This window comes from Hyperolius riggenbachi, unplaced genomic scaffold (assembly GCF_040937935.1).
Source record: "Hyperolius riggenbachi isolate aHypRig1 unplaced genomic scaffold, aHypRig1.pri scaffold_173, whole genome shotgun sequence".
Classification (NCBI taxonomy): domain Eukaryota; kingdom Metazoa; phylum Chordata; class Amphibia; order Anura; family Hyperoliidae; genus Hyperolius; species Hyperolius riggenbachi.
The window spans coordinates 244,043-305,000 of NW_027152384.1; the positions used below are offsets into that span (position 1 = coordinate 244,043).

General features: G+C 43.6%; 2 protein-coding genes across 2 annotated transcripts; both read right to left on the bottom strand.

Moving 5' to 3' along the window:
• Positions 1-18,875: 18,875 nt before the first annotated feature.
• LOC137543709 (DNA topoisomerase 2-binding protein 1-A-like) lies at positions 18,876-60,420 on the bottom strand (the record flags this gene model as incomplete). Its single annotated transcript, XM_068264832.1, has 17 exons — positions 18,876-20,811; positions 21,219-21,380; positions 24,997-25,086; positions 31,379-31,519; positions 33,454-33,617; positions 35,126-35,234; positions 36,218-36,381; positions 36,465-36,691; positions 36,804-36,990; positions 37,675-37,783; positions 38,483-38,614; positions 47,997-48,123; positions 51,323-51,435; positions 54,718-54,891; positions 58,541-58,839; positions 59,446-59,654; positions 60,248-60,420. Coding segments are annotated over 17 exons (2,691 nt in total), but the record flags the coding sequence as incomplete, so codon positions are not given.
• Positions 39,190-42,051, bottom strand: LOC137543707 (uncharacterized). The gene is made up of 2 exons (XM_068264829.1): positions 41,598-42,051; positions 39,190-41,243 (listed from the first exon to the last, which is right to left on the bottom strand). Exons 1-2 carry the CDS (start codon positions 42,049-42,051, stop codon positions 39,190-39,192), a joined length of 2,508 nt encoding a protein of 835 aa, XP_068120930.1.
• Positions 60,421-60,958: the final 538 nt, after the last annotated feature.

The following is a 60,958-nucleotide window of genomic DNA, read 5'->3' on the forward strand; positions in this document are numbered from 1 at the left end:
GGTACTAGTAGTAGGTAAATGCAGTACTGGGTAGGTAGTACAATGTGCAGCTCCCTGTCACACACACAGGTGTCACTGAATGTGCTGCTGAATGCTGGTGGGCTGCTGGCAGTGGGACACACACATTATGAATTAACAATGCTGTCTAAGCAACACAAGTGCCTCACACACACAGGTAGTAGTCACTGAATGTGCTGCTGCTGCTGGCAGTGAGACACACAGTATGAATTAGCAATGCTGTCTAAAAAACACAAGTGTCAGTTTCAAACACAGAAAAAAAAATTGATCACACGAGCAGGATGAGCTCTGAAAAGAGCTTTTTTGGGGCGCTATTATAGCAATAAGATTCAGCTAAGCAAGGTAAGAAGGCAAGAGTCTGACTTTCCCTAGGAGAACAAGTCTGCAGCAGCTGTCCCTATTCTGTCTCTAGCAGGCACACGAGTGAGGCTAATGGCCGCCGGAGCCTGCCTTATATAAGGGGGGGTGGGGCTCCAGGGCTTAGTATAGCCGGATTGGCTACAATGCGCCTGCTGACTGTGATGCAGAGGGTCAAAGTTGACCCTCATAGAGCATTATGGGGCGAATCGAACTTCCGGGAAAGTTCGCCTTCGCCGGCGAAGGCGAACCACCCGATGTTCGCCTGGAACCGTTCGCCGGCAAACCGTTCGGACCATCTCTATTAGTCATGTCTTGACACTTCTGATTGCAGTAACTGAGTGACTGGTTAGTACTGAAGGTCCTGACCAATTTGGTGTTAGGATCACTGGGGAGTAATAGTGTTTGCCATTAATCCTAGCAATGTGTTGAGCTAAACTGAAGGGTTACTTCGTTTAATACGAAGAAGTTTTGAATCACAATGGTATCAGTTGGCTAACTTAGAAGTAAATAAAAAGTAAGCTTTTGGCTAATAATCCTTTGTTGGACTTAGTTCCTGCATATTCAATACTTCTACAAAGTGTCTTGCTTTTACTGATAGCTATCACGGTACAACACTCTACTTTGATTGTATTAAAAGTAAAAATTGACTTTTACTAAAACAAAGTTGTAATATCAAGAAACCACCATTGATGACTTACATAGAAATATTTGAAAAATGTCTTGAAAAGTGTGTACAGCAACTGTATTTGCTTGTTTGTGTATTTTTCAAGCATTTCTTGTGTTATTGGTTTAGTCGCATTTCTTAGATGTCTTAAAACAAAGCCAAGGTGACCCTAATAGAAAAAAATTAGATACTTACCTATGAAGAGAGAATCCTCGGGATCCTGCAGAGGCTTCCCATGTCCTCCACAAGACCACAGTTGTTGCCCAAGACCCTTTTAAAGTAGAGCCCACGCCTGCTGTGCATAAGCGTGGCCTTGCTGCATCCACACAAGTATGTCCGCACATGGGCACAGCGGGGAATGCGCCAACCATAACTTCTCCAACAAGCTCTTGGCAGATATGTTCTGGGGGTCCGTGTATGGCAACAGTGTTCTCCAGGAGGACATGGGAAGCCTCTAAAGCAGTGTTCCCCAACCCTGTCCTCAAGGACCACCAACAGTGCATGTTTTGTGGAAATCCACAAAGGTCGTTAATCAGCTCTGCTGAGACACTAATTACCTCACCTGTGTATGTTTGTGGTTTTCTGTAAAACATGTACTGTTGGTGAGCCTTGAGGACAGGGTTGGGGAACTCTGCTCTAAATGATCCAGAGGCTTCTCTCTTCTTAGGTAAGTATCTCATGTTTTCCATTAAGTTCACCTTGAGTACACTTTCCACTTCACAACTGAGAGGTTTTACCCCTTAAAGGGAACCAGAGATAAACGTTTCACACAAAATAAACATATCAGTTGATAGCTTGTAAAGAATAAATGCTCTACCTGATAATTTCGCCGCTCTGGTGTGCCTTTTTTAGTGTTTTTTATCCATTATTGCTCCAGGAAAAATCAAATATGGCCGCCGCCTCATATCCCTTCTCCTTCTGGGTTATCAGTTGTTCTGGATGTGCTGTCTAGGCTATATGAGACTATGCTGCTATCTAGGCTAAATGCAGCCTTTCATCTATGTGCTTTCATTTTGGTATGATGTACAGCTTGCCTGTAGGAAGTCTCTCTCATAGGAATGAAACTGCCGTTATTATCAGTATCTAGTGCACACAGGGATCATATTACAGCCACAGAGCTTCTCTCTCAGGAGCAGCAGCCTCTCCCAGTCATCACAGCTCTCAGTATGCAAAGCAGGAAATCTAAGCCAGGAGAGGGGAAGGCTTGGGCTTGAAAAGACTACACAGAAGAGTGACTCAGCTATAATGATTCCAGGTCAAACCTCGACTGAATAGTCGGTGGATTCTTATCACAGTTGCTAATAGACTAATTAAGCAGATAACAATGAAACTAAAAGCAGGGTAGGTGTTTACTGTCATGTTCCCACTGATAAATGTAATAAAATACATGAGGATGCTTCATCTCTGGTTCTCTTTAAGCACCAGAGCAATTTTCACCTTCGATTCATTCGTCTATAACTTTATAATTACTTATCACAATGAAATGAACTATATCTTGTTCTTTTTGCCATCAATTAGGCTTTCTTTAGGTGGGACATTATGCCAAGAATTATTTTATTCTAAATGTGTTTTAATGGGAAAATAGGAAAAAATGTGGGAAAAAAATGTGGGAAAATATGTATTATTTTTCAGTTTTCGGCCTTTATAGTTTTTAAATAATGCATGCTACTGTAATTAAAACCCATGAAATGTATTTGCCCTTTTGTCCCGATTATAAAACTGTTTAATTTATGTCCCTATCACAATGTTTGGCGACAATATTTTATTTGAAAAAAAAGGTGCATTTTTTTCGTTTTGCGTCCATCCCTAATTACAAGCCCATAGTTTATAAAGTAACAAAGTTATGCCCTCTTGACATAAATATTTAAAAAGTTCAGTCCCTAAGGTAACTATTTATGTATTTTTTTTAATTGTAAATTTTTTTTATTACAAAAAAAAAATAAAATAAAATTGGGGAGTGTAGGAGGTAATGAGTTAATTTTTAGTGTAAAAGTAATGTATTTGTATATGAAAAATGCTTTAAGGAGTAGTTTTACTATTTGGCCACAAGATGGCCACAGTAACTTTTTGTTTATGCGACCTGCAAGCGTACAGGAAGTACGCTTGCAGGAAGGGTTAGGAGGCTGGAAAACTTTTTTTCTCACAATGATCGCTGCTTCTCGTAGAAGCAGCTGATCATTGCGGGGGGCAGAGATCAACGAACAGGAAAGGTTTTTCCCGTTCATTGATCTCCGGGCGAGCGGGCGGCGGCGTGCACAAGCACGGGGGCGCGCGGACGAGCGAGCGGGAGGGCGGACAGCGGCGTCAGGTAGGGATTTCTCCGTCCCTTGGTGTTAACAGGGTGGAAAAAGGGATGGAGAAATCCGTACCGCTGGGGGTAGAGTGGTTAAAGAGACTCTGAAGTATCTTAAAAATCAGCTTTTTACTTCAAAAATCTGTTTCTCATCCCTGCCCTACCTAAAACGCTGCATCCTTGTGGCTGTAATCTAACTAAATCCCCACAAACTCCCCGGGGGGAAATCCGGGCAGCACTTCCGTGAGAGGCAGAGCTTTCAGCTGCAGCTCTGCCTCTCAGCGTGTCCATCAGCCCGGATCGCCGCCTCTCCCCCGCCCTTCTCAGTCTACCTTTACTGAGAGGGGCGGGGGAGAGGCGGAGATCCGCCGCTGATTGAGGCAGAGCTGCGGCTGAAAGCTCTGCCTCCAACAGCACCAAAGTCCACGACCAAGAAAGTTGTGGATTTTGCGGGGGAGTTAGGGAGGAATTATTTAGATTACAGCCGCGGGGATGCAGCGTTTTAGTTAGTGCAGGGATGAGAAACACATTTTTGAAGTAAAAAGAGGATTTTTATGAGACTTCAGTGTCTCTTTACATAGTTATTTTGATTGAAAAAAGACATACGTCCATCGAGTTCAATCAGCATAAAGTACAACACCAGCCTGCTCCCTCACATATCCCTGTTGATCCAGAGGAAGGCGAAAAAAACCCTTACAAGGCATAGTCCAATTAGCCCCAAAAAGGAAAAATTCCTTCCCGACTCCAGATGGCAATCAGATAAAATCCCTGGATCAACATCATTAGGCATTACCTAGTAATTGTAGCCATGGATGTCTTTCAACGCAAGGAAAGCATCTAAGCCCCTTTTAAATGCAGGTATAGAGTTTGCCATAACGACTTCCTGTGGCAATGCATTCCACATCTTAATCACTCTTACTGTAAAGAACCCTTTCCTAAATAAATGGCTAAACCGTTTTTCCTCCATGCGCAGATCATGTCCTCTAGTCCTTTGAGAAGGCCTAGGGACAAAAAGCTCATCCGCCAAGCTATTATATTGCCCTCTGATGTATCTATACATGTTAATTAGATCTCCTCTAAGGCGTCTTTTCTCTAGACTAAATAAACACAGTTTATCTAACCTTTCTTGGTAAGTGAGACCTTTCATCCCACGCATCAATTTGGTTGCTCGTCTCTGCACCTGCAATATCTTTTTTGTAATGTGGTGCCTAGAACTGAATTCCATATTCCAGATGTGGCCTTACTAGAAAGTTAAACAGGGGCAATATTATGCTAGCATCTCGAGTTTTTATTTCCCTTTTAATGCATCACAAAATTTTGTTAGCTTTAGCTGCAGCGGCTTGGCATTGAGTACGATTATTTAGCTTCTTGTCGATGAGTACTCCTAAGTCCTTCTCCAAGTTTGATGTCCCCAACTTTATCCCATTAATTTTGTATGGTGCTAGACCATTGGTACGACCAAAATGCATGACTTTACATTTTTCAACATTGAATTTCATCTGCCATGTATGTGCCCATATAGCCATCCTATCCAGATACTGTTGCAATATGACACTATCTTCCTGAGAGTTGATGATTCTGCACAATTTTGTATCATCTGCAAAAATAGCAAAATTGCTCACTACTGCATCTACTAGGTCATTAATAAATAAATTGAAGAGCACTGGACCCGGGGGGCGTGGCCGGCTATGCAGGAGTGAGGACGCGACTTCCCGCAGCTCCTCCATCTCACCGCTGATCCTGTGACATCCTGACTTCCCCAGCACCCAGATCGCCACACTACCCACCCCACAAGACGGCGGAACGGCACAGCTTCCAGCCGATACCCAGCATGCCTACACCCGGGCAATCTAAAGCCGAGGAGGCGGCCGCAAAGCTGGCCAAGTATGCGCACTGAGGAGGCCAAGATGGCGCCGCACCGCTCCCAGCCTCCACACCACCAGCGGCACAAGCACACAGCTCCTCCAGCGAAGAATCCGACATGGAACACGGAAACCATGAGGAGGACTCTCTAAACACAAGCGCCCAAACAGTGAGTAGAAGCCACAGCCCCAGATCACATAAGGGGGAATCAAGCAGAAAGAAAAAGCGGGCACAGGCCTCCAGTGATGGAGACTCAGACAAAGGGGACAGAGAGCCTTCCAGAGCTGAACTACTAGAAGCCATTAAAGCACTACAGCTCAATGTTACCACTAAATTAGACACTGTACAATCAGATCTCTCCCTTGTGAAGGATGATCTGAGGAAATTAAGAGAAAGAGCTGCAGAATCAGATAAGAGAATCAGTGACATAGAAGATGCCATGAAACCTATACAAGCAGCACAATCTGACTTTACAAAATCTTCAGCTGCACAGGCTCTAAAGATAGATGATTTAGAAAACAGATCTCAGCGCTCTAACCTTCGATTTGTGGGGTTTCCTGAGAAGTGAGAAATCAGAGGGGTTTACCCCAGAGAACTTTCTGGAAAATTGGCTGAAATCCGCCATCCCTAACCTAGAGCTCACACAGTCTTTCTCTATAGAAAGAGCACACAGAGTCCCAGGCGGTAATCCAACTCCAGGCAAGCCCCCCAGACCTATGATAGCCAAATTCTTAAACTACAGAGATAAGACCGAAATTCTCCGGAAAACAAGATTGTGTCCTCAGATGGAATATAACGGTGCAAAAATATCTGTGTATCAAGATTTCTCTGTCGAAATACAAAAACTCAGGGCCACATATCAAGCTGTAAAGACAGGCCTCAGGAATAAACAGATTAACTACAGCATGCTTTTCCCAGCCAAACTGAGAATCCTGTATAACGGCAAGGCTCTTTTCTTTACATCACCTAATGAAGCAGCCACCTGGGTGGAAGCCCGAGGTATTCCGATACCAGTGATTCCTATCAAGCCAAAACGCTGACCGATGAAACTATAACACTGACTCATCCTTGGCCTATGGGCTTTGATGCACACCACGATTGCAACCTTCTCTAATATCAGACATTCACCCAAGACATCTCGATTGGGTTTTTTTTTCATCATTGCATATACCAGGGAATAAATATAGAGCTGAACATTATTTTTTCTGCTCCCCCTGATCTATAAACAGGCAATATATAAACTTAATCCTGAAGTATACATATGCCTAATGCAACACTGCCACCCACTGGCGCAAGTTTGAATCTAAATCTACATTGTGTTTCTACTATGTTTTTCCAGTTGGAAACTGGGGTTTTTCTGTTACCTCCTCCAATTTTTCCGCATAATTGCTGCAGGCCTTCAAGAACACTAACACTGCCCTCACGCCTAGCCTGATGTTATAATGGCTTAACCTGAACGTTACTTATCTCTGTTTTGATACAAATACTAGCCTGCTACCTTAACACTTATAGCGATATGTGTATTGTAATACCTTAAAAGATGACTTAAACCATCCATCCCCCCCCCCCCCCACCTGCCCTTCCTCTCCCATCTTGTCTCCCACCTCCCCCCCCTCCCCCCTCCCTTCCCATCCCACCCTTATCCTTGGGCTACTTGATAAGTTAAAGGCTAAATCATTACTGTAATGGCGGGTATCCATGATAAAGTTAATATGTTACACAAATGTTGAAATTATAAGTATATCTATAAGGAAGTTATATATATTTTTCAGTAAGTGGTGAGATGGACATAGCGGACCTTTTTTACTGCTCTCCACTTTAGACAGTTTAGGGTATAAGACTCTCTGTTAGTTAGAGACAGTGGGTAGGGTGTTAGTTTTACGTGGGGGTGTTCCCGTGTTAACAGGAAACCCTCACCGGGGTTCTTATTTTATTTCTTTATGCTATTTTTCTTCCTTTACTGCCGCTATCTTTTTTGTTTCTTTTCTCTCCAGCAGAACTATGCTAAGCAAGTCTCCTCCCATAGCCCTATCCGAGAAGGTGTAATAGTGAGTAACCCAGTGTTCAATAAATATAATAAATTAAATTTATGGCGCTGATTTCAATACTCTCATGGAACGTCAGAGGCATGAACAACTCAATTAAACGCAAACTGATTATCAACCACATTCGCAAATTAAACCCTCATATAATTTGCCTACAAGAAACTCACCTACTAGGAGCCAGAGCATTTCTTCTTAACCACCCTGGCGTTCTGATTAAATCGCCAGGGTGGCTGCGGGAGGGTTTTTTTTAAATAAAAAAAAAACTATTTCATGCAGCCAACTGAAAGTTGGCTGCATGAAAGCCCACTAGAGGGCGCTCCGGAGGCGATCTTCCGATCGCCTCCGGCGCCCAGAATAAACAAGGAAGGCCGCAATGAGCGGCCTTCCTTGTTTTGCTTATATCGTCGCCATAGCGACGAGCGGAGTGACGTCATCGACGTCAGCCGACGTCCTGACGTCAGCCGCCTCCGATCCAGCCCTTAGCGCTGGCCGGAACTTTTTGTTCCGGCTACGCTGGGCTCAGGCGGCTGGGGGGACCCTCTTTCGCCGCTGCTCGCGGCGAATCGCCGCAGAGCGGCGGCGATCAGGCAGCACACGCGGCTGGCAAAGTGCCGGCTGCGTGTGCTGCTTTTTATTTCATTAAAATCGGCCCAGCAGGGCCTGAGCGGCAGCCGCTGGCGGTGTTGGACGAGCTGAGCTCGTCCAAACCGCTCAGCTGGTTAAGAAGCCCTGGATAGCGCAATACCACTTGGCTCACTATTCCTCCTTCTCAAGGGGCACAGCTATTCTGATCACTAAAGCATTTCCGGGCACCGTCACGGATGTCAGGGTGGATGCCAAAGGTAACTTTGTAGTAATTAAATGCTCAATAGAAGGCCGCCCAATAATAATTGCTTCCATATATGTGCCACCACCCTTCAATAGATCAGTACTAACTGAAACGATGACCAAGATACACCCCCTTCTAGATGCCCCCTTAATCCTAACTGGTGACTTTAACGCAATTTTGGACCCCAACTTAGATAGATTGAAGCCTGGAGGGAGAACCTTTCCAGCACTCCTGAGCTGGCTAGACACATACAATTTGCAAGATCTCTGGAGATGGAAGTTCCCCGATTCCAAATCTTTCTCCTGTTTCTCTGACTCCTACAAAACAATGTCCAGAATCGATATGTGTATGGGATCCCTAGATACTATGCCCCTAGTGGACTCCATTACCTACCTAGCTCATGGTATATCAGACCACTCCCCACTACAGTGCAATCTGAGGCTTTCCACCCTGACCTCCCAGACGTTATGGAGGATGAATCCATGCTGGTTAGAGGACGAAGCTGTCCTTCAGGAATGTCAAAAAGGCATGGATGAATTTTGGCATGTCAATAAGCATTCAGTTAAGGAACACATATGCTGGGATGCAAGCAAGGCAGTTCTTAGGGGTCTCTTCCGGGCTTCCCTCTCACGTATCAGACAAAATGAAACCGCTTCACAGGAATACCACGAGAAGGCCTCTAATGAAGCCCGAACCACCCTGATCATTAACCCCTCTGATGCCAATTACATAAAATGGCAGATAGCACGTAGAAAACTTGAATTAATAACCTTGCAAAGAACTAAACGTAGAGATATTATCCAGTCCCAGCGATACTTTGAGTATGGGAACAAGTGCAGCAAGCTGCTAACATACCTCTTAAAATCTACATCAGAATCTATGGCAATTCCCCGTATCAGAACCCCCACTGGTGCGGTCTGTACGACATCCCTTGATATTGCTAATGCTTTCACGGAATTTTATACAGACCTATACTCTACTAAAACAGGAAATGTAGACAAAGAAACTGAGGAATTTCTGAGGGACCTGGATCTGCCAACCCTATCAGAAGACGCGGTTAAAATTTTAGACGCCCCCATTACGGTTCAGGAAATAAGCATGACCATCTCCTCCTTTAAACATAACAAAGCACCTGGCCCAGATGGTATACCCATTGAATGGTATGCGAAAAACAAAACTTTAATAGTCCCGCACTTACTATCACTATTCCAACATATATTTGACACTGGCTCCCTTCCTGATACAATGTATGAAGCTCTCATTTCCCTAATTTTAAAACCGAATAAAGACCCCACTCTCTGCGATTCATATCGCCCGATATCCCTCATTAATACAGATATTAAAATACTTACAAAAATTCTGGCCACCAGACTCAATGAGTGCATCACCTCTATTGTCCACCTGGATCAAACGGGTTTTATACCTGGTCGTTCCACCAAATTAAATATTAGACGCCTGTTTTCCAATCTACAATACCCACACTCAAATTCTGGAACAAGAATAATCTTATCCCTTGACGCTAACAAGGCTTTTGATTCTATAGAATGGACATATATAAGAGCAGTTCTGAAATCCTTTGGTTTCGGCCCTGTTTTTCAAAAATGGTTCCAGATTCTATACAATCAGCCCAAAGCCAAAATACGGATAAACTCCCTGATTTCCCCCCTTTTCTCTATTACAAGAGGTACAAGACAGGGCTGCCCACTCTCTCCCCTCCTTTTCGCTCTAGCCATTGAGCCCCTCGCCCAAACTATCCGTACCAATCCCACGCTTAAAGGACTTAAGATACATGAAATCGAGGAACGTATATCCCTATACGCTGATGACATGCTGGTATACTTGGCAGATCCAGGTCCATCTTTAGAGACAACTCTAAACATATATGAGGCTTTCTACAAGATCTCGGGGCTTTCTATTAATTGGTCCAAATCATCCCTATTCCCTCTGGACATATTTGACCCTCAAAAAATTACCAAATCTTCACAACTGCAGATTGTAGAGGAATTCAAATATTCAGGTATATGGGTAACACGTCGGGCAGCATCCTTCCTTCAGGTAAATCTTGTCCCAGCATTAACGCAAACGGAGGAGAGGCTACGAAAGTGGTCTTCTCTACCCCTAAATTTATGCGGCAGAGTATGTGTCATCAAGATGGTTATTGCTCCTAAGCTTTTATATATTATGCAAATGTCCCCAATATGGATTCAACAATCCTTTTTCAAACGTATAAACTCCATGATACTTTCTTTTATTTGGTACGGTTCTAAACCTCGTATCTCATTAGCCACCCTCCAACTCCCAACTAGCTTTGGCGGTATGGCTCTGCCCAATTTCTTTCTATACCACATGGCAGCTCAATTAATCCCCATACAAAGCTGGCTTAGTGATGATAGATCCAACTCCAGTCTAGCAACTGAGGCAGACATCGCAGGCTCATATGAATCCCCATGTGGGGCAATCTATAGATATAAGGTGTCTGGTGGAAGCGAAGGAACAAGCCTCATACATAACACCATTAAAACTTATAAAAGAGCTCGAAGGTTTCTCGGCGAGCCATTAAGCCAAGTATCACATAACTCTCCCCCATGGGGAAACCTCAACTTACCCGAACTCCAATCAATACCTGATATTACCTTTTGGCACGCGCATAATATCAAATACGTATCTCAATTATATGATAGTGGGACTTTCAAGGAATTTTCTACACTTCGTTTGGAATTTGGTTTGCCCAAGCATGCTCTTTTCCGTTATTTCCAACTGCGCCATGCAATTCGGGCTCAGATTGGACTAACGGAAGTTTCCACAGCCCCCTTAGGGCTTGAAGAAATGCTACTTAGGAAGGACCACACAAAACAAATACCCACCATGTATAACTTTCTAAGCACCCTTGGTAATAGGGGGAAAATTCAGTCTTCTAGAGAACGCTGGCTAACACTTGACCCAAACTTAACACAAGAAAACTGGACAGAACACGCTGAGTTCTTTAATAAAGATATTATCGCCTCTCAGGACAAGCTCATAAACATTAAATGGTTTCATCAAATATATTTTACACCTTTAAAACTAGCTAAAATGGGCCCATCTTATAATGACTCCTGTTTTAAATGTACAGCTCCGCGCGCAGATTTTCTTCACTACGTGTGGAGTTGTCCCTTAGTGAACAATTATTGGAAATCTGTGATTCATTTCCTACGAGACACTTTACAGCTGCCGGTAGTGCTGGATTTACAATTATGCTTATTAGGAATTATAGGGGAAATACCCTGTAGCAAAAACCAATCAATTCTGATTAAAATCCTACTACACTATGCCAGGAAAGCCATAACCTTAAAATGGAAGCTACCCCAAGCACCATCCACAAGGGAATGGATAAAGCTAGTAAACTTAGCTCTCCCACTGTACAAAATCACATACCAATCACGAAAACAATTTAAAAAATTTGATAAAGTTTGGTATAGATGGGTTAATGCTTCAGAAACCACAATCCCCAATTTTGATATCAAAGTCGCAGTCCAAGACCTACAATGGGTTTAGAGACACATAGAATAATAATAACCTTGCAATGTAACGGGTGTCATATATGAGTATCTCATTGCTATATATACCAGTTGAGTGTATTGAATAGTAAAATTATCAACACCTTCGTACTAATGCTAGGAGATTTCACTGTATGTTATGGATCTATACAATCGCATTGTTTTTGCTGGAATTACTATTTTCTTTTTTTTTTTTCCCTTACCTTTCATGTACTGTATCTACTTTTATCTTTTGTACTGCTTTTGATAAATTTAATAAAAAATCTCTTTAAAAAAAAGAAGAGCACTGGACCCAGAACAGACCCCTGTAATACCCCACTGCTAACAGTCTCCCATTTTGAGTACGATCCATTGACCACAACTCTTTGTTTTCTGTCCATTAGCCAGTTCCCCCATGAACACAGACTCTTCCCCAGTCCTTGCATCCTCAACTTTTGCACCAGACTTTTGTGGGGAACAGTGTCAAAGGCCTTTGCAAAGTCCAAGTATATCACATCTACAGCATTCCCAATATCCATATTAGCATTCACTACCTCATAAAAGCTGAGCATGTTAGTCAAACAGGACCTGTCTTTAGTAAACCCATGTTGATGCTGAGAAAAAGGGGTTTATCTATAACTGAACTTAATTCCCTTAGGACCTGAGGATGCATGCCATCCGGGCCAGGTGCCTTGTCTATTTTTAATTTATTTAGTCTTGCCTTCACTTCTTCCTGCGTTAAGTATTTAATATTACAGTTAGAAGATTGAGACTCTTCTGCCTCTGTAACTTGCAACAGTGCTGTTTCCTTTGTGAAGACAGAAGCAAAGAAAGCATTTAATAACTCTGCCTTACCTTGGTCATCCACCATTGAGTTCCCACCCTCATCCTTTAGGAGTCCTATACAGTCAACCTTTCTTTTTTTTTTAGAGTTGATGTACTTGTAAAACTTTTTTGGGTTAGATTTGATAGCACTAGCGATTTGATTTTCAGTTTCGATCTTTGCCAGCCTAATTTCTTTTTTTAATGCACTCCTTATAATTGCTTAGTGCAGCCTCGGTCCCCTCCTGTTTTAGGACCTTATAGGCATTCTTTTTCCTCTTCATTTTATCTTTAAAGGGAAGTTCCAAGCAAGATAAAAAAAATTAGTTTCACTTACCTGGGGCTTCTACCAGCCCATGCAGCCTTTCTGTGCCCTCCTAGTCACTCACTGCTGCTGCAGTCTCCTGCTGGCAGCTTGCCGAACTTGGCGCACCGCATTGCATACATTTTTACGCATTCCCGCTAGTGCAGGAACAATAACACATACATTTTTACGCGTTAGTGGTTCAACGCGTAAAAATGTACGCATTGAACCCATAACGCGTAAAAAAGTATTTGTTAATGTTCCTGCACTAGCGGGAATGCGTAAAAATGTACGCAATGCAGTCCGCCAACCTCCGAGGTCGGCAAGCTGCCAGCGGGGGACTGGAGCAGCAGTGAGTGACTAGGAGGGCACAGGATGGCTGCATGGGCTGGTAGAAACCCCAGGTAAGTGAAACTAATTTTTTTATTTTGCTTGGACCTTCCCTTTAACCTTTCTATTCATCCATAGAGGCCTTTTTTTTATTCCGAGATATTTTGTTTCCATATGGGATATACATACTACAATATTGATTGAGTATAAGTTTAAAAGCTTGCCATTTCCCTTCAGTGTCCTCCCCTTGTAGTACATTTTCCCAGTTCATCAAACTTATGCCGGCCTAAGTTGATTGAATTTTGCTTTTCTAAAATTCATAGTTTTAGTGGTCCCGCTGCCCCATGGCCAATCAGTCACCAGATCAAACGTTATGTTGTGATCACTATTTCCCAAATGTTCTTGAACCTGCACATTTGATACATTATCTGGTCTATTAGAAATGATCAGATCCAGTAACGCATTCCCTGAAAAATGCTATGGATGTCAATTTTCTATGAGGACTTTTGAAAGTCTTTCCCATCCACTAACCACTGCTTGCAGCTTTTATGTGGCTGCTCTCAAATGTAATAAAAAACACACAAAGGAGAGAGCGCTCTAAGGGTCAGTAAAATATATAAAAACTTCACCGTGTCCCAGACAGGTCTCACCTGGTTAAAAGTGGCTGTCAAAGGCAGCCTTCTCTCAGCATTCGTCCCTTTTACGGCCAGGGACCCGGCTCTCGATCTGTAGCCAATACACTGGTGCAGTATCCAGTGGGGGCTGCAAGCAGGCTGGGCTCTCAGACCGCTGGCTGGGATGATCCACAGTGCAACTGCTAGCGATGTAGATCGTTCGGCGTAGGCACATGCTCTCCTTGAAGTCAGTACAAGAAGAGAAAGCGGCATCTCTACGTCATGCGTGGCTGGTAGTCATATGCACAATAGCAGCGTCACGCGGTTGTTAAGCACCGCAGCAGCGACAACTAAAAACAGGGAGGCTAGAGGACTCTTAGAAATATAAGAAGAGGGGAAATAGTTTATTTAAAATGTGACGCGTTTCTCAGAGACTGCAATCTGTTTGATCAGGCTATTGGGGAATATTGCAGTCTTTGAGAAACGCATCACATTTTTCCACCAAACAAAGGGTGCAATCAGAAGGCTCCTCCCCCAACCCCTTAAAATAAGCAGATTCTGCCACTGTAAAGCACAATTACCTGGTCTATTCCTGGGTTCTCTTTATTTCTGTCAGAAAAAGAAGCAAGAGGCCGGCACCATCCACTGACAGTAGCTGCTTAATAGGGCCTTGGTGTAGGTCACCTCACATAACAGACCAATGCATATCAGTGCAACTTACAGCCTGCATAAGGAGGAGGGAATGGGAGAGGAGGTGGGTGCGGGGCACTAGGCAGACTGTACCTCTTATCACTGTTCAGCAGTGTATCTCTCCATAGGCTCCCGATGTCACATGACATGCATCGGAAGCCTACAGAGGGACACTGTCACACAGTGGTAGGAGTGGTACAGAGTAGAGGAGCCCGGTGGTGGACTAGGTCATTTTGCTTCTGCAGGGGCTGCTATGTGCATCAATGTTGCTGCCTGAATCCAATAATAAGGGTAGCGCACTTTTACAGGGAGGGGTATTTTGCAGCCAATATTAAGGGTGGCAGACTTATATGGAGAACAGGATTTAGCAGCCAAGAGTAAGGCCTGGAACCCACTTAGCTTTTCGAAGCCTTTTGTAAGCGCTTGTGATTTGAAAAGCTGTTGCTAATGTAATGCTATGCTAGTGGGTCTCAGGTCTAAGGATAAAGAACCTTTATGTATAGCATAATCCTACTGCTAATAATAACGGTAGCACATATTAATAGGTAGAACTATGTTGTAGCTAACAAAATGACAGCAAGCTTTAGAGACTACATTTGGCTCCCTGGACAGCACAGTACACTGTGAGATGTACTGTACACTGACTGAGGCAATTTTGTGCAGTTTTGACTTGGGACTTTTTCACACCGAGTCAGTTGCATGGCAAGAACACCGCAAGGTAGCAGTGTTACCTCTGCGGTGTGGCCATACAGTACAATTAATGTATGCCTCATTGCAAGGGGACGTGTTAGTCAGTTAACACATGGCATGCTGTGCGTTACTGCATAGGAATGCGCTGTGCCAAATTGGATGTGGAATGCCCCAAAGGAATACCATTGCCTTGCAATGCAGGGATATGGTCTGTTACGATGCAACAACATACTTAGTCTGGGAGGGACCTTAGTGGTTCCTGATTTATCAACCATATTTTTGCAGTTCTGCTACTACTGATTATACAAGCCAATTCTTAGCTCTTGCCTGATTTCATTCAATCCCACTCAATCCATACACACAAAATCTAGAATTGTATGCAGCACATTGAAGACGAAGAATTGTTTGATGTTTTAAAATATTAAAGCGGAATATAACCCTGCATTTCAACTTTGCTCTAAAATATTATTTACAGCATATTATATGCAAAAAACATTTTTTTTTACTAGACCAGCATTGGAAGGGTTAAACACAGAGGTTTAAAGGTCCTGGAGAGATATGCAGAAGTTCAGATAGATACATTCTATTTAGTAACATGTATCTATTGATAAACAGTTACACACTCTTTGGCTGTCCTCCAAGCTCCTTCTCAGTCAGAGAGATGAGTCACATGCAACACTTAGATACATTTTGTTTACATAAATGTATCTATTTCAGGTTCGGACAGGTCTGCAGAAATCTAAAGGAACTTTAAAGCCCTGTGTAACCCTTCCAATGCTGGTCTAGTAAAAAAAAATGCTGGTTGCATATAATATACTGTAAATAATGTTTTAGAGCAAAGTTGAAATGCAGGGTTATATTCCGCTTTAAATAAAAGTTAAATTTTATATTTATTCCTTTCCTAAAAGGTTATACCTTGTGAAAGTTGTGCCTGCATGTACCACACCCATCTAATACTTGGTACACACGATACGTTTTTGCGGCCAATAGATGCGTTTGATCATTTCCGATATGTCTGATATTACTTTCGATCCTTTTAAAGTTAGATTTCTCATAGAAGTGATGGAAATTGATAAGAAAAGAATTGAGCGGAAAAACTAATCGAAAATCGACCAAAAAAACGTATTGTGTGTACCAAGCATTAGAGCAACCCAGCTTATCAGAGTGCCGTGCTTAGGTGTATCCCAGGCCTAGTAACTCATTTTCAGCCATTTCACTCTGGTTCTTACCAGGCTCAAAATATACTCTGAGCTAATATCGTCTTAACAGGGATAACAACAGAATATGCTATCTGAAGTAATATCTGTGGCATATTCCACATGTTTAAAGAGTCTGTAGCCTTAAAAAAATACAGTGGAGGAAATAATTATTTGACCCCTCACTGATTTTGTAAGTTTGTCCAATGACAAAGAAATGAAACGTCTCAGAACAGTATCATTTCAATGGTAGGTTTATTTTAACAGTGGCAGATAGCACATCAAAAGGAAAATCAAAAAAATAACCTTAAATAAAAGATAGCAACTGATTTGCATTTCATTGAGTGAAATACGTTTTTGAACCCCTACCAACCATTAAGAGTTCTGGCTCCCACAGAGTGGTTAGACACTTCTACTCAATTAGTCACCCTCATTAAGGACACCTGTCTTAACTAGTCACCTGTATAAAAGACACCTGTCCACAGAATCAATCAATCAAGCAGACTCCAAACTCTCCAACATGGGAAAGACCAAAGAGCTGTCCAAGGATGTCAGAGACAAAATTGTAGACCTGCACAAGGCTGGAATGGGCTACAAAACCATTAGCAAGAAGCTGGGAGAGAAGGTGACAACTGTTGGTGCGATTGTTCGAAAATGGAAGGAGCACAAAATGACCATCAATCAACCTCGCTCTGGGGCTGCACGCAAGATCTCACCTCGTGGGGTGTCAATGGTTCTGAGAAAGGTGAAAAAGCATCCTAGAACTACACGGGAGGAGTTAGTGAATGACCTCAAATTAGCAGGGACCACCATCACCAAGAAAACCATTGGAAACATTATACCGCAATGGATTAAAATCCTGCAGGGCTCGCAAGGCCCCCCTGCTCAAGAAGGCACATGTGCAGGCCCGTCTGAAGTTTGCCAATGAACACCTGACTGATTCTGTGAGTAACTGGGAGAAGGTGCTGTGGTCTGATGAGACCAAAATAGAGCTCTTTGGCATTAACTCAACTCGCTGTGTTTGGAGGAAGAAAAATGCTGCCTATGACCCCCAAAACACCGTCCCCACCGTCAAGCATGGGGGTGGAAACATTTTGCTTTGGTGGTGTTTTTCTGCTAAGGGCACAGGACAACTTAATCGCATTAACGGGAAAATGGACGGAGCCATGTATCGTGAAATCCTGAACGACAACCTCCTTCCCTCTGCCAGGAAACTGAAAATGGGTCGTGGATGGGTGTTCCAGCATGACAATGACCCAAAACATACAGCAAAGGCAACAAAGGAGTGGCTCAAGAAGAAGCACATTAAGGTCATGGAGTGGCCTAGTCAGTCTCCGGACCTTAATCCAATAGAAAACCTATGGAGGGAGCTCAAGCTCAGAGTTGCACAGAGACAGGCTCTAAATCTTAGGGATTTAGAGATGATCTGCAAAGAGGAGTGGAGCAACATTCCTCCTAAAATGTGTGCAAACTTGGTCATCAATTACAAGAAACGTTTGACCTCTGTGCTTGCAAACAAGGGTTTTTCCACTAAGTATTAAGTCTTTTATTGTTAGAGGGTTCAAAAACTTATTTCACTCAATGAAATGCAAATCAGTTGCTATCTTATATTTAAGGTTATTTTTTCGATTTTCCTTTTGATGTGCTATCTGCCACTGTTAAAATAAACCTACCATTGAAATGATACTGTTCTGAGACTTTTCATTTCTTTGTCATTGGACAAACTTACAAAATCAGTGAGGGGTCAAATAATTATTTCCTCCACTGTATCTATTTTTACTTACAATTCCTCTAGAGTAGTATGGTGCTAGCTGAAACGCCGCTATCCCGCAGCTGAATGATGCCTCTTTGCCCCCTAAATCCCTGGGGTAAAATCCGAGGACCGCTTCCTGTAAGAGGCAGAGCTTGCCGCTGTAGCTCTGGCTCTGCTGTGTCAATCAGCTCCGATTGCCACCTCTCCCCGCCCCTCTGTCTTCCTTCACAGAGAGGGGCGGGGAGAGGCGGAGATCTGCACACAGATTGACACGCCTAAGGCAGGGCTACAGTTCAAAGCTCTGTCTCCCCGGGCAGCAAAATCCACAACCAAGAAAGTCATGGATTTTTGCCCCGGGGATTTTGGGGGGAAAGAGGCATCATTCAGTCGCAGGATTGGGGCGTTTGATTACACACAAGATTAATGACAACACACTGCAACGCTAGTCTTAAAGGGAACCTGTACTGAGTACAATTTTTTAAAATAAACATGATGTAGCTGCAAATGAATATTACATACTTACCTCGCCATCCGTTCCTCTCAGAAGCTCACCATTTTCTTCATACAGTGATCCCTTCCAGTTTTGACAAGATTTTGTCAGAACTGAAATATACCAGTTGCTGTCAGTTATATATCAGTTGCTGTCAGTTACAACTTAATGTGCAAGGTAATGTCCATGTTTCCCTATGGCTCAAGTGGGCGATATAACAGTTTAACAGTGTGCTGACCAGGAAGCTGTTATGGTGTAATGGCCATTTTCAAAATGGAGGACAGAGAATTTCATCGATCACAGTGGACAAACAGGATGCAGGAGAGGAGAAAGATTGATGAACAGACTACATGGGAGGTAAGTATGGCCTGTGTATGTTTATTTTGACTTTTTATTTTCAGTTCAGGTTCTCTTTAAGCAGATTGAAGAGCATGCATCAAATCATTCACACATGGAAGTAAAATGTACCTCTGGTGATGTCAGTAGAATAATTATAATAAATCAGAAGTTTAGAAATCAATGGGCAATGATTTAATGTGACGTATGCCTGCTTATTGTCACCTTTTGTTTGGCTTTCCAATCAGGAAAAAGAAAATCATGAAGTTTATCTGACAGACTTGTCTAGTCACATCTTTATTCTGTTTATACAAAAAAATACAGGTGTTTGGTGAACCAGAAGATGCTGTTCAAACATTTGCAAATTCGCAGTTGAGTGTTGCAAATAATAATGGAATATTTGTCCAGTACATGGATGAGAAATACCAATACTGTAAATGAACTAGAGGGAATTTTATACACATCATACTGCAACTGAACTAAAACTCTGGAAGTATAAAGTGCTGAAATCTTTGCACAAGTTTTGTTTGAGAACATGGTTTGGAAATTAATAATACAACCAGTAGTGAGGTATAACTTAAAGCAGAACTCCAACAAGGGAAATTATAATATGGAGACCAGATACTAAAAGGAAGGGGTTCTATTAAAACAGTGTAGCAATATAAGGAGGCACTTTGGAAGACCGAAGATCCTTTAATGGGTGCAAACTGCACTCCTCATGACTCGACATTTCTGTAAAAGGAAATGTCTTTATGCATCCAGAAGTAATTTTCATAACCTGCCTGGATTTGTACTATACAACTGGACCTATAAGTAATACACATGACAAAATGTATTGCTGTTTTATAAAGCTGTACATTTTATACTTACTGTATTTCTACCTGTATTAGTTTATCACCAGACACCAAGTTTTCAAAAATATTTACAAGCATGTAAACAGACCAATTACAATAGTTTGCTTTGCAAAATTACCCAGAATGCACTATCTTGTTTTGAAGGCGAAGGAGATCACGTCATTAACTACCATGTAATATGAGCCAGTGAGTGAAGAGAGTACATAAAGACAATTGTATTTGCTACCTTCAAATAGGATTCAGACTAAAGGCCCGTACCCATTACACAATTTTCCCAATGATTTTTCCAAGGATCAGCGACTAACGATCATTTCCGTGATCTCATATTGACATGTGCAGCCATAACGACCATCACAGCGGATTGGATGTTTCAGATCCACGACCACTCTGCGCACTTACCATTCATCCCATCGTGTGCCATTGTGTGTACCCGCTGGCCGGAGGATGGATCGTGGAATGCTTGTTCTTAGGGGGACTAGGCTGGATCCATTTTTCTCCGTCAAGTGGTATTTAGCTTAACTTTTAATGGGTGTTTTAGTTTTATTATGGGATATGGAGGGCCCGCCTTCAGTTGATCATGTCACATGAATGTAGCTACGAGTGAAGCTGTGCACAGGTTTGTGACAGCAGATATATCTGCCAAGAAAATGGCCAGTGATGTGCAATTAGCCAGGTTTGATACAAATCTGGTAACATCTAGCAGTACACAGATATCTGATGGAGGAATTTTATAAAATATACCACTGCGTACAAATACTGTCACTCATCCAGTACCACATACCTCCCAAAGCAGAATGAAGAGTTTTCAGTGGATATCTCTAATAGCAGTAGGGAGGATACAGTATGGTAGTCTGGGCCCATACTTATGTATGAAGGGAACAGGATGTACCAGAAACGTAGCAGCTACATGACTAAATGTATATTGCTTTATAAAATCCTTAGTTGGGGGGAGAACTTGCTACGTTATGTACATATTCACAGCATTAAGAAGACATACAGAGAAATATATACAAGGCAATGTTAAAATCTTCATCTTAATACAATCTGGACCGCTTTACATCAGTGGTGTCACCCGAGTTCTTCCTCTTCCGTGTATTCCGTGCAGCATCAGGGAGATAGTAGTTACTGGCAGGTGGAGGCGGGTCCTAAGGAGAACAACACAATGTCGTATTAACGTTATTTATTTTTTTAAAGGGAACTTGAAGTGAGAGGGACATGGAGACTGACATGTATTTCATATTAAAGAATACCAATTGCCTAGCAGCCCTGCTGATCCTCTGCCTCTAATACGTTTAGCCATAGATCCTGAACAAGCATGCAGATCAGATGTTTCTGACAAAAATCTGACTAGATTAGCTGCATGCTTGTTTCAGGTGTGATTCCAACACTACTAATGCCAGAATGATCAGTAGGACTGCCAGGCAACTGCTATTGTTTAGAAGGAAATACATATGGCAGCCACCATATGCCTCTAGCTTCAGGTTCCCTTTAACTGGAGCAACTTCTGGTTGCCTGGAATTAAATAATGGAAAATACAATAAATATGACAAACCTTCACAAGGTAATCTGCAATATATTCTGGCTTTAAGCAGTCCACTCCTTGTGCAGCAGCCTCAGCTACATTCACCTTGGCTTCATCGGGTTTCAGCTTACTGAAGTCTGCAAACAGGTGGGTCGCCTCTTTACACACAGAGGGGGAGAATCCAACAAACACCTACACAGGCAGAAGGAGGAAATCAACCTGATTAAACCATGCTAATCTCTAACACAATTATAATTAATGCACTTTCTCCATGGCAGCGTTATCAGACTCTGTTCCTGAAAGGCGTGGTCTACTATTTTGAAGTGAGAGTCCATTTATTTCAGTAATTCAACTTAAAGGGGAACCTAATACAGCTGTATATGAAATATGAACCCTTTGCAGGTGTTTTGGATTAATTAGCTGATCAGAGTCTGACGCAGAGCCTAGAATATTGAACATTTTCACAATATTTTAATAGTCCGATTCTGATTTTGAGGTTTTCTTAACCTCCTGGGGACCAGCAGCCTAACACCCCCTCAAGGACAAGAGCATTTTTACATGGAGGGGGGGTCCGCGCGATTAAATAGCCAGGCAGCAGTATCTCCAGTATACATAGCTAGGCATGGGTGTCCCCAGTATAGCCAGCAGCCTTAACTTAGCTCCCAATCTCCAGCAATGAGCAGCTCTACGCCCCTCCGCTCTGACCGACACCCCTGCTTGCATTGCCCCTAAGTTCCGGGTCCAGGCTTGATGACGTCATCAAGCTGGGATCAGACAGAGGCAGAGCGAGTAGGGATGCCGAGCAGAGCGACAATCGCCAGGAGAACGTCAGGAAGGCGAGTCTCGGTCCTCTTCCTCCCCTCCTATTGCCGTTGCTTACAGTGATCACTATGATCGTCCAGCGATCGTAGTGACCACTAATCAAGAGCCAATCTCCATGGCTCCTGATCAGTGAGGGGAGATGGCGGCTTTCATATGACAGCTTAATCTCCCCTCAGGTGCGTGCAATCGAGTCGGGAGCGCTAAAAGCAGGTGGCGTAAATCCTACGCCGCATCAGGTTTAGGCAGCCACAAGTGCGGCGTAGGATTTATTGCGGGTGGTCCCCAGGAGGATAAACTGTAAGCCATAATCATCAAAATTATAACGAAGACTTGAAATATCTTGCTTTGCATGTCGTGAGCATTTCATATCATAATTTCCCCATTAACCCCCCCTGGCGGTTTAATTCCCACTTTTTTTTAAGCATGTAGCTAGCCTAGCGCTAGCTACATGCTTCCCCCCTCCGTTCCGATCGCCGCCAGCGCCACTTGCCCATAAGGAAATCCCGTTCTGAATGGGATTTCCTTGAGGGCTTCCCCGTCGCCATGGCGATGAACGGAGTGACGCCATGGACGTCGTGACGTCACAGGGAGTCCCGATCCACGCCATAGTGCAGCCTGGCGGCGATTGGCCAGGCTGCGCAAGGGGTACGCGGGGGGGTAGCGGCGCATCGACGGCGGCGATCAGACCAAACGCGCAGCTTGCAAAGTGCTGTAAAATTATGTAAATCGGCCCAGCAGGGCCCGAGCGGCACCCTCCGGCGGCTTACCCCGTGTCACACACGGGGTTACCGCTAAGGAGGTTAAGTTGAATTACTGAAAAAAAATGGACTGATATTCTAATTTTTTTGAGTTTCACCTGTATATATAATACAAGGTGTACATTGCTTGCCATGCTAGGAAGGCGTTACTAGTAAGGGAATAATTTACATAAACCTTTTGTTACATAAACTAGTAAATAAGGCATTTATATTTACTAGTAAATCAGTGTGTTAAAATAAAGCATTTATAATTCGTCATTAAGCTGGCCATACACTAGGCTGATTCCCCGCCGATTGACAGCAGATTCGATTCGCTGCGAAAGAGAGACCACCCCCCCCCAGACCCCTTGCACAGCCTGGCCAATCAGCGCCAGGCTGCGCTATGGGGTGGATCGGGACTCCCTCTGACGTCAGTCCGATCGTCGCCATGGCTACGCTAGCTACATGCTAAGCAAAAAAAACCCTCCCGCGGCCGTGCGCCGCATATAATCAGAACGGCAGGGAGGTTAATAGGCTCTAGCAGGACATTTTTATAAGTCAGCATGTCATAAAAGGGGAACTGAAGAGAGAGGTATATGGAGGCTGCCATTTTTATTTCCTTTTAAGCAATACCAGTTGCCTGGCAGCCCTGCTGATCCTCTGCCTCTAATACTATTAGCCATAGCCCCTGAACAAGCATGCAGCAGATCAGGTGTTTCAGACTTTAAAGTCAGATCTGACAAGACTAGCTGCATGCTTGTTTCTGGTGTTATTCAGATACTTATCTTCCCACGGACACTGCGCTCTCAATGGATTCCCAAGTATTCCAATCCTCTGTGCTTTTATGCTCCAATTCGTGAACATAGAAAAAATAGACAAATAAACATAGCGCGACTCTGTAATTAACATATGAATCCACCACGTGTTTTGAAATTCTCATGTGATGCCACCACAAACAGGTATCACAGCTCCTCACCCTCTATAGTGGCTGTCAACCCACAGACAGCTTAAGCGTTTATTCTCCAGTGATTTTAAAGCCTTCCACCGCTTTGTGCTGCGTAAACATCACTAAGATCTCCAGCCTCTCACCTTATGTATATGCTGCCAAACTATAGGTCAGCTATAGCGCTTAATGAGTTCCACTCCCGTTGTTTCCACACCAGTTTCTATCTCCTTTCCAACAGTGATCCATTCAAGTTTACACCTATTGACTAAAAGGAGTCTCCATAGCGTAAAACTGTTTCTTTAATTTAAAAAGTTTAAAAACAATTGCACTCACATGCTCCCATAAAGTTATGCGCATATAAGATCCAAGACGAGCTGTAGTCCAGTCCACGTCCTTAAGCTCCGCCCAACGCGTTTCGTATCAAATACTCATCAGGGGCTGAGGATTGGAATACTTGGGAATCCATTGAGAGCGCAGTGTCCGTGGGAAGATAAGATTGGTACACTTGTATGTTTGGTGCAAGAGGACTGCGATCCAATACAGGATTTTAATGTGTTTTTTTCACAGGTGGACTTTATTTCAGAGAATTTATTTACAGGTGGACATTTGATTGGAGGTTCACAGACACCTTAAGGGGGGTTTTGGTATTAGATATGTTAAAGGCCCTTGATTGAATAGAGGGCGGAATTATTGCACTATTGAGCGCACTTTTTTGACAAGAGTATATTTATTCAGATACTACTGCAGAGAAATAGACCAGCAGGGCTGCCAGGCAACTGGTATTGATTAAAAGGAAATAAATATGGCAGCACCCACATCTCTTTTTACATTTGTTCTGTAAGGTTGTGGTCTGGATCAGAAGACAAATGATTTGCACGTGTGCTGCTCTCCCAACATTAAAAACCCAACACAATATTATCAGAAATTTAGAGGTCGAAATTTTTCTTGTGTTCAAAGCTACAGAATTATTTTTGTTTAGACTGAAGCGCATTAAAAAGAAAATGTAACCGTAATCAGTAATGGTCCTATATTCTGAACGAACGATTAGCTGGAAACGGTTAATTGGGGACACCAACAGAAAGTGAAAACTTGCCAGATCCAATTGCAGCTATTGATCCTTTTTTTTACCAAATTGATTCCATTGATTAGATAAGTTTTCACTTCTCGTTCGTGTTCCTGATTGTTCATTTTGGCCCAATTCTCAGCTGGTTGATCATTCAGAAAATTGGACCATTAATGGCCACCTTTAAGTTATTGTTTTTTGTTTTTTTTTTAACATGAGAAAATATAAAGACCGACTTACCTTGGCTCCACCTGACTGGAGAAGGCGTCTGAAGCCAGGCTCTTTTGGCTGGTCAACATTTAACACAACTTTCCATCCACTGAAGGCTCCCTGTTGATGTTAAAACACAAATGTTGAAATATGTAGTCTTTGCTAGACATGTTACATAAGCAAAAAGTGGTCACGTGGCTTGGCACATAGGTCACTGACACACCTAAAGCATCAAGAGGTTTCAGTGATAATCTTTAAGTACCGTACACCTGAAGTGGTAAGCACATTGTGGCTGCCATATTTCCTTTTAAACAATACCAGTTGCCTGGCAGTTCTGCTGATCTTTCTGGAATCAGTAGTGTCTGAATAACACATCTAAAAACAAGCATGGCGCTTTTCTAGTTAGACTTAAGCGAGCACCTGAACTGCATTGCTTGTTTAAGGTATATGGCTGAAAGCATTAGGCTCCTTTCACACTACATACCATGCACATCCTGAAATATAGGATCGCAATGCAATAGTCATGTAAAGTCGCATCGCAGCCTAATACTGCGACCCATACAGTGCAGCCTACAGTCTATTGAGTTAGTGCTTGCACAATGTGTGTTGCCCGGTAACACACTGCGTTGTTCTGTCGGGACTCATTGCACCGCACAACTACCAGTATGAAAGCCCCCATTGAAATATACATTGTATTTTGTTTATATTGACCATTTTGCAATAAGGGAAAAGGAGATTTAGAGGCAGAGGATCAGCAGGATGCCCAGGCAATTTAGTGTTTAACCACTTCGCATCCAGACCTTGTTTACCCTTATGGACCAGAGCAATTGACGTTTTAGCTATGTCCCTATTTAATCAGCCATAACTTTCTCCCTACTCACTACACCTAAATGATCTATGTATCTTTTTTTCAGGACAAACTAGACTTTCATAATGTCCCTAGACCAAAAAAAGTTTTCTATGCATTTTAATGGGGGGGAAAAAAGGGGGAAAAATGAAAAAAAACAACAACATTTTTTCTCAGTTTTTAACAGTTCCAGATTGAAAATAAAAAGTGCCACAGGAGATAAAAACATGTCACCAGTATTATGTCCCCAGTATAGATAGCAAAATGTGTCCAGAGTATCAGCCCCCCTGTACAGCCAGATGTGTCCCCAATATCAGTCACCCCCAGTATAGCCCGATGTGTCCTCTGTGTTTGGCACCTCCAAGTATATACAGATGTGTCCCCAGGATTGCTGCCCTTCAGAACGAAATGTGTCCCTAGGAATGTTGGTCCCCATTATAGCGAGATGTGCCCTCAGGATTAGCGAGTGCACCCAGGATTAGTATCCCCCCGCCATTATAGCCAGATCTGCCCCCAATGTAAAATTCTACACTCAAAAGTACTATATTTGGCCCCTCTTATTTTATCCCCCCCCCCCCAGCTGCACATTTTACCCCCCCCACCAGGGGTCCACGCACTCCCATAATGGCCAGCCAGATGCCCCACCCCCCACCCAGGCAGCAAGCAGCCTGACTCACCTTATCTCGCTCCAGCGATCAGCCTGCAGCCAAATCATCCGATCCCCGCTCTGCACGCAGCCCTGTGATGCTGAATAGCCGGGTCCCGGCTTGATAACGTCATCAAGCCGGGACCCAGGTAACCGGCATTACACGGCTGAGTTCAGAGCGGGGATTGGAGGGTCGGGCTGCAGGCTGATCGCTGGAACAAGATAAGTTGAGTCAGGCTGCTTGCTAATCACCTTTTTTAGCGGTGATCGTTCATCCGCCGGGGGTGGGGTGGGGGAGGGTGTGTGTGTGTGTGTGTGTGTGTGGATGTTCTCTAATTGGCTACAAGGGAACATGTTCCCTTTCACCAATTAGTATTGCAGCTGTCAGTGCCAAGAGGTGTGCTCTGAAGCGCACCTGATCGTGCACAGCAGGGCTGCAAGCTAATCAGTATATCTACGTCATGGTGGCTTGGTGGGTGCCACAGATCACGTAGATATACTGTAGCGGTGACAAAGTGGTTAAAAGGAAATAAATATGTCAGCCTTCATAGTCCTCTCACTTTTGGTGTGCTTTAAAGAGAACCTGAGGTGGGTTCTAAGAATCCTAATAGCAGACAGAGGCTGGCTGTGCATATAATCACCAGCCTCTGTTGCTATATATCGTCCCTCCTTGGCCCCCCTGCGCTCTGCTCTGCCCCCCATTAATCATAGCCGCGCTGCTGACACGCAGCGTGTCACCAGCTGACTGTTTACAATTGCCTATCAATCTCTGCCGCTCCCCCGCCTCCTCCCTAGCTCCAGTCCCCGCCCCATCCCTCCCCGCTGATTGGAGGGAAGGGAAACGGGCGGGGACCGGAGCTATGGAGGAGGCGGGGAGTGGCGGAGATTGATAGGCAATTGTAAACAGTCGGCTGTTGACACGCTGCGTGTCGACAGCGCGGCTATGATTTATGGGGGGCAGAGCAGAGCGCAGGGGGGCCAAGGAGGGACGATATATAGCAACAGAGGCTGGTGATTATATGCACAGCCAGCTTGTCTGCTATTAGGATTCTTAGAACTCACCTCGGGTTCCTCAGTCTAATGATTCTGGAATTCAGATTAGCAAAAGGAGACCAAAACCCATTTTTAAAATACACTTCTTAAATACCATAACGCTACATGATATTTGACAATACATTTGAGACCAACCGACTTCAAAGTTATCTATGGATGGAATTAAAACATAACTCCCACCCACCATAATGTAATGTCATGGGTGGAGGTGACAATCACTATCACATAATTATTCATACCTCTGGCAAATTTTGACTTTTTTGATGGGAAATGGCTAGGAGTCTCCCAAAAGATAAGATATTACTCAGTTTTTATTTAAATTTGAGCAAAAAGTGTCCAGTCCAAAATTATTCATACACTTCAAACTGTCACAGTCTGTGGGAAAATCCAAATTTCTATACGATTCCAAATAGTCCAAGCTGTTCTAAAGCATCCTAATTACCTTGATTATTTGGGAACAGCTGTTTTAATCAATTAAACAGGTGGAAAACAGCAGCTCTCTGCAGTTGCTTTGTGGACAGTCATGGCTAAAGGTACGTACACACATACGACAACGATCGTTCGTTGTGAACGACGAACGAACTTTTAATTGAGGAAAGAACGACCTAAGTAAAGATAGCTTTAAAAGGTATGTAATGATCTGATCGGTAGAACGAACGTTACATCACGTAGGAAACTATTGCGCTTGCACATAAAAATAAAAAGTTCCATGGAGAAATAGCGAAATGCGCATGTCAAGCCTAGTACGAACGACCGTTTTCCAACGATGTACTACTTTTGCAAACGATCGCAGTTGGAAAAAATCCGCCAAGCTAGATCGTTCATTTTTAACGATCTAGCTCGTCCGTCGTTAGATTTAATGGTCGTTGGCTGCTTTTTGTTTTTTTTTAAACGATCGTCGTTTGAAACGATCGTTCCCCGATCATTTCAAACGACTATATCGCATGTGTGTACGCACCTTAAGACAAAAGAGCTCAGTGAGGACTTGCAGCTGCGCATTGTGGCTGCTCACAAGTCAAGAAAGGGCTACAAGCAGGCATGGGCTTAAATTCAGATTCGGGTGATCCGGATAGTTAATATCCGGATTTCACCCAGTAATGCTGTGCGGGCTGGGTGGGGGGAGGGAGAGGGGTCAAGCTTACCTATCTTAAGTCTTCTTCGCTCGTCCCGCGGCGCCTCCCGCGATGCATTCCAATCCGCCGTCACGTGGCTACAAACACTTCCTCCTTTTGGGTTGAAGGAGGAAGTGTTTGTAATCACGCAACGGCGGATTGGACCGCATCATGGGAGGCGCCGAGGGACGAGCAAAGAAGACGTTAGATAGGTAAGCTTGAAACCCCCCCCCCCCCCCCCCGCCCGCACAGCATTACTGGGTGAAATCCGGATAGTAACTATCCGGATCACCCGAATCCGAATTTAAGCCCATGCCTGGCTACAAGGCCATTTGTAAAGGTTTTCCATTTCCAGTGGTTACGGTGCAAAGTATTATTAAAAAATACAAGATGTTCTGCACTGTGAAAAATCTCAGAAGTCGTGGTCTGAAGCAAAAAAGTGACACCTGTGCTGGCCAGAAGGATAGCGAGAGAGATGATAAAGAATCCATGGATCACCACCAAGGCCATCCTGGTGAATCTGGGCTCAGCTGGTGGTAATGTCTCAAGGCAGACAATCCAATGGGCACTGCACACTGCTGGATTCCACCGATGCAGAACAAGGACGACACCACTTCTCTAGATAAGGCACACAAAAGCTAGCTTGGCCTTTGCAAATGCTCATCTGGACAAAGAAGACTTCTGGTCTTCTGTGAAAAAACTAGGATTTTTTTTTTGGTCACAATGAGGTTTCCTTCATTTGGCGTAAAAAAGGAGAAGCCTTAAGCCCAAAGAACACCATCCCCACTGTCAAACAAGGTGGTAGGAACCTAATGCTTTGGGGTTGTTTTTTCAGCCAATGAACCAAGGAACCTAATCACCTTCAACAGCACCATGAAAAGAGTAATACATGAGGATTCTCAACATCATCAGGTAGTCTGCAGAGAAACTTGGCCACCAATGGACATTTCAGCATGACTATGACCCAAACCCACAGCTAAAGTGGTGAAGAAATGGTTAGCAGACAACAACGTTAGAGTTTTGGAGTGGCCCAGCCAGAGTCCTGACTTGAATCCAATTGATAATCTGTGGAGGGAGCTAAAGATCAGAGTGATGGTAAGTTAAGAACCTCCAATCTGAAAGATTTGGAGCTCATTGCTAAAGATGAATGGACAAAAATACCAGAGGAGACATGCAAAAAGCTGGTCTGTAATTACAGGAAGTGTTTGATTGCTGTAATGGCTAATAAAGGCTTTTGCTATTGATTATTGAGAAGGGTATGCATAATTTTGGATAGGACACTTTTTGCTCAAATGTAAATAAGAGCTGACAAATGTTTTTTTCCACAATAATTCCTCTTGTACATCGTCTTATTATCTTTTAGGTGACACCTGTCATTTCCCATCAAAAAAAATACTTGCTGGTTGAATAAAAGTAACCCCAAGTCAAAATGTGCCAGGGGTATGAATAATTATGGGCAGCAATGTACATACAATGTTAACAAGGGGTATCAGAGAGGTAGCACAAAGTTATACATGCAAACATTTTCAGCACTATCCTGCTAGCAGGAGTGTTTGCTCAGTCAGATAAAATTGTTTTGGCTTCTATTTACTTTTTTGAAAAGCTGCCCTGCATTCCCCTACTAGCCACATACTCAAGTGCATATATACAGCACTGGCTTTGTTAAAGGGGTTCTGTTGCCCTTTTAAAAAACAAAAACTGCCACTTACCTGCGGCATCTATTGGCCTCCTGCAGCTGGAATGTCCTGCGCCCTCCTCTTCCAATTTGCCGTTCCCCGCCGCCGGTCCTGGTGTAATTATTCGTCTAACTAGACGAATACAAGTGCGGCCGCGCGGCCATGGCATCAGCGGGAGCTTACTGCGCAGTACGAAGTTTTCCGCGCAACCGCACTTCTATTCATCCAGTTAGACGAATATTTACACCAGGACCGGCGGCGGGGAACAGCGAATCGGAAGAGGACGGTGCGGGACATTCCAGCTGCAGGGGGCGATAGAAGCCCAAGTGGCAGTTTTTGTTTTTTTAAAGGGAAGGTTTAGGGAGGGTGGAGGAAAAATAAAAATCAATTTCCACTTACCTGGGGCTTCCTCCTGCCCGTGGCAGGCAGGAGGGTGCCCTCGCCGCCGCTCCGCAGGCTCCCGGTGGTCTCCGGTGGCCGACCCGACCTGGCCAGGCCGGCTGCCAGGTCGGGTTCTTCTGCGCTCCAAGTCCTGGTACTTCTGCGTCCCACGCCGGCGCTCTGACGTCATCGGACGTCCGCCGGGCTGTACTGCGCATGCGCAGTAGTTTTGCGCACGCGCAGTACAGCCCGGCGGACGTCCGATGACGTCAGCGCGCCCGCGTGGGACGCAGAAGTACCAGGACTTGGAGCGCAGAAGAGCCCGACCTGGCAGCCGGCCTGGCCAGGTCGGGTCGGCCACCGGGAGCCTGCGGAGCGGCGGCGAGGGCACCTCCTGCCTGCCACGGGCTGGAGGAAGCCCCAGGTAAGTGGAAATTGATTTTTATTTTTCCTCCACCCTCCCTGAACCTTTCCTTTAAAAGGGCAACAGAACCCCTTTAAACTGTGCAAAGGACAAAAAAAAGGGGGGGGAGGGGTGAGTACACTTTTACTAGGACTTGTATTATAGGTCTTTAGTAACATAAGTTCGGGGATGCTTTAAAGTCACTTCTTTTCATACTACTCCTCATTGCTACACACTCTTCTGATTTTGTATTATAAATATATCAGTATTTTTCTCAGTACACAGTTCCAGTACCTCCACAATGCCCATCTCCTGTTTTTTCCTCTGCAGCTTCTTCCTCCATCGCATTGCTGCTTCTGCCAGCATCCTCTGAGGCACTGTAATGCTACTGATAGCCTTCAGTATAGAACTACTTCCCCACTCATAATCGTCCTCCTGCAGAAACAAACACATTCAGATGCCAAGAAACAACCTGGTGAATATGCACCACTGCTGCTTGCTTTGTGAAAAGCTCATACAGATAGGGGAACCAGCATCATTTTCCTGTAGGAGCAAAAAAGAAAACAAAACTGTGGCTTATACCATACATGCGGGTGCTAACACAGTAAACTGGGGCACTAACAGCAATAAACTATGCATTAGCACATTAAAAAAAAAAAAGGGGGAAAACATTTATATCATGCGTTTCTCCTGCGGACTCAAAGCGCCAGAGCTGCAGCCACTAGGGCGCGCTCTATAGGCAGTAGCAGTGTTAGGGAGACTTGCCTAAGGTCTCTTGCTGAATAGGTGCTGGCTTACTGAACAGGCAGAGACGAGATTCGAACCCTGGTCTCCTGTGTCAGAGGCAAAACCCTTAACCATTACACCATCCAGCCACCTTTGCATTGGCACCATGTTTTCTCTTGAAAATTGTTTTAGCTGGATGGGGTGAAGCTGTAACTGGATACACATATATAGGGGCCGGTTCACATTGGCACAAAAAGTGGTCTGTTAGGCGGAACTAAACGAACCGGATGCTAATGGAGGTGAACGGATCCTATGTTAAAGCAATAGGATCTGTTCACAGTGCTGCGTTAGAACAGATCCATTTGGCACGTTCCGCAAGTTTGGGAAGGCTGCGATAAATTAGGAGCCACGGACGTGTCGTATTGACCACGTACTAATGGAACAGAGGGTTACAGATGAGAAACTGATGCCTTTTCAAAACTGATCTGTTCTACGATCAATTTTTCACCCATGCAGTGTTAACCGGGCCTATAACAGGTAAATATGGCGCAGAGAAAAGTGCACTCCTGTATAAATTACTTTTTCCCTGTATAGCTGTCTCTTTCTGTAAAGTTCTGACTGTCGTGGTTTGAATTAGTGCATCTCGTAACTGAGATGGGGAGGAGGGGTTGGAAGAGTTCTCAACATTTCCTTTATTCTTTTCAAAAGCACAAAATTCAGTGCACACAATTTTAGCAGAGATATTGTTCCATTGCCATTCAAGGAATGCCTTTGAAGATGACCGAATGTTTATTGGGATTCTCAGGGATTCTGACTAGTCTGAAGCCCTATACACACATGCATTTTTTATTGGCCAATGGCTGGGCAATTTTACCAATTTCCATGTGGCATGAGAGAAAACAGATTTTGAATACTTATTGTAAGAATGAACAGAGGCGCCAAAAGAATAAGATCAATAATTAAAATATTTAAAAATGCTTAGGAGGCAGTGGTGGACTTACCTCCTTTAAGCAGACACAACAAGCTGTGCATTCAACAAAAGGTATGTTTATTGGTACACTCCAGGGGTTAATCACAACGCGTTTCGCAGGCCTAAACCCGCTTCAATAGGCAGTAAAGGATAGGAGTTCACAACAGCAGTATGTCAGGGTCACACCTGGCGCTAGGTGTGACCCTGACATACTGGTGTTGTGTACTCCTATCCTTTACTGCCTGATGAAGCGGGTTTAGGCCTGAATATTCAACTTCAAAGCCTTGATTCTTCTGATCAGAATCTGAATCTGCGTACACGCGCACCACGGCAGGGGAAGTTAAAATCCCTGGTCACGGCCTCGGTGCCCTGCCCTCCACGTCGCCTTCCAGCTCTCCTTCAGGACGTGGAGGGCAGTGGCCAGACGTGACGAGAAGGGCGAGTTCACACCTCCTGCCGTGGTGTACGAAGATTCAGGAAGAAACGAGGTTCACAATTTGAAAATTCTAAACACATTGACACTACTTATATGTAAGTTTACATATGGATTTTAAAAGTAACAATTTTTAAACTTCACAATTATCAGCATGCATCAGTTGTACAACAATAAACCATTCATCTGACATGAAGAAAACCGTAAAAAAAAAAAAATACATAATGAGTTAAGACTAACCGGAATGAAGCGCTTTGCAGCTCGGCAGGCCTCGAGATAAGAGCGATGAAGCACCCACTTTCCAGCAGCCATTGAGGCAAGATACTTCTCATTACGAAGAGGCTGACCCACAATTATATGTGTACAACTAGGATCGAAGCACTGCTTATCTAATACTATTCCACCTGCAAACACACACAACGAAACATTTGAAATAAAAAAATAAATAAAAAGCAGAGGGTTCTTATGTTACACAGGTTTAAAGCAGACTAAAATAACACGATCTGACAGATCATCTTGAATGTATTACACAGGTTTTGAATTCATTAATTTTTTAAACAAATCAAACACGTGACTGGACAATCAGACAGATTGCTGGTCTATAAAGAGATGTGATCACAATCAAGGCATAATGGTCTTGGTCTCTAACAAACTTACAGGGCTTTATTCTGCTCAGATTCACTGAGATTTGTCACTCTGCAGAGAATCACCGAGTTTGGGCCTTTGCTGGCAACACAGAGCAGACTAATGCTAGGCATACATGGTGCAATTCTGCGCCGGAATCGAGCCGCTGGCTCGATGCCAGCATGTCCCCGCGGATCGATTCCCGCTCGTCCCCGCGGGCATTACTTATCAGCGCTTCCTTTCTGTTCCATTGTCCACTCGCCGGGATCGAGCGCAGAATCGATCCGCCGCGGTGATCGGACAGGTTGGATATTATCAATCGAGCCATCAGCGGCTCGATTGATAAGAACTATCTAGCCGTGTATGCCTAGCATAACACAATCTAAGGAGGTAGACGCTGATAGATATGTGCAAGCAAGTTTTATTGTTACTGGTATATTCGATCAAGCAAGTTTTATTGTTAACTTCTCCAGGATGTAGCAAGGTCAAAATTGTGCAGGTGGAAGACAATCCAGGGTTTTAATTTAATCCACAAAGAATTCTTATCTTTCAGTAAATGTTATTTAACCCCAGAGTAAATTGCAAAATACCTGTACTTGTAACTGTGCAGAAACATTCTCTCTCTCATTTACCATTATAAAATGATAAAGGGATACTGAACACAACTATAGCATGTAAAATTGAGTAGATATTTTCATGGCGCCAGGCAGTCTGTCGCGGGGCAAAACTCTACGGTGACGTTAAATATCTGTTCCCCCTCTGAGTTGTTGAACTTGGAGGGAGATGTAATTTGGGGTCTGGCAACTGCTGGAGCCCCGGATCACCGCTACGCGCAGCAATACATTGCTGCTATGAGGCGCACAGCGCCGCGCGCTGAAATATCCTGCTTTGTGTAAAATTACTTTCAGTGGAGAATGATTTCTTCATTTATGTATTTTGAATCCCAATACTGGCATCTATTTAAGTAAGGTTAACACTAATGGTTGGTTCACACTGGGTGAAATTGCGCTGTAGTTGCTAGTCATTGGCGAAGTGCTAGTGCAGTGTCACCCTATAAGGGTGTTCCCACAGCAGAGTTTTGGTTTTTAGATAATCTAAATCTTGCTAGATGTAGCATTTTTTTCAGTGTGATTCAGATTGAAAAAAAACTCACAAAAACAGTTGGTGATTGCGTTCTGCAGTGGGGTCTAACCCTAACAAAACAAGGTAGGTGTAATTTTGAGGGGGGGGGGGGGGGGACACAAAACAAAACAATCCAGGCATAGTCCTGTATTATATATTGCCTTACCTAGTTCCTCAATGAGCTGGGAGTAATCAATTCTTTCCTGAGGATTTAAGGAAGAAAGCTGGAACCTCCGTACCTTTGTATCTTCCTCTTCCACTGGAGCTCTATCTCCCTGTTATCACAAATCAAATGCATTATTAAAATGTATTTGTACCTCCACTTACCAGTGAGACCCTCTCTGAGGAAGCGAGCATTGTTAGCTTGTGAAACGGCTGTTAGACCTGTTGCTTAACTTTTTGTATCTGTCACTGGATGGGATGAAATAAATTTGCAATTGCAACTCGGCTGGTGCCCGGTTCTCCTTCTCCTTTTTCAGCACATCTAGCGATGTATAGGCAGGATGACCAAGATACAGATCTCTCTTTCTGATCAGAGAGATCTGTTGCCCACACACACCACAAGCAGATTATCGATAGATTTTAGCATGGAATCTATCAGGAATCAGCCTAGCAACGCTGCCTAATACCCCCGCCCCAGAGTGTAAAACCTCTCCTGTCTCACTGCCACAACCCCCAGCCTCCTCTGCTGTCACCCAGTGTCTGCTATCGCACCAAGTGCCACCATGTGGTGGTGCGTGTACCACGAAGCATGTGTATGATGTTACGCACTCGACTGGTACCAAACGGGATAACGGCGGATGAGGCCGGGAGTCGTGGCGGCAGAACAGAGGAGATTTTACACTGCACAGACACCGAGGGGGACATTTACACTTTGAGTAGGCAAGGCAGGCTGGGTTCATCACATTATGAAACGCAGTTACTGCCACACACACAGTACAGCAATTTTGACAGAGATTTTTCAAGCATGTCTAATGGACACATTTGACCGATTTTGGCCGGAAGTCGGTTGAATCATTGATTAGCTATGCTTGCTGTGGCAGATTTTCATTGAAAGTGATAAAATTTTGAATCGAATGGTCGATTAAGTCGCAAAATTGGTAAACGTATGTGCACTTTTAGAGTATGGAGAAATATATATTTTATGTTTTCACAGCTAATATAGTGCAGCCTTCTATTGCATTGCCTATACTCCACAATTTTCCCAAATTGTAAAATCAGATTGAGGAAGAGAAAAAGGCAAGCTGTAGCATCCTACCTTTTCTTTGGGCTGTGGCGCTACAGGTGGATTAGCAAGGGGGAATGCAATGCATGGGGCCTGTGGGGTGGGGATCAGTTGGTCCTCTTTTACTGGAGACTGAAGATCTGGTTCTTTCTTGGAGCCTTCTTGGGCTGAACTAAGTTCTAGCTGCTCACATGCCTCTTAAATATAAAAAATGAGAATATTTTAGAGATTGCCAATGGAAACTGTGAAAATGACAATAGTTGATGACAGATGGTCTTACCCATTTCAGCCAGCTCTGTATCGGTTAACGATTCTTTAAGCATAGTTTGGTCAGCACCATGCATCTTCTGAGCCTGCAGTGGTTCTATGCACTGAGAGGGGCTGTCAGGCCACTGCAAATTACTGGCCAGCTTGGCTCTCTCCTCCCTTGCAGTTGGATCATCCCAAATAATTTGCTCATTTTGCGATGGTTCTGTGTTAAGATCTGTTAAGGTTTGCCGAGAGTTTCTGAAAGAGAAGGGGCACAATGACAGATCCGTACGGACGTATGTGGTACATGCACACCAAGCTAACTGGCATAATGGACTAGTGCTCAACTATTACTTGCTGCTATAAATACCTTCGCGCTTCCAATACTCTGCTCCTGCCATTACGGGTTGTTCGAATGCCTTCTGGAGTGCAGGGAGAATTATCAAACCCTGTTCTGCTTAATGATGATCCTTGGCCCTTCACCATAGATGTTGCAGACATCAGTTCCTGCAACTGGCGCTGGAAGTTCTCTCTCATCTCTAATGCTTGTGTAAGAACTTTCCAAGGATGAAAAAAAAAATGTTTTTATTAACTGTTTGTTGAAACAAAACACTCAAAAAGGTTATTTAGCAATAACAGGTAGCAGAAAAATCAGAAGCAATTATATATGGGCTGATAAACACAAACCAATATTCACTCCCTGTCAAAAAGAAAAACAAAACTATTAATTTGGTTATTGACTGGAAGCAAATCTTGCTGCATACCAGTCAGAACCAATAATTGTTTTATCTGTCAGCATATCTGGTTTAGTCTGTGTGCATGTGCTAACAACCCATAGATCTTTACAGTGACCCACAGGAAGTTGTGTGGCACTAATGTGCCATAACACGTTATGACAGCCCTTCTCATAGTGTCTGGCTTAGCAGGAAGGGGGGGTGTTGTGTGAAGTTGCACGCGATGTCCTGTTTGTGTCATTATTTGAGGAAGGTGGACCAGGTGGCATTTGGAGAAACACAGCAGGAGTGAGAGAGATACTCTTTTTTTATATCTACTAGATCATCAATAAATGCTAAAAGTTTCCCATTTTGAGCATATATTTTCGTTTACTACCAATCTTTGCCTCCTGTCCCCTAACCAGAGCCCCATCTACATACAAACATTTGTTTCTAGTTGCTGTATCCTCAGCTCCTGCGCATTATGATATTTAAACATTCCTTCATATAAGAACACTAAATATTTACCTCCTTTAACTTCACGTGAGGCCTTTTGATTTTTGTCAGGATTAGCTGCGTTATTAGGTGACCTATTCATTGTATTAGACTGTTCATCTCCATCTGGTAGACAAGCATTCTATAAAAAAACAAAAACGACTTAACATGCACTAGTCAATATCAAAAAGTTATCCTGAAACTCTCCAGAGTTTTCTCCTGGGAGATAAATTTTCATCTTCACTAAAAAAATAACTTTTCAGCACTGAACTCAAAAAGTACAAAAAAAAAGTAGGCAAGAAAGTAAACATGCAGTTCCTGGATAACAAACAAGATAGGGGCTATAGGTTTGTTCTTAAGATACATTTCTAGGCAAGTTGGAACACCGTGCATCCCCTTCCTCTCCCTTGTGTCCCTCCTCTGTGCCAACCTTTGACTCCAATGTCCTTCTGTGCCTTGACTGTGCTACCTTGAGCTTTTTACTCATTGCAGAAAATAGGAGATACAGCTCCGACAATCGCTCAGTCTTCTTCTCCCTCAATGTGGAAGTGACATTATTGCGATGGTGGTATAGGTGGGCTGTTTGTAAAGCACTATGTCTATAACCCAGGCATGACCTGTATTAAACTTATTTTGAGTATTTCTTAGCTTACATGTTGAGGTAAGCCAAGATGGTGCCAGGCACCCTAACAGTTGTACTATCTCTGTATTTTTATGCACTCATGTTTATTGCTTCTTTGTAAAGTGCCAAAAATAAGATTAAAAAAACAGGTGGTAACTATACCATCAAGCTTCAAAAGGGACAGAAGTAAATGTGTATATAGTGGAGTTAGAGAAGTACCTCATCATCGTTTAAAGTAGCTGAAAGTTTAGTGCTCACGCCATCTTGCACCGAGCTGATATCCAGGCTCATTTTAGGGTTGTAGGTGTGAGGGTAGAGAGACTCCGGAACTCGCCTTTGTTCGTCCGCACACTACAGAAAGAACATCACAGGAAACGTTTAAGAAAAACATAACTAATATGCGATTATCCACAGTTAAGTCAAACAGCCCATCTACAAGGCACAAACTCCTGCTTTTTCAGATAGAAGCAAATGTTAAAACATGTGTTATGGGTCTTTAAAGGGTGCCTGAACTCCGAGAACTATGGGGGGGATGCTTTAATTGTATATATATATATATATATAGACCAAATTACTTACGGTAACGTCTTTTCCAGTAGTCGCGAAGACAGCACCCCTAATGAGACTTGTCTCCCTCCAACACACGGACAGGAATCTGCAAAAGATTTAAATTTGCATAATAGGCGGCCCCAGTATATAAGGCATTAGTCATCAATTACCTTCAGTTCTATACAAAAGACACGGACACCGTAATAATGCTCATATAATCTTTAATTTTTTTTTTATTTTTTTTTTTACCCAGGGTGGGTTGTAGGGGTGCTGTCTTCGCGACTACTGGAAAAGACGTTACCGTAAGTAATTTGGTCTTTCCCAGTACGTCAGCTCAGACAGCACCCCTAATGAGACGATATACACGATATAGAAATTCAGGGAGGGACTACAGCCTGCAGAACTTTTCTGCCAAAGGATAGGTCAGAATTAGCCAAAACATTAAGCCTATAGTGCTTCACGAACGTGTTCTGGCTGGACCAGGTTGCTGCCCTGCATATCTGCTCTATCGAGGCTCCTGCCCTCTCTGCCCATGAAGTTGATACAGCTCTCGTGGAATGTGCTTTTACTGGGAAGGACAGCTGCCTGCCCTGTATTTGATAAGCTTCAGTAATCGCTTGTTTGATCCATCTTGCAAGTGTTGGTTTAGAAGCTTTACTTCCCCTGGCATTCCCTGAGAAGATTACAAACATTGCCTCGGTCTTCCTCCAGGATTTTGTCCTTTCCAGGTATTGAAGCAAGCATCTTCGAACATCTAAACAATGAAGCGTCCTTTCTTTGTCATTCGCTGGATTATCACAAAAGGAAGGAATGAACAATTCTTGCGATCTGTGAAACTTAGATACTACTTTAGGCAAAAAAGCAATGTCCAATCGTAGGGTGATCCTATCCTCTGAGACCACACAATACGGCTCTTTTATGGATAGGGCCTGCAACTCTCCCAATCTTCTTGCGGTTGTGATTGCCAAGAGGAATGATGTCTTTAAGGATAAAAACTTATCAGATGCTTGATCTAAAGGTTCAAATGGAGGTTTACATAAACCTTGCAACACAATATTCAAGTCCCAAGGAGGTATCCTTGTTCTCACCACAGGCTTAATTCTCTTTAATGCCTCAAAGAAACGTATAACCAACTCCTCCTGGGCTAATCTTCTCTCCAGGAAAACGCTCAGAGCAGACGTCTGGACTTTTAGGGTGCTGGTACTGAGCCCCTTCTGGAACCCAGATTGTAAAAATTCCAGGACTGAAGCCAGGGAATTGTTGACCATTGATCTCTCAACACACCACTCATTAAAGATCTTCCAGGTTTTCTGATAGATCTGACGAGTCACCTTCTTCCTACTCTGGATTAAAGTGCCAGCCAATTCATCTGAGAAACCTCTTGCCTTTAACAATCCCCATTCAGGTTCCATGCCGTAAGATGCAGAAGCTCCGGATTTTGATGAAAGAATGGCCCCTGAGACAGAAGCTCCGGATGAGGAGGAAGATTGATTGGTTCTGATACCCTCAAGGCTTGAAGTAACGTGAACCAGGGTCTCTTTGGCCAGAATGGCGCAATCAGAATAACTCGTGCTTGGTCCTGTATAATCTTGTTCAAAACCCTGGATAACAGCGGTATTGGAGGAAACGCATACATCAAATGGAAGCCCCAATTCACTGAGAAGGCGTCCACTGCCCAAGGATTGTCTTTCGGGTGGAGGGAACAGAACTTCCGACACCTGGCATTCTCCTTCCTTGCGAATAAGTCTATCTCCGGACATCCCCAATGAGATGTAATTTCCAGAAGAATCTGAGGATTGACTGACCATTCGTTCTGATCCAAAGCTTTCCGACTTAACAAGTCTGCCAGGTGATTTGAGGTCCCTTTCAAGTGGACTGCCCTCAACGATTCCAGATTTGCTTCCGCCCATCTGAGAATGCGACCCGATTGGCACCACAGCAGGTGACTCCTTGTTCCTCCTTGACGGTTCACATAAGCCACCACACTGCTGTTGTCTGATCTTATTAGAACATGATGGCCCTGGATCTGGCTGCTGAAAAACTGTAAGGCCTGCCATACTGCTTCGAGCTCCCTGCTGTTGGAGGAGCTTGATTTCATCTGGTCTGACCACTGACCCTGAGCTGGTCGAAAGTCCATGTGGGCCCCCCATCCCCACGCACTGGCATCCGTCGTTATCGTCGTCTGAGATGGATAATTCCAGAGACGACCCACGGATAGATGCTTCTTGATCTGCCACCACATCAAGGATACCTTGATACTGTGAGGAATCATCACCGCCTTGTCTAGGGAACTTGATCTCCTGTTCCAGTTCTTTAGAATCCACACTTGTAATTCCCTTGAGTGCAGCTGGCCCCACTGAACTGCCGGGAATGAGGCTGTTAAGTGACCCAATGTGGCCATGGCCCTTCTCAGCGAGACTGATCTTGATTTCTGAAAAGAAAGAACAGTATTTAGTATAGAAGAAATCTTCTTATCAGTCAGAAAAATTCTTTCATTAACAGTGTCAATGTTGAACCCTAGATATTCCATAGATTGACAAGGGGTCAGAGAGGATTTCTCCCAGTTGACAAGCCAACCCAGGGACTGCAGGAATGAGAGACATGAGTCCAAATGGGCATACAGTAACCTCTCAGAGGAACCCCAAAGCAATAAGTCATCCAAATAGGCAATAACATTAACAGACTTCAGTCTTAGAACTGCTAAGACCTCTGACATGACTTTAGTAAACAACCAGGGCGCAGAGGATAGCCCGAAAGGAAGAGCATTAAATTGAAAATGTCTTACCTTTCCGTCCAACTGGACTGCAAATCTGAGGAATTGCTGAGAGGAGAGATGAATGGGAATATGCAGGTACGCATCTTTCAGATCCAGAGATGCAAGGAAACTGTCCTTCTGTAAAAGATGAATCACAGAAATAATGTTGTTCATTCTGAACTTCCTGTACTTTACTGACTTGTTTAGATCTTTTAAGTTGAGAATGAAGCGAAAGCCTCCTTGTGACTTTGGAACAAGAAATACTGGAGAGTAAAACCCCCGGCCCCTTTGACATGAGGGGACCTCCCGAATTACCCTTTTGAGAAGCAAGGATTTTACTTCGGCCTGAAGGGCTAGTTGTTTTGTATGTCCTAATGGCAGAGGAGTGACAAAGAACTTTTGGGGAGGTAACATTTCGAACTCTATTTTGTATCCTTCCAGGACAATGTGCAGAAGCCATGGGTTTGTGAAGTACTGATGCCATATTTCGTAAAAGTGGGCTAACCTCCCTCCCACTGGAAGCCTGATGTCATTGTTTTGTAGTCTTGCTAGTTGAGGGGGGATTGGGCTTCCCTCTCTGGTTTCTGTAAGGAGCCCACCTCTTTCTGGAGGTGGTGGGGCGCTCATTGGATTCTGACTTTGGGGGCCCGCGAAAGGACCGTTTGTATTGAAAGGACCTTCTCTTAGTGGGGAAGTTTTTCTTAGTGTCAGCGGTTCTATCTAAGGTCTCATCAAGTTTTGACCCAAACAAAAGACCCCCTTCACAGGGAATACCACAAAGTCTTGATTTAGAGGAATTATCACCCCCCCAAGTCTTTACCCAAACCCCTCTTCTAGCGGAATTTACTAAAGCAGTTGTTCTTGCAGTTAATTTCACAGTGTCATCAGCAGCATCAGTGAGATAGTCCGTAGCATTAAACAGATTTGGGAAGTCATTAAGTATCTCCTCTCTCGGTACACCTGAGGCAATCTTGGATTGTACATCCAAGAGCCATGTTTTCAAAGATCTCCCTACTGCGGTGGAAGCCACTGCCGGCTTAAATGTTAATGACGATGATTCCCAGGCCCTACGAAGGATATTGTCCATCTTCTTGTCAATGGGATCCCTAAGATTGCCAAAATCTTCAAACAACAAGTCAGTCTTCCTTGAAACCCTTGATAATGACGGATCTAGCTTAGGCGGAGGTCCCCAAAAAACCTGGTCATCCGGACTAAAAGGATAGCGACTAGACATAGATCTAGGCCAAAAGGCTCTTCTCTCAGGACTATCCCATTCTCTCTTAATCACGGACTTCAGAGAGGAATGAACAGGAATAAATTGAGATTGGGGATCCGTCAAACTTTCATACATCTGATCAAGGGCTGTCAAGGATCTCTGCTCAGTCTTTATACCCATTGATTTATGCATGGCAGCAATAAAGTCTTTCATAAGCTCAGGAGAGAAGGCAAACCTATGTGGTCTGCTTCCCTTAATCACTGCCTCCTCCTCAGAAATTTCCTCAAATGCAGAAATCTCTCCCTCTGAAAGTTCAGATTCACCCAAATCTTCCCCCGACCTCTTTCTCTTAGTTCCCAGAGGAATAGGAAGGGCGGCACCTGATCCAGCTGGAGACATAGCAGCAGCAGGAGGATTCGTAACAACTATTCCAGACATGCTTGCAATAGGATCCCCAGGCAACACAACAGGCACAGTAGAAATATTAGAGGTAGAAGCAGTGCTCATAGCCGAATCCTTTATCTCCTTAATAGCAGTAGACATCTCTGCTCTCATCCAGCCCATTAAGTCTTTAAACACAGCAGGAGACTCATTCTTTACAATCTTATCAGTGCAATATTGGCATAATTTCTTAGAGGAGGTAGAAGAGATGCGATTGTTGCAGATAGCACATTTTTTCTCAACCTTGGTGTCTGTGCGCTTGTCCTGACTGGAGTGCGCACTCGATTTATCAGATCTTTTGGGCTAAAACACAAACAAACAAATCTAAATTAGCCAAGAACCCCCATGAAATAAGTCATAGAAAAAACTAGCTAAGCAGTGTGCATATAACCACTTGCCAGAGGGGTTTCGGAGCCAGACTCCACAGATAATGCTGGAGAGGGTCCTACAGCGTCCTCCATGATCCCAGCTTACAACACATCTGAGACCAGGATTTGAGAGGCTAAAATACCTGCTCCTGAAGAATTTGCATAATCCCCAGCTGAAGCAGCTCACCGCCGCGGCCCCTGCCGCCTGCTGCACTTCCGGGTCACGTGGGACGCCAGCGTCGTGACCACTTCCGGATTTCCGCATCGGAAGTTTCCATTGCGTGCCCCTGCACGCATAAAAACGCCGCCTTCCTAGGAGAAGCCTCCTAAGTGCTGCCAGGCTTCACACCGCTCCCCCTGAAGCGGACTGCCCAGGAAAACCTCCGCAACAGAGCCCCAGCCGCCTGACTAGATGGCTCCCTGGAGACCTCTCACTCCTTCACGTCCGGACAGGAAACTAGAACTGAAGGTAATTGATGACTAATGCCTTATATACTGGGGCCGCCTATTATGCAAATTTAAATCTTTTGCAGATTCCTGTCCGTGTGTTGGAGGGAGACAAGTCTCATTAGGGGTGCTGTCTGAGCTGACGTACTGGGAAATATATATATATATATATATATATATAGCATACCAGTTCAGTTGCCTGTCTGTAAAGGTGGCAATGGATGATACAACAAATTTGTTCAATTCGAAAACTTTTCATTCAATAGACAAGTCTTAATCAGTTTAGGAGAAAATTCTATAAAAGGTCTGTGTAAAATTCTTTTTGATCGATCTATAAAATCAATCATATAGCTACTGGTACTTCACATCTCGAGTGTGTATGCTCTGAAGTGGTTTTAGAATTGAACACCATAATCAAATTGAACACCATGCCCTATCAAACATTCATAAATAAAAATATTTGTAATAGTAAGGCCTCTTCCCCAGCTTCGCGTTACTGGTTGCGTTTGCAGCAATGTACATTATGTGCATATAGACTATACGCTGTGATGTTTCCAACCATGTGTTGCGATTGAGTGCAGTAACAACACATGGTTGCATGCAATGTTGCCCAAACGTAGTGCAATCCCATTCATTATAAATGGATGGGGTCTGCACTGCATCAGAGAGCAATGCAAGTACTATGCATTGCTGACGGCCACCTGGAAAGGAAGGAAGTGGGAAGCGGCATTGGCTGCTATACTGGACAGAGGAGAGTAGAGTTTGTCAGTGGAATGGGCGAGAGGTGAGAGAGCATGGCTAAAATCCCAGGAGGTACAGCACACGTGTGGAACTCAGCCCTTGAGGGCCAAATCCATGCCATTGTTTAGGGTAGACTGAGAAATAAAGTAATGTGTTCTACCTGATGAACAACACCTTTCCTGATTAAGTCTCGTCAATTAGTTTGAGATGTGCCAAAAATGTGTGAGGACCTTGGCCCTCGAGGACTGGAGTTCGACAACTGTGTGGTACAGTAATAAGCACAGGTTTTCTTTTGGCACAATTGGTTAATGAACCTTATTATGGCCACCTTTCAGCTCATCTACGGATCTAGCACTTTGCGTCAAGACACTAGCAACAAGTATGCAGCTGGTGGAGTTACACACCATGGGCTTGATTCACAAAGCGGTGCTAACTGTTAGCACGCCTGTGAAAACACTCTTAGCACGTCTAAACGAGCTTTTCGCGCGCAAAACTTTACGCGCACACTGCACAGAGCCCATTAAAACCTATGGGATTTAGCGCGCGATCTGATTCAGAAATTCGGTGCTAACCTACTTAGCACCCTGGTTAGCACGTCTAAAGACTTTAGACGTGCTAAGTAGGTTAGCACCGCTTTGTGAATCAAGCCCCACATCTGCACAGAAGTCCTGAATTTGTGATTCAAAAAGAATGTATGTATGGCAAAGTATTAGCAGAACAACTGAGGAAGTAACATTTTAAAAGGCAAATTTGGTGATAACGTCAATACCTCTTTCAGTGTACCCTTAAAGTAACCACAAAAATTAGTTTGATCCGGTGCACAGGTCATTAATGATTAGTTCACCCAGTTTTTAACTGGGGAAGGCATGCCCACAAAGCAATTTTCCAGCCAGAGAAGAAAAAGTGAGCACCACTCTATGAACTATAAAAATGAAAAAAACTTTATTGATCCAAATCACATAATTCCATAAACTGGTATCTCCTCTACCCCAAACCTCCCCCCATAAAATTCTATGCAGGGCTAACTGCAGGAGCGCTCCTCACGCACGCCTCACATTCGTGTAATTGTCCAGATCAGCCGATCTTTTATAGGACTGCATAAGTGTAAGAGAATAAAGAGCTTGCTGCCAAAGCCGTTTAAACCACTTAATCTAACAATGATGGAATAATGGAAAACTCCAGGTAGTAACACTAAGCGTGAATCAATTAACTCCTCGGTGCAGACAGACTAAAAAGTAAATGGACAATAGTTAAAATCTTCAGTATGCGGAGATAGATAGAGAAAGAGAGGGAGGTGTGGTGTATAGCAAGTACATTCAAAGCGAGGCTTGGTTCTGCCAAAAAGATGTAAGAGAGAAGGGAAGACCCACCAGCCCACAGCCACAGCGTCATCACACTGAGGAAGCCCAGGTGATGTGGGCGTGGTAATGTAATTGTAATGCTATTAATGTTCTATTCATTTTCCATACTACACATACAATTCATTATCTCATAAGGTTTTTTTTTCGCTTTAGTGTAACTTTCAACCTTCAAACCTTTTTACTGTTGTCAGTGCTCCTTTTAGGGACACTTTCTCTAACATCCTGGAAGTGAAATCATTGATTTCAATCTGGCCAAAAAACAATAAAAAAAGGTTCTGCATCACAGAGTGGGGAAGAGGGAAATACTCTCTAACCAGATATTTATTGCCAAGTCCTGATTCCTAATACAGTCACACTAGAAATAGAAAGCAATGAGCCTGATAGAGAAGTCACACAGATTATTACAATGCTAGTGACAGCTACCCAAACAGTAACACAAACACTCGCCAGCAAAGCAACCCTGGCAATCAAGGGAAGTACTGCTCCGTGAAATGTTGCCGATTGACTCTGCCATCCATTTATGGCATTCAGGTGATTTCTCTTTTGCTAAGCAAGGAATCACCCATCAGTCAGAGGCAGAAAGCTAAGCTGTGTTCACATAAATGTAGGTAGCTGGGCTGTACTGAGTTACAGTGCAATATAAATCAACCCATTCTCCACAGTGCCCTGTACCATGCACTATATTGCACAAAAAATAGGCCCGGCAATGCATTTCAACAACTAACTAAATAGTGTTTTTACACATAGTGTCAATGATGCCATTTAAATATGCCGGCATCTTGCCTAGTGTGCATATTTTCAAGTATAGAAATTTATGCAAGTTAAGCGAGACATGAAACTAACGGGGGGGTGGAGGAACGGAGTTTTGACTTTTGCTTCAACATGTACAGTGCAGCAGACAAAGCCCTACATGTGCACTTTGCCATTCGTGTCATCCTGTACTTGACCACCTCTTGGTTAACTCTATATATGAACAATGTAAAACTAGAGAACCTGGCGCTCAATACAAGATCAATGTGATCCAAAAATGTATAAGAGTCACTGATAATGCAACAACGTCTCATATACCAATTCAAGTATAGTTCCTCTGAACGTGGCTGTACCTCTTCCCAAACAATGGTATGTCCGTTCACTGGTAAATATATATAACAGAGTACCTCTCTTGAATATAGATGGCCAATACCCTCATGTAGGGAAAACCCTGATCATCCAGTCCGTTTCGGCGTGTGTGGAGAAGTTCCTATTCCGCGTTGCTAAGATCCAAGCCCACGCGAGGATGCTGAGACAAACTCCGTCAACTTCACTACCGGCAGAAGTTGACGGAGTTTGTCTCAGCATCCTCGCGTGGGCTTGGATCTTAGCAACGCGGAATAGGAACTTCTCCACACACGCCGAAACGGACTGGATGATCAGGGTTTTCCCTACATGAGGGTATTGGCCATCTATATTCAAGAGAGGTACTCTGTTATATATATTTACCAGTGAACGGACATACCATTGTTTGGGAAGAGGTACAGCCACGTTCAGAGGAACTATACTTGAATTGGTATATGAGACGTTGTTGCATTATCAGTGACTCTTATACATTTTTGGATCACATTGATCTGATATTGAGCGCCAGAGGTGCTCTAGTTTTACATTGTTTCTCCTTTCTAGGGCTTGGGGACTGGCCTTGAGTACACCTGTGCTGCTCTGTATCTACCTTTGCGCCAGTGCCCATTCCCTTTCACATACTCTATATATGAACAGCTCAGCAGTAAATGTATTTGGCCATGTGCATCATCCCTAAATTGTCTTACAGCAAGAATAAAAAAATTGTGCATGTCAAGAAAAAGCAGTTTAACAAAACACATACAGCCAGGAGCCAGTGCTCGGATACAATGTGGATGCCACTTCTTTCTTTTACAGACTTGTATTCCCGATTGGTGTCACTTTGTCTTCCTTGATAAATGAAATGCGTTACACTCTCATCAAAGGACCATCTGCCATAAACAAAAACACTCATTATTAAACAGCAAAGTAGTGTTCTGCATCATAGCTTTCTGTATAAAAATATAAAACATTACCCTGTATGCAAGTACGCTCACAGCGACACTGCCTGCCCTGCAACCCCAAGTGGCAATACTAGGATCAAGTCTTATGTTACTGCAGACATTAAACTAACAATGCATGAACAGCAGCAGCATCAAGCACTCAGCTTGCTTTATTGTAACACACAGAGCACACTTACTGCTATAACATTAAAGGGAACCTAAACTGAGAGGGATATGGAAGTTTCATTTTAAACAATACCAGTTGCCTGGCAGTCCTGCTGATCTTTTTGGCTGCAGTGGTGGCTGAATCGCACACCTGAAACAAGCATGCGGCTAATCCAGTCTGACTTCAGTCGAGCACCTGATCTGCATGCTTGTTGAGGGGCTGTGGCTAAATGTATTAGAGACACAGGATCAGCAGGAGAGTCAGGCAACTGGTATCATTTTAAAAGGAAAAATCCATATCCTTCTCAGTTTAGGTTCCCTTTAAAGGACCACTATCGTAAAAAAAAGTAGGCAGTTAAAATCTGACAGAACCGACAGGTTTTGGGCCAGTCCATCTCCTCATGGGGGATTCTCAGGGTTTCTTTGTTTTCAACAGCATTTCCTGAACAACAGTTGCAAAGTCTAACTGACAAAATAGTGTGCAAGTGATAAGGGAGGCTGGCTGGTATCTTACTATATTGGCAGTTAAACTGCTGTTCAGAAAATGCTGTCGAAAACAAAGAAAACCTTGAGAATCCTCCATAAAGAGATAGAGTAGTCCAAAACCTGTAGGTTCTGTCACATTTTAACTGCCTACTTTTTTGTGATAGTGGTCCTTTAAACGCAATTGTAATACAAACTGAATGACGCCTGGTATTGGCATAGGTATTGACAAGTGACCCCTCACACCCAGGCCACTGCTTTTTCATCCCACTACCATTGGGCCGGAGACTTCGGGCCATCCCCACCAAGACCACCAGACATAGGAACTCTTTCTTCCCTTCGGCCGTGGGCCTCCTGAACTCCCTTAACATTCTCCCACCCTCTATCAGTGCCCTACCAACTGCAAAGTAGAGGTCTGCAAAAAGGTATACGTTTTCTATTTCGAACAACCAGTCACCAGCCACCACATTTATACTGATTGACTTTCCCTGCACCTTTTTGGTAGACTTCAGCAGTGCGTCTGGAAAGATGCATACTGACGCTGAATGTATATTTGCGTACCTACATATTTGAGCATTTTTGTTTTACTGTCATGTTCTTATTGTATTGCCTTTTGTCTATGTACCTCTCGGAAGCTATGTATGTGTTGTGCCAAACCCAATTCCAGGCATGACTCAGTCATGCTTGGCGAAATAAACGATTCTGATTCTTTACCACCAATAGTGTTCTGTGGGTCTATAGTCTTACACTTTAACCAATTCACCCCAAAGACGTTTTTACCCTAACAGACAAGAGCGATTTTCCCCTTTTCGTGCTCATCCCTTTCATTTGCCAATAGGTTTAATCACTACTAATTACAATGAAATGATCTATATCTTGTTTTTTCACCACCAATACTGTACATAAAACCCACACATTTTATCTGCCTATTTGTTCTGGTTATCACAAGATTTTAATTATGTCCCAAGTACAAAGTATGTTGACAAGCTAGTATTTGGAAATAAAGGAGTCTTTTTTTGGGTGGGTTTTTTCCCCACAATTCTGGATGCGCGGGGACGCGTGGGCACGCGCGGGAGCGCACAGCAACACTGACTTATAAAAACGTCCTGGAGCCATTAAGAGGCTCTAGCAGGACATTTTTACAAGTCAGGTTGTCATAAAGTGGTTAATTCTGAAATTAACTTCTCTAAGTCAACATAAAAAGTACATCGACTGATATACATTACCCAATATTGTAGCTTCATCTATCTGGGCAATATGTCTACCCCACAAGTGAGGTATAATTTTGCAGTTAGGGCATTTTCTTACAAAGGGTTGTCCCAGGTCAATAGGGAATCATTGGTTCTATTGAATTGCCACAAATCTTTATCTAATAGCTCTTCTATTTGATCCCATCACTGATCCTTCTAGAATCAGGATTTTAAACTGTTGGGATAAATAACTTTATCAGATGGTTATTACATTACTATCAAATCCTTGTGTTCCATTTTCTGTCCACTCTCATAACTTGGGTGACCTATAACGCCTATCCAGGTGATCTTAGGACTATATGAAGAGTGGATGATCTATGGTGTCCACTGCAGAAGCACCTGTTAGGAGCTTACATAACCTCCTATTGGAAAGTGTTCTTACCTACCAGTATGTAACAGCATCATTAGAATTAATTATGCATGCCTCATTACCTTATGGTGAACACTTGGCCATACATGCTTTATACCCAGCCTGGTCCAGTTCCTGGTTATGTCACTATTAAAGAGCTATTGCCGGTTTAATTGACCATAGCCATCATGATTCTGTAGACATTGGAGCAATATTATCTGCATCACAGCTCCATCAGGTGTCTTCCCTCATATGTCTACCTTTGCAGTTTTTACCTTATATTCCCACTATGATCCCAAGCCCTCGAACTGTATAGGGGAGAGACAGGGCCACTAAACATTAGGAAACCGTATAAGGGATGGAGGGCATTAGACATCAAAAAACTGTATAAGGGAGGTAGGAGGCTATAAGACACCAGGGTACCATATAGGACAGGAAGAAAGACCACTAGACACCAGGGAACTTCATAAGGGATGGTGGCCATTGGACACCAGGGAACTGTATATGGGAGGGTGGTCATGAGACACCAGGGAACCGCATAAGGGATAGTGGCCATTAGACACCAGGGAACCGCATAAGGGATGGAGGTGGCCACCAGACATCAAGGTTGCCCCACGACTTGGTCCCAATTTTGACCCACTGTGTATTGGAGTTTGATACCTCCTGTATTATAGTGATCATATATTCTAGAAGATACGTCTGAGACACGTCTAGTGGCATACTTTTCATTCAGTCCGCCATTTTGTTTGTTGTATTCCTGAGCAAGCATTTCCATTATTAATAACATTTTTTACAATCTACCCTGTTACATTTATAACAAACTGCACAGTAAATAATAATAATAGAAGCAAAGTCAGCATAGCCTTGGTAAAGGGCCTGCATATATTATTCCACACTGTACCTGTATTCTGCTCCAAGAGAAGCAGCTACACCATTCAGTTCTCCTTGCCGTTTGCTAAGTTTCTTGCTGACGCAAATAACTACATCACTGAGAATTCTGGGTTCATTCTCTACCTATAACAAAACAGGAGCCAGTTCACGAAAAGCATTAATAAAGAACGGACATCAGCCTCTATAACTGATAGAATATAGATCATCTACACAGCAATAGAGGTGTGCAATACGCCATCCAATAACACTGACATACTGTATAATCCTCCGACAAACAACAAAATGATGTGCCAACTGGCAGCCTGGCAACTACAAGAAATGTACAATTTAGCAGAACGGTAAAGGTGATAATGGCACTAAGGATGATATGCACATCTAAATGCATGCAAGCTGCAAAGCACCTAATGTGAACAAACAGCCTAAGGCCAGAAACCCACTAGAAACGATTTTCTGAGCGCTTTGCGATTTGAAAACTCTTGCTAATGTAATGCTATGGGTGTGATCCCACTTGAGCTATTTGATTTTATAAAAATTCCCCATAGCATTACATTAGCAAGAGGTTTTTTAAAACACTAGCGACTAGAAATCGCTCCTAGTGGGTTTCTAGCCTAACTCATGCCTCAGAAGAGACCTGCTGGTGAAACCCGCATTTCAACCAGCTATGCTGCCCTGATTGTGACTATTGATGCTACAATCGACTATTTCAAGACATGCTTGTTCTTGCTACAGTGTAATGACTGAAGCAGCACAAAAGGATGGGAGTACTGTAGGAATGACCTGGATGGGAACAATCCTTTATGGTGCTAAGAACGCAAGAAAGACTATCCCGAGCCATACAGATTCTCCAGAGGCAGGACTCTCATCCCTGTCAGTAGTACAGTTCACCCATTTACATTCAACAGCACTGAAGGGGAACCAGGACACCACCATAAACCATAACCCCCTGGCTTATAGTGAGATTGTTATGACAGAAATTGGGAGTCATTACTGATGATGTTGTTTCTTATTCCTTTAGAATTTGCTAGCTGTCATGCTTGACTATATGCGTTTTATTCTAGGTTAATTGCACTAGAAAAGACAGCTAGGAAAATACTTCAGAAACTTCAAGTCAGCAAGGCCCATATACACTACGGACTGACTAGTTAATACCAGATGCATATACAGTACTATACTGCATGTTAATATATGAAGCCATCCATATGTCCATTGTGGTTTAGTGACGCTTCATACAAGTACTCTTTGCCTTAACATTGAACCAGTTTATGTAGCTACTGAATCATGAATAGATTATCTGCTCCTCAGCCAGGATTAAAAATGTTACAGTTAGACTTACCGGTAACTATTTCTAGACGTCATACGGGACACTGGAGATGTGGCTCCGCCCATCCAATTAGTGGAAACCACCTGAAAGAGTAAAAAGAGTATTAATAGCCCCCACCCTCCCCTGGCTCCTCAGTGTAATGAAAGTAACTTCCAACTAAAACACAGAGAAGAGGAGAGGAAATAAAAGACACCTCAAAAGAAGTGTAACCCATAAACCCCCAATCCAATAGCCGTAAGAGAGTGCGACAGGAATAGAGGTGGGTCGGTGTCCCGTATGACGTCTAGAAATACAGTTACCGGTAAGTCTAACTGTAACATTCACTAGCCGTCATACGGGACACTGGAGAGATAAACAAGTAGTCTGAAAAGACATAACTAGGGAGGGCAACAACTGGAGCACTACTCTGCCAAAACGACACCGTACTACCGTCTTTCCCCCGAATTTAAGACATCCTCTGAAAGTAAGCCCTAGTAATTATTTCGAGTGTGTTCGAAATATAAGACCTACTCCTAAAATAAGCCCTAGTAAAAATTTTGCCTGTATCCCTCTAAAAGAAGTCCTAAGCGGCAGACCTGTTCTCCCCGTCCCCCCGCCTGCCCGCCCGCCCGCAGCCTCGCTTTACCTCCCGGCTGCTAGTGCTCCTGGCCCTGTCCTGCAGAGAATCCACATCCTCCTGTGTAATGCCGGCATAATTCACACACCGCAGATTAGCGGTGACGTCTGGTAAAGGCAGCTAATGTATCCAATGAGAGCGCTGCCCTATACAGGAAGTAATCTTTGTTTACTTCCTGTATAGGGCAGTAAATTCCCATGCAGAACAATTCTGCCACACAACCGCACTGGCCCTCAGAGCAGGATTGTCAATATCCATTATAAACCTACTGCATACATTTCTAAGATTTCAGCATCTCGAAATTGATTTTTATTTTTTACCCACCCTCCCTGAACCTTCCCTTTAATGTTGCAATAGCAACCTTTTTAGTTCTTGGCTTCTCCAAACATTATCCTATACCTCCCCCGCTTTACTTTCAGCTTGCTATGATATAGATAGCGGGAAAGGATAAAACACAGGTGAAATCACACTCTAAACTGCATAATATGAGTGTATATCCCTGCAAAAAAACACTATCAGTGCACACACCTCATCTGCTGGAACAGACTGGGAAGCCTCTTGCTTGTGATCCCATCTCTCCAGCATGGTCAATGCACTCACCTCTGCTGCTGGAACAGACTGGGAAGCCTCTTGCTTGTGATCCCATCTCTCCAGCATGGTTAATGCACTCACCTCTGCTGCTGGAACAGACTGGGAAGCCTCTTGCTTGTGATCCCATCTCTCCAGCATGGTTAATGCACTCACCTCTGCTGCTGGAACAGACTGGGAAGCCTCTTGCTTGTGATCCCATCTCTCCAGCATGGACAATGCACTCACCTCTGCTGCTGGACAGACTGGGAAGCCTCTTGCCTGTGATCCCATCTCTCCAGTATGGTCAATGCAGTCACCTCTGCTGCTGGAACAGACTGGGAAGCCTCTTGCCTGTGATCCCATCTTTCCAGCATGGGGGAGAACAACAGGAGCAGTTCCATTTCTTATGCTGCCTAGTTCTCTTATATTAGACTCCCCCACCAGCGCCAGCTTCCCAACCATCGCTTGTGGCCCAGGGATTTCCTGCATGCGCAGTGCTGCCAAGAGGATGCCAAGCAGCTGGGGGAGAGTCCCACGGTCCTTGCCCGCACAAACGCATACGGAGGGCAGAGGGATCGACCTCCGAACACCGCGTTCGGCAGAAAACCGGGTGCATAAAGAGACGCCACTTAGCGTTCACAACGATCACCCAAGCCACCCGGTCTTCTCTTGGCCTCACCACCTAGTGAAGCTAAAAAAATAATAAAAATTAAGGGAGCTACTCCTCTTCGGTGTTTCCGGGACGGAAACCAAATTAAACTGAGGAGCCAGGGGAGGGTGGGGGCTATTAATACTCTTTTTACTCTTTCAGGTGGTTTCCACTAATTGGATGGGCGGAGCCACATCTCCAGTGTCCCGTATGACGGCTAGAGAAAAGACACTACATAAAATAACTCACTTGTTTTTCCACGGGTCCTTTTAGCTGAGGGCTTGCTGTAAAAGCTGCAGTTTGCCGGTTGCTGTTAGCAAGAGCTACCTGCAAGTTTCTGCCAATTACTTCTGACAATGGGGTAATCTGCATCTTGTGCTTCTGGTTGGGACCACCTGGAGTTTCCAAAGCTGCCAGGGCATCCTGTTTCGATAAAGCACAATATTTTTGTCATTATATATGGTAATAAAAGAATGACCTATAAAAAGAACTACAGCAAACTATCATAAAAATACTTTTTTTTCGGATTCAGGTTGCCGGTAACAATATCACTTAAACATTCTAAACAAAATATTTACAGTTTACTTATTAGGAATATTTCTGTAAAATCATAACTATTACATTTAGAATGGTACAGAAGACTGGTTACTGTAACTAAATTGTTTTGACTAACATTGCAGCTAATGCAATCATGTGACATTGACTGATGGCTACTGGTAACAGCACTAGCTTTATGGCTTGCATCTGCACACCTTGTCCAATTCCACAGAATGTTTGTTCTAAATGTGTGAAAATCTACTGATCCACTTATGTCTGAAAGACAGATTGTTTATTGAGGAATTTAGGGCTGTGGAGTCGGAGTCAGAGTCGAGGAGTCGGGGTAATTTTTGCATACCGGGAGTCGGAGGTTCCATGAACTAAGGAGTCGGATGATTTTTGTACCAATTCCACAGCCCTGGTGGAATTCACAGTAAACCCGTACAGTGTATGTAATAAGCTAACATATACTGAAAAGCAAGCATGAAGAGGTGGTTCCATGCATTTTTTTAAGAACAATTAGGGCCTGTTTCCACTATACCTAGGTGAATCTGCATAGAAAAAAAAAAAAAGTAACCGCATTCGCATGTGTACGCAATTTTTTTTAATGTTATTCTACGGTTGCCATTCACTACTATCGACTTAGTTTGCTTAAACACTTATGCGTCTGCAAAAATGCATACGTGTTAAAACGAAGCAGCTTAAACCACGTGGAAAATTCTGACAGAGGCGGACAGCTTTTCTTCGTCTGCGGGGGTAAGCGAATTTCACCTGTAATGGAAACAGGGCCACTGACTTGTATAAAGACCCAAGTCAAAGCATGCAATTATTATGCTAGGTACAAACCATACAATTTTCTGGCAGATTTACCAGCCAGATTGATTATTTTCAACATGTCCGATCTGAATTTCAATCGATTTTTAGATTTTCCGATTGTTCTTTCGATCTATTTTCTGATCGATTTCCGTTCACTTCTATGGAAATCGATCAGAAAAATGAAAAATCGATTGAAATAATCAATCTGGCAGGTAAATCTTCTAGAAAATTGTATGGTATGTACCTAGCATTACACAATGCTTTCTTGTAGTCTGGTGAGTAAGACCAGAATATAACCAGCTAACTTTAAATCAAACCAGCAACTAAAGAAAATGAAAAGAAAAAGTGATTAAGGTCACAGTTACATAAAACATTTAAATCACATCAGCTGTAGCTATGACAGATCAGAGTGGGTTATCCCCATATCTCCTCTTATTGATAACACACAAACAAGAGTATACTTGGTACAACTATGACAGATCAGAATTTGCTTCACAGGTCTTAATAAAGGCAGCTGACATGAAAGACTGGCCATGACACGATGTCAAGCCATCCCATTTGCAGGCACATCCATCCCTATGTCCCAAATAATAATTCAGGGAAATAAATCTAATGATCCTCACACCTTTCCAGGAGAGCCGCTCTCTGTAAAACTGACCATTTTGTATCAGGAGGTGCCCAGGAGTAAGGTCTGCCATGTAGCTACAAAAGCACTGCAACATAACAGCCGCATAAGTTGTATAAAGGAGTGTCGAATGGATTTTGCTCACATACACAGTCCTGCTGTAGGTGAGGCAGTACATGTTAGAATGGCTGAAAAATAGATTGCTGTGGAGCCAGCGTATCAAAACCACTCTTGCTTGAAAGAGAGGAGTTCGAAAAGAGATCATAATTTCCAAGTACCCAGGGAGATCTGTTACATCAGAAGATCAGTTACTCATGCACACCGCCTAAGCTTACATTATTTTCCATTTAGGTGAGATACCTCAATGGCCAAGGTGCGGCCTGCAGTAAGGTGGTGGGAGTCTTTGACGAGTTGACTAGTATGGGGCCAAAAGTTAGGTAGAGGCCAGAGATGGGCTCAATCACCCCATCCTCATGCATCTTTCCTAGGATATGTGGAAGTTAAAATCTCCATACCAATCTAGTAGATCAACCATTGGGATTCTAAGGTTACAGAACCTGGGGAGATCCACCATTGTTCTGTGGAGAGCTGACCTACTAGCTTTAGTTGCCAGAAAGCTTTAGTTGCCAGAAGACGATACACCTTTGCTTCGCAACTGATCAAGAAGGGGGCACAGAGCCTGCCTATGTTACAGTGTTATAGTGTAAAGATCCTGAGCCTCCGTGTCAAGATCCTGAATCTCTGTGTCAAGCATTATTCCATCTTGGTATCTTGCTTTATCCATGAACTCTGTCAGTTATTAAATATGGCATGGAGTGCCGACTGAATCTGGTTTGCAGCCACCGATACTACCTTCACCCTAATGTTCCGGCGTCGTCCCCTAACATCCAGGTCTTGCAGATGCCTGTTCATTGCTATCAAGTTCTCAGAGTGGGTCACAACGGCCTGCTGTAGTTCATATGGCCACATCCCTGCAGTCACCCGCCCCTTCAATTTGGGAAACTATGCCCTGCTGTTCCTCCTTCATTTCTTGTACCTCCCTCAAATCCAGGGCCAGTGATGTTACGGCAGCCATTGTGGGCAGCTGCTGCTTCAAGTTCAGGATAGACCAAATGCTAACTGGATTGCTTTCTGTCTGCTTTCAGCGTGTTTTATGGAGGAGGTGGTCAGATTCTAGTGCTCAGGAATCAAGCTGCCATCTCCAGCACTCCGCAAGTCAAATTGTCTTTTGAGGTTACTGTGATGCTCTGATCAGAGTCCCCACAGTATATGACCGGAGCAAGCATCTATTCAACATCTGGGCAATCGCTCCTATGGCCCAGCAGGAGTAGGGAGAGTGTGGCAATCACTGCAGGTCTGGCCCACTCCCGGCTTAAAAGCCGGGACGTAGAGTAGCAGCTGCGGGCCGTCTGAGTGAAGGGTCGGTGCGGTAGTCACTGCGAAAAGGCGATTTTAAGTCCAAGAGCCCTAGGAGTCACAGCCTTCAGTGGTGGGATGGCAGAGGATCCCCCCAAACTGCAACACACCTGGGGAAAAGCAACCTGCAGGTAAAAGAAGACACTTGGCAGCAGAGCTCAAAGAGTTGCGCCTATTCAGGTCGCTGTGCTAACCAAACCCCCATGGATTATTTTAAAAACCCTCCCAAGGAACCAGAAGCTTGCAAATCAGGGTGCTCTGTAGATAAATAGCAGCTTCTGACTCCAATTCTGTAGCTCCAAAGCTTGACCAATACAATGCAGCTCTCTAGGGCTCACACTGCAAAAGCTCTAGTGATTCAAAACGCTCTTACTAATGCAGTGCTATGAAATCACATCACTGAACTGAGAACACACACACACAGCATTACATTAGCAAGAGCTTTAAAGATCATAAGCACTTAGAAAAAGCTCTTGCAGTGTGAACCAAGCCTAACCAATAAAAAGACACACCACGCAAGACAATTTAGAAAGCGGTTACACAGATTCCCATAGGTTCATGGCAGCTTAATCGATACCTGCTCTTGACCTTCAGAAACATGTGGGATGCAAAAGGAGTACTTGTGTTATTGGTAATCATGTAAGAGGACTTGAAAAAGTAAGTCTATGCAAACAGTACCTGAACATCAAAGGTTGGCTTGAAAAGTTTATCTTTGCATAGAAACTTTGAGGGTGTATCGAGATGAAGTGATGGCTCCCTCTTAGGTAATTTACTTTCACCACTGGGAGTTGGAATCTTCTTGTTGTGCCTAGAAAGTACCGACTGGAAAGCCTTGCTCTGAAAGCGATTCATATCTAATGGAGTGACTGCAGATTTCTTCAGGGCTTCTGGAGGATTAGATGGACGGTCTGGTGTATCCACTGATGGTATTGCTAACACTGGCTTATATGTCTGACTTACAAAGCTCTCCTCTTTGTCTACAAAAAAAAAAAAAAAAATATTGTAAAATATTGCAAGTAAGATAGAAAAAAAAATGTATTCACAAATACCTCAAGGGATTGATATGGAAGAAATCCCCAGATAGTGATATGGTGGGAAGCTTCTACAAGCAGATAACACTGCCAGCAAAAGCTAAATGCAAAACTCCAGGTCCTCATGAGTAGAGATGATCAATGAGATGCAAATGTTTTTTCCCCCGATTCCATACTAAATACAATCTGCAGTACATCTACATTTTATAGACCAGGACTGTCCAACTCCCGTCCTCAAGGGCCATAGCCATACCAATGTGTAGGATGGACAGAGAAATAGAAAAATGTGTTCTATTTGGTGAACCTCACCTTTCCCGATTTAGTCCCATCAAATAAGCTGAGCTGTACCAAAAATGTGTGAGGACCTTGTCCCTTGAGGACTGGAGTTGGGCAGTCTTGTCATAGACCATCACTACTCCACAGGCATGGGATGGGTGGGCCCATTTTCTATTACCCTGTAAGGTTTATAGTCTTGGTAGTTTAAAACGGTAGTACGGTAGTTTGAAAGAATATCCTTGAGTTCATAATATTAGAAACATAGCTAGCAACCACCTTCACCAGTGTTCTCCACAAGGTACCGATTCTCATCTGCCTTCTTGCCGGTTCTTGCACACTGCAGGAGCCAGGCCATGGTCACGGCAGGCAAGTTCCACTTCTTGGCTGCTTCATATTTGGAGCCTTCTGGATCTCGAAGCACAAGGTGAGTGCTGGCAAACATGCCTTTTTTTGGATTGGCCTTCCTTACAAAAAATTCCTGGACTCTGCAACATTCAAATTACCCAAGATTACCTTGCAAATACGTTTAAAATATATAGTGAATGAAAATAATAAACAGCATTAATTGCTACAAAAATGTGGGCATAATATTGTTGAAATTACCATGCTGTATAATGGGAAGGGGGCTTTGGGGGTTAATGACTTACTTGATCTGATGTTACTGGAACACAGCTGATGCTCTGCCCCCTGCTGAGGCCATGTTTCAAAAGTCTACAAAAGCTCTTCGGAAACCTCCGCCTGCGTTGCTGCGGTACACCCCCCAGCTCGCCAGTTACCACTTAGGTCGCAGCTAGCATGCTTGGGGGTGGGCTGCTGCAGCGGAGCTGGGGGTGACCAGAGAATCAACAGAGATGTGAAAAAAAAAACAAAAAAAAAAAAAATCATCGCGGATCCTATTTTGAAGGAGGCAGAGGGGATACCCCCATGAGTGAGTTATGGCAGATCAGGTATGTATTTAACCCTAAGAACCCCCAGTCCTGTTTTATTAAAACAGAGCCAGGAATAACAGGGGGGGTCTTTTTGCCTAAAGTACTCTTTAAATCGTACAATATATGGCATGTATAAAAGACACACTTACTTTGCTCCCAGAAGGCCTGCTAGGTAGACTAATGAGTCTCTTTCAGCCCCCATAAACTGGCTGACAGACAGGACACAGTCTTTCAGTGGTGTACTGCCTTCTGAATAGGTCACTGGCATAAAAAGGGCATTAGAATGGGGGTCCAAGAGCTTTTCCTGTTCTATACACATCCCCTGCAATGTGAAAAGGTAAGCATTAAGTTACACAGATGTATCTGAACAGCATTCTAAATTGTCAAATGTTTACCTGCACATGTAGGGCTAAATACTTGAAGTCATATTGACCCACAAAGATCCAACACTACTGCAACACTAAATAAAAGCTCCCCGTATTTTTTCCATGCACTAGCATAATTTACTCTCTGTTAATTCTCCATTATATTGGTGGGTACGGGGCTTAACCGCTTCCCTACCCTAGGTTATTTCCCCTTAACCACCCTGGCGTTCTATTAAGATCGCCAGGGCGGCTGCATGAGGGTTTTTTTTAAATAAAAAAAAAAAAACTATTTCATGCAGCCAACTGAAAGTTGGCTGCATGAAAGCCCACTAGATGGCGCTCCGGAGGAGTTCTTCTGATCGCTTCCGGCGGCCAAAAGTAACACGGAAGGCCGCAATGAGCAGCCTTCCGTGTTTGGCTTCTCCTGTCGCCATGGCAACGAGCGGAGTGACGTCATGGACGTCAGCCGCCTCCGATCCAGCCCTTAGCGCTGGC

Coding starts and splice junctions, on each gene's coding strand:
- LOC137543707 (XM_068264829.1), bottom strand. CDS start 42,051: ATGGCATCAGTACTTCACAAACCCATGGCTTCTGCACATTGTCCTGGA. Junction 41,244..41,597: donor CAGTCCAGTTGGACGGAAAG/GTAAGACATTTT, acceptor CTTTCTTTTCAG/AAATCAAGATCAGTCTCGCT.